Source organism: Leopardus geoffroyi, chromosome A1, assembly GCF_018350155.1.
Source record: "Leopardus geoffroyi isolate Oge1 chromosome A1, O.geoffroyi_Oge1_pat1.0, whole genome shotgun sequence".
Taxonomy (NCBI): Eukaryota; Metazoa; Chordata; class Mammalia; order Carnivora; family Felidae; genus Leopardus; species Leopardus geoffroyi.
In genome coordinates, this window is record NC_059326.1 from 136077058 (window position 1) to 136132125 (window position 55068).

At 42.0% G+C, this 55068-nt stretch overlaps 1 protein-coding gene across 1 annotated transcript; it reads left to right on the top strand.

Moving 5' to 3' along the window:
- Window positions 1-10704: 10704 nt before the first annotated feature.
- On the top strand, window positions 10705-52687 carry LOC123580929 (NLR family apoptosis inhibitory protein). Its single transcript, XM_045446398.1, has 15 exons — window positions 10705-10817; window positions 12828-13398; window positions 14876-14975; window positions 17158-17239; window positions 18148-18199; window positions 21505-21624; window positions 24238-24337; window positions 30791-30872; window positions 38049-38106; window positions 38224-40329; window positions 43838-44005; window positions 45938-46090; window positions 46663-46749; window positions 48809-48973; window positions 51961-52687. Exons 2-15 carry the CDS (start codon window positions 12831-12833, stop codon window positions 52323-52325), a joined length of 4206 nt encoding a protein of 1401 aa, XP_045302354.1. The 5' UTR covers window positions 10705-10817; window positions 12828-12830; the 3' UTR covers window positions 52326-52687.
- The last annotated feature ends 2381 nt before the right edge of the window (window positions 52688-55068 follow it).

Here is a 55068-nt window from a genome sequence, read left to right on the forward strand (position 1 = left end):
CTTAGCACGAGAGGTCCTGTAGCAGTTCACCCAAAACAGTTTAGGTGCAAGGTGATGAGATCCTTCACAGGCCTCAAGGAGCCACTATCTCTAAGTACAACTTCCAGCGTCCCCACAAGGGACATATCAGTCTTAAGAGATACCACACTCAGAGGAGCCCAAAGCTTGAGGTTCCCATCCGATGATTTATAGTGCATTCAGTCCAGATACAGTTTAGTAGCCAGGAGTCCTTTATGTCACCAGAAAGTTGCCTAGAAACAGTTGACATTCCTACCTTCATCAGTTACTGTGATAACACAGCCAGAAAGCTTAACTGAAGGGGACATTCACATGGAGGGAAAGAAAAGGTCTTCCTTCACTTTCATAAGGTAAGCCTACTGCATCCTTTGTAATAGTTGGTAAAGGATTTTACCTAATGGAGTATATCTAATACCACCATTTTGTTGGATATGAAACTGGTTTACCTTTTTGTTCAGGCTAATGAAGCCAAAGTTGTGTCTATTCCTGTTAGCCTCATTCAGGTTCATACCCAGGGATTATTCAACAAAATCCCCTTTAACTTTCCCAGTGTTTTCACTGGAAAAACTTAGGTGAGAATGTATGAAGAGGTCTGTATTTCAGGTTCAGTATAGAGGTACCATTATAGGGAGAACTCTTCATGGTATACCCTGTTGAGAATTATTAAGGTTTCTATAGCAAAGGTATGTTTATTTTAAATCTACAAACTTTACTCTAGATTGAGTGTCACTATGATATTTATGATTTTATAAAAGCAATTCTTAGTGAAAAGCATTATCAGTAAAGATGATATAATCCTACCTTAGAGAGTCTATTCAATAAATCTTGGGGCGCCCACATGGCTCAGTTGGTTAGGCATTCAACTCTTGTTTTGGCTCAGGTCATGATCTCATGATTCGGGGGACTGAGCCCTGTGTTGGTCTGCGCTGACAGTACAGAGCCTGCTTGGGATTCTCTCCCTCTCTCTCTGCACACCACCCCCCCCAACCCCCACCAAATAAATAAAACTTCAAAAGCTAAAAAATATCTTGAACTGAGCCCAGGAATATGCATTTTGAATAGTGTGCACAAACACTCACGAAGACATAATGTGACCAAATGAAAGTAATAGATCTTTCTCCCATGAGTCTTATTACTCTCTGAGCCTATCCCCAAATTGTTCTTTATGCAGAAATAGATTTCAGCTATAGGTAAACTGCTGTCTTCCTTCTGTTCTGTCAACAGAGGTTATCAGTAGCTTATAGGAGATTCCTTAACATGATCACAGTATTGTATCCCCCTCACCTGATTTAGAAGAAAGGCCATGAGTCTTGAAAAGTTACTAAACATATGTTTGAGATACGCCCTCGCTACCTTATATAAAAGGAATATTCAGTGCCATCTTTTTTTTATCTGCTTTATCTCTCTACATGGTTGCATTTCCTGTGCATACTTGGTAAGGGTAAGGTGAATATTTTAGTTAGGCTTAAGGAGGAATTTCTGTCACAATTATAGAGAAGATATTGGCTTGTTGGAGATGACAGAAATAGGGGCGCCAAATGTGTGGCTCAATTGGTTAAGCATCTGACTCTTGATTTCGGCTCAGGTCATGATCCTGGGGTTATGGGATTGAGCCCCGAGTTGGGGGCTTATAATTCTCTTAAAATTCTCTCTCACTCCCTCTTTGCCTTTTCCCCTGCTCATGCACGCTGTCTCTCTCTCAAATAATAATAATAATAATAATAATAATAATAATAATTTTAAAAAGATTACAGAAATAGAAATGGTGATCTAAGACTTAGTTCCAGTCTTTACTTTCCGTGTTGGAACTTCACAGTATACTATGATATTGAAGGAAACTATTTAACATTAGAGATCTTTCTGAATGGTATGGATTTCTCAGTTCTTTTATTGAATTAATGAGAAAACTTTTTAATACATAGCATTCGTTATGAAAATTAGATTCATTTTAAATACTTTTAAATGCCTACGATTTACTTCATATATTTTTTAAATGTTTTAAATGTTTATTTTTGAGAGACAGAGTGTAAGTGGGGGAGGGGCAAGGAGCGAGTGAGACACAGAATCCGATGCAGGCTCCAGGCTCCGGGCTGTTTGCACAGAGCCTGATGCCGAGCTCTAAACCATGAACCATGAGATCATGACCTGAGCCCAAGTGGGACATTTAACCAGCTGAGCCACCCAGGCACCCCTTACTTCATATTCTCTTTTATTTCGCCTGACAATCTTTGTTTTTTAATTGAAACATTTAGTCCATTTATACTTAATGTGCCTGCTGGTATATTCGGATTTAAATTTACCATCTAACTTTGTGCTATTTGTTTAAACTATTCCATCTTTATTTTTCTTTTCTTGTCCTTTTTTGGATTGACAGTTTACCATTTTATGTTTTTCCTTGTCTAATTTGGAAAGTGTATACTTGTTTTTATTCTTTTAGCATTTATCCTAGAATTTACAATACACACCACTGTTCAACTTGAGTCCTCTAGAAAGTAGAACTTGAGGCAGAAAATGAAAGTATTAGGAGGTATAGATTCAGGGAAGTGAGGGTAGGGAAGAAAATGGAAAGTCCTGATGTGATGTGTTCCCACAGTGGCCAGGCTTGGTCATGAGCTGTGAAGAGTCACCCAGCATGCAGTGTTTACTCAGAGTGCGTGACTTCTCCAGGAGGTTTATAAGAAGAAACTGCCCCTCCGAGCAGTTCTTCAAAGAAAGGAAGGAGGGCAGTGTGATTTCCTAACTTCTTCCATCTGACATTTCCCGTTGGCCAAGGCTTGCCACACAGAGTTGTCACTTGGTCCATCGGCAACTGCTTAGAAAGCCAAACCTCCTGCTCAGTGGTGTGGCATTGCAGGTAACTGTGGAAGGTGGGGGAACCTCGGGTCAGATAGGCTTGGTGTACTTCAGTTTGGAGGCAGGCAAGAGCCCAGAAAGAAGGAAGCAGCCACGGGAATGTAAAGGGGAGTTAGAAGTTTGTGTTCAGGGGCCCCTGGATGGCTCAGTCGGTTAAGTGTTCAACTCTTGATTTCAGCTCAGGTCATGATCTCGCGGCTCATGAGATCAAGCCCCGTGTCGGGCTCTGCTGACAGTGCAGAGTGCTTGGGATTCTCTCTCCCCTCTCCCTCTGCCTCTCTTTGCCTCTCCCCTCCTCATGCTGTCTCCCCGCTTTCAAAAATAAATAAAAAGTTTGTGTACAATATTCATTCATAACATGAGAATCTAAAGTTGATATGGCCTTTCATTCATAACATGAGAATCTAAAGTTGATATGGGCATAAAGGCCCATATCTGTGTATTACAGATAATACAGTAAACCTCATTTACCTTCTTCCTCATTTCTATGTTATTGTCATTGTATATATAATTATTTCCTTCGTTTCATAAAACAATATTTGTTTTAATCAGTCGTCGTTTATTAAGATCTAATTACATATTTACCAGTTTCATGGCTCTTCATTTCTTCTTACATCTCAGATTTATTTAGGACCATTTTCCCTCAGTTACATCCTTCAGAATATACTGGTGCTCAAAGTACACAGTGTGCTACCTCCTATTTATGTAAGGAAGAAGGAAAATTCAGATGATTTGTGTTAGTGCGAAGAAACACTAGAAAACAATAGAGAAAATCAACAAACCTAAAGTTGGTTCAACAAAATTGACAAATCTTTAGCTAGATTAACCAAAAAAAAAAAAAAAAAAAAAGACTCCTATTACTGAGATCAAGAATGAGGAGCCCCACAGTGGGCATAGAGACTACTTAAAAAAAAAAACAAAAAACAATATACGTTAAGATGCCTGGCTGAGTCATTAGGTAGAGCATGAGATTTGATCTCTGGGTTGTGAATTCAAGCCCCATGTTGGGCCAAAACAAAAAAAAAAAAAAAAAAAAAAAAAAAAAGAATGAAGGAAGAGATATCTCTCTGCACCTTAGGAAAGTAAAGATTGTAAACGAGTGCTGTGAACAGCTAGGGCAATGAGTGAATGTTAATGGGCATAGAGCTACTTTCTGGAATGATAAAAATAATCTATCATTAGATAGTGTGGTGGTAATGATTGTTCAACTCTGTGAACCTACTGAAAACTGATGAATTGTACACTTTGAATGGGTAGGTCGTGTGGTATGTGAAGTATATCTCAGTAAGGGGCCTTTAAAAAATAAAACACAGGGGCACCTGGGTGGCTCAGTTGGTTACGCATCAGACTTCAGCTCAGGTCATGATCTCATGTTCGTGAGATCAAGCCCTGCATCAGGCTCTGCACTGACAGATTCACTTTCCCTCTCTCTCTGCCCCTCCCCAACTCACGCGTTCTCTCTCAAAATAAATACACTTAAAAAAAAAAATAGGGGTGCCTGGGTGGCTCAGTTGGTCGAGTATCTGACTTCCGCTTGGGTCATGATCTCGTGGTTCATGAATTTGAGCCCCACATCAGGCTCTCCACTGTCAGCAAGGAGCCTGCTTCAGATCCTCTGTCTCCCTCTCTGTACCTCCCCTGGTCACTCTCTCTCTCTCCAAAATAAACACTTAAAATAAATAAAACACTGGAAGAATACCCAGGGAACCAGTAAAAGTGGTTGTCTGGGGTGAGGGTCTAGAACTGAGTAGACAAACACAGGGAAGAGAGTGAGAATTATTTTTTAGTATTTTTACACAGTTTAAATTTTTGAGCCCTGTAAAGAAATTATTCAAAAATAAAATATATGGAATCCTGGGAAACTGTAATGAAGCAAATGAAAATAAAGTAATGTAGTTAAATGTTAGCTGTTAGTTGAGGGCCTGAATAATAACGCAAAAGCGGTCATGTTCATCAAATAAGGTAGGAAGTATGGAGCTGGAGGTTGGAAGGGAACTGGAATAAAATTTTATTTGGGTCACTGGTTCAAGCAATACATTTTCCATATGGCAATATACCCTTGAGAATAACTATATCCATGCAAGATGAAGAAATGAGTAGATTAAAAGCCTGTAGGTCCTGTGTTTAAGGACTGTATGTGACCCACTGTATATATGAATACATGCTATACTCACAGTGTGGAACCTGTGAGGGGACAACAGGGCCACTAATGCTCCGAATGGCAGTCAGAAGAAGAACCATAAACATTTTGCAACATTGCTCAATCCTTTGTAACTTCCTCATGTTTGCGGCCATATCTGTGTTCAGCTGTCTGTATCTCTGTAATGATTGGCTAATACATAACAAGAGGAATGGTTTCATGGTGGTGACATAGGGTATGTCCAGATGACAGACAGTGGGGTGGTAGAATCTTAAGGCCTTTAGTGGGTGCAAGAGTTCATGAGAAAGGGTGAGAAGTCTGAGTCCCGGGAACCTAGCAAGGAAGAAGGGGTCAGAAGACATTGGCACACTTTTGGGAAATAGTCTTAGGAGTGTCCTAATACCCTCTTTGGATCTGGTTTTATAAGAATAGAGGGTTCATTATATTCTTTCCATGTTCTCTAATCTCTGGGGCCTCCAGTTATGAGGTTGACTGGGGACTCTTCTGGGGTTTTCATGGGACTTAAATTCTTTATTTCACTTGACTCAATTGCTATTTGAGTCACACCTCGGGCCAGGGCCCTGGAAATAATACACAGCTTCTTGGTTTATAAATTCTCTAAATAAACCTTGTATACCTGCTGCCTATCTGATGGGATCGTAGGCATTAGGATGTAGACACCAAAAAAAGGACACAAACTCTAACCCTGTGGATCGGTGGACCTCCCAGCCTAAGACGCAGAGCTATGAAGAAGTCAGTGTGAAAGTGCTAATAATGAGTTCTCCTAAGTTTTAAGTGTTGACATCTAATTTTTAAAAAGCGCACAGGCTATACGATGTATAGAATTGTTGAATCGCTACTTGTACACCTGAAACTAATAAAACGCTATGTTAACTGTACTAGAATTAAAATAATTTTTCAAAAGCCACACAGGCTAAATAACACTTATCTACTGGCCTGTCTCTATCTTACCGTAAGGGCAGATAATCTTTTAATTTTCAGGTATCTGACTTTCGTGAGATGTGCCTCTCTTGGGATAATTCAGTTCCAATTTTAGGTATTAAGAATCGACTCTTTGGAGGAAGAGGGATGTTTCAAGGACCTGTATAATCAATTATTCTAAGGGTGGTTCCTGGACCAGTAGCATGAGCGTCACCTGGGAACTATAGACAGCCATATTCTCAGGCCTGTCACCAGCTTTGGGAATGGGCCTAGACATCTGTGTCTCAGCAAATCCTCCGGGTGGCTGTGATAAATGCTAAAGTAGGAAAAGCACTGCCTCTCACCATATTGTAAACGTGCACAGAGCTTAAAAACAGGTAGGTCCTAATAATAGAATTCTACTGACTTTTAAGGCTATGCAGAGTTCAGTGTCACTGGGAGTAAATGGGGACTTCTTTCAACTGATAAGGGATATCCACTCAAAATCCACATCAAATATTCTTTTTTTTTTTTTTTTTAACATTTATTCATTTTTGAGAGAGAGAGACAGAGTGTGAGCGGGAGAGGGGCAGAGAGGGAGAGAGACACAGAATCCAAAGCAGGCTCCAGACTCTAAGCTGTCAGCACAGAGCCGGACATGGGGCTCAAACTCTTTAACTGCGAGATCATGACCTGAGGCGAAGTCAGACGCTCAACCAACCGAGCCACCCAGGCACCCCCCACATCAAATATTCTTAAGGGTGAAAGTTTAGAAGAATTCCTAGTGAAGTCAAGAATAAGGGTGGGGTGCTTGGGTGGCTCAATCAGTTGAGGGACTCTTGATTTCGGCTCAGGTCATGATCTCACGGTTGATGGATTCGAGCCCTGCATCTGGGCTGACGATGTGGAGCAGCCTTTGGGATTCTCTCTCCCTCTCTCTCTGTCCTTCCCCTGCTCACACTCTCTCTCTCAAATAAATAAACTTAAAAAGAATCTTATAAAAAGTAAGATAGGATATCTATTATCACTGTTTTAGAGCAACATAATATTGGGGTGCCTGGGTGGCTCAGTCGGTTGAGCAGCTGACTTTGGCTCAGGTCATGATCTCGCGGTCCGTGAGTTCGAACCCCGCATCGGGCTCTGTGCTGACAGCTCAGAGCCTGGAGCCTGTTTCAGATTCTGTGTCTCCCTCTCTCTGACCCTCCCCCGTTCATGCTCTGTCTCTCTCTGTCTCAAAAATAAACGGTAAAAAAAAATTAAAAAATAAAATAAATAAACATAATATTGAAGCATATAATCCATGTGACAAGACAATGAAATGACTGTAAAAGACCAAAGTGTCATCATGTTGAGAAGATACAAATATCTACTTCCAATATACAAGAGGATTTACACTCATACATTTAAAAAAAAGTTTTTTAACGTTTATTTATTTTTGAGAGAGAAAGAGACAGAGTGTGAGCAGGGGAGGGGCAGAGAGAGAGGGAGACACAGAATCCGAAGCAGGCTCCAGGCTCCGAGCTGTCAGCACAGAGCCCGACGCAGGTCACAAACCGTGAGATCGTGACCTGAATTGAAGTTGGACACTTAACCGACTGAGCCACGCAGGCGCCCCATTACATTCATATCTTTAAAACAGACCAGAAAGAGTCCTGTACATCACCAATAAATATTTTGAAGGTAGAATTTTAAGTTAAAAAAAAAATCCAATCCATAGAGGCAACAAAATCTATAAGGTGCTACAATAAATGTAATGTGCATTGGGCAAGACGCACACAACATTATAGATGAACAGTAAGGTCGATTGGGGAAAGTTTTATAGGCAGAAGTGTCATCGGTGTGGACAGTTTCCACCAACCTCTGGACTACCTATAAGAGGAACTGTTGGTTCAACAACAGTGGGATGCACCACGGAAAGTGCTTCAAAAGAGCACTGTCCCTGTAACATTATACATGCTATTAGAAAAGCGAGGAGGGGCTGGTGAATACCTGGTCATCTAGTTAACAATGATTGCTTCTTAGCTGGGAGAATGACCTTGTTGGATAAGAGCTTAGCCAGTGAGTTCACATTCCAATGATGCGGGTAACAAAAGCCTCCCTAACTCAGCAATTTGCTCAACTACCAAAAAGGATAGGGAATGAGCTTTCTGGATTACCTAGGTTTGCCTTTCCCTAAAATCTAGCCTTATGGCAGCACAACATAGCAGTTAAAAGTGCAGACTCCATAGCCAGACTATCTGATTCATCTGAACCCCTATGTGCCTGAGTTACCCCGTCTGTAAAATGGAGATCATAATCATACCTACTTCCTTTGGACTGTTCAAGGGATTGGATGGACACATCTAACATGCTTAGAGCTGTGCCAGGCAAGTCCTAGACCTTAATAAATTTACCTGTTAAATTACCTATTTAATAGACCTATTTATTTTAAACCCTAGTAAATTGCCTATTATTGGTAATAGTTACACAGTCTTGCTGAAATGATTTTAAAAAGTATAAACCCTCCAAAATTAAGAAAGCAGGAGGGGACCATCCGTGCACAGAATATTTTAACAAATTTTTGGAAGGTGGGAACGCCACTGGGAGTTCCCTTGGGAACAGCACACCGCTGTAGTAATCAATGAATAGGCTGAAGAAAACCACAGCCGGAATGTACCCATAACCTGTGGGAGAGTATGTCCCCTGCAAAGAAGACTGGGGACCCAAATTGCCAGGTGAGAAGGGCAGGAATGACAGGAAGGGCTGAATGTCGAGGGACCAATTTAAAGGCCAGCTCCCTCTACTGCACCATTCGGTTATTTGTAGCCAGGTGTTAGCCCCAAGGCAAAAAATCAGATTCTTCTCTTAAAAAACAGAGAAAAAACTGTTTCAATGAACTTTGAGGAGTTAGTGTGGGCACTGTCACCCCCAAAGAATCCTTCCAGAACCGACCGTTTGATGCTCAAGGAACATCTCAAGTGAGCTTTCTTTCAGCTGCTAGCTCTGTCCCTACAGGTAACTGGAAATCATTTTCTGAGGGGTTTCTCTGACATTTAAGGCTGGCTTGGCTGGGGTAAATCTTGGTTTTCCAGTCTGTTCTCCATAAAGTAAAGGGCTTAGGTTCAAATCACACTCATGTGACTTAACTGGATTTTTTTAACCCTAACTCTGACCAATCAGCATTTAATTTGCTTCATTCTTTTTTTTTTTTTTAATTTTTTTTTAAACGTTTATTTATTTTTGAGACAGAGAGAGACAGGGCATGAACGGGGGAGGGGCAGAGAGAGAAGGAGACACAGAATCGGAAACAGGCTCCAGGCTCTGAGCCATCAGCCCAGAGCCCGACGCGGGGCTCGAACTCACGGACCGCGAAATCGTGACCTGGCTGAAGTCAGACGCTTAACCGACTGCGCCACCCAGGCGCCCCACTTCATCCTTAAATGTGAAACCGAAGACCAGGATACATTTGAGGAAAGCTGATGATGTGAAAAATAGACACCAAGATAAATGGTAAGAACCTTGGAGGAAACAGATAATGCAGGAGACAGATGAACTTAAACATCAGTATTGATGAAGTTAATTTGTAGAGATGGACCCACAAAATGGAGATGACCCCAGGGGCCCAGGCCAAGTCACAAATCTAAACGTAAGTCAGGGGCGGCTGGGTGGCTCAGTTGGTTGAGGATCCCTCTTTGGCGCACAGTTTGTGAGTTCTAGCCCCGCATTGAGCTTCGTGCTGTCGGCACAGAGCCTGCTTCGGATCCTTTGTTCCCCCGCTCCTCCCCTCTCTCAAAAATAAATAAAAACATGAAACAAACAACAACAAAGCCTAAGTCAGCCTGCACTTACAGGAAACACCTGTCAAGGAAGCCTAACGATACCAGTCACAATCCTTCAACTCAGCTTTAGCTACTTTAGCTCACTGTAGAAAACAGAGCCTGCCAGCCTTACAAGGGAAGCGTCGACCTCCTAGCCAGTCATCCTGTTTCCGTGTTAACTCTTCTCTATAAAGCTGGCGCCAGCGCAAAATCCCTCGGGAAGAGCACGCTAGCTGCTTGTGAGGTCCTGTACTCCCCCATACGTGGATTCTGTTCCCTTGAATAAAGGACATCAAACTTGTTACTAGATTGTTTTAGTTTTGTCATTTGATAGTATCAGAGAAGAGACTGAAAAGGATTGCATTGGTTTAAAAAATTAGATGTGAAAACAAGGAACCGTCACCACAAGAAAGAGCTGTGGGGAAATAGAAGTAGAATGGCTGACACTAAGGATTGTTGTGGGAGAATTGAAAGAATATAGGAGGGGAAATCTCCAGGAAGTAGAGCAAACTGGTAAGAGAATGTTTGAGGGAAAAGAAAGTTAAGACTTAGATTTCCAACTGAATGGGGATACCAGGCAGAGTGAAAAGAGAAAAACAGTAGGAAGTTAGGAAATTAAAGATAATCGCCCAGGGCTGTTGGGAGCTCCACCTGTTCAGAATGAAAAAGCCCGCTGGGTGCCCAGGGCAATGAATGTAAAAGCACCCACACCTAGACAATATCCTAAGAATGTTTATAACCCCAAAGATAAAAGAGAAAATCCTCAAAGATACCAGAAAGGTAGAAACTGCCATCATCCCAGAAAGAAGATTTATACTAGCATCATAAGCTTTCATTAATCATGAACTATTTAGAATAAAATACTTTATGCTGTGGGACTTGGCAGGTTTTATTATTCCTTTCGAGTTCTGACCTCATGCCTGTTGACTCACAACCCTGGAACACTGACCGGTAACTTCCCAGTGAACTGTGCAATTTGAGTTTTGGTTCCTCAAATGTTTTCTCAGTGCTTCCCATTAAAGGGCTAGCACAGAGGCTCAGCCACACACTCTCCTTCCTTCTGAGTGGGACTCCGGACAAGCCTCTCAGTAAGTAAATGACCTTCTCTGACCATGGTGCTTTGCTTCCACACCTCACCTCGCAGTTCTCATGTTTCTCTCATTCCTGTTTGTCTCTTGGGAGGCCAGAGGACAGGCACTAGGGTCACACAGATGGGTTTGAATCCTAGCTGCACGACACAGGAGCCTCCCTGGCTCTCTTAGCTCTTGCTGTAAAAGAACAGGCAAGCTCGAGAGGGCTTCGGAGGTCTCTTCTGCCCAGAAGCAGCCTGGGGACCAGCAAAACTGACCGGTGAACTTTGTTGTCTATGTACAGGACGACTGCGGACCAGCTGGTCTCTTGCAATCCTGTACTTCCGTACCCCCGGAGAGATAGGGATCCAAGATGCTGCATGTTGGCCAAACCTGAATGAAATGTCCCAAGTGGTGATGAATGTAGTCAGTCGTGTGCTAGGGTCTGAAACAGACCGGGGGGAGGGGCGGGGTGGTTAGCTGGCGTCAGCTTGTTTCTGGTTTTGGGACCGGTCACGCAGCCTAGTTTTGGTCACAGGGCCAGAGGGGTCTCTAAGACTCCTCCTCAGATGAGATTATGGTTTCTCTAAGAGCTATCTAGGTGGTTCATTACCTAAAATGAAGAATGTCCTGTGCAACAGAGAAGAATCCCTAGGTACTGATCCTGGAGTCTGAGTCCCTCTCTCGTGTAGACCTGTTTTTAATTTTTTTTTTTTCCAATATTTATTTTTTGGGAGAGCACAGGTGAGGGATGGACGGAGTAAGGGAGACAGAGGATCTAAAGCAAACTGCGCTGACAGGCTGACAGCGGCCAGCCCAACATGGGGCTCAAACTCAGCAACCGCAAGGTCATGACCTGAGTGGAGGTCAGACGCTTAACCGACCGAGCCACCCAGGCGCCTCATGAATTTTAATTTTTGTATCTTATCTTTCACTGTTGCTAAAGCCTTATGTAAGTATACTGTGTAGAGTCTTGTGAGTTTTTTCAGTTAGCCAACCCTGGGTGATGGCTGGAGACGGGGCACTGTGATTGGCATACTGGAGACCTGTGGTTCCTCTTTTAAATTTAAATGATGACTAAGACTTTGGGAGAAAAAAAAAAAGAATGAAAAGTGGGAGAATGAGAAAAGAATGAAAAGAGTTCAAGCCACAGAGGCCAGGCTGGCTGCTGAGGCATCAGTGGCTTGATTTCAAGTATGAGGACTATTGATGGGAGGAAAAGCAGAGCAGGGAGGGACCGGTGGTAGATCCTGAACCAGAGCAAAGAGCTAAACTATTCACACAAACTCAGAGAGGAAGTCCTCCAAGAAAACCATTTCTTGGCTGGTTTGGGCTGCTTTGGCAAAAATAAAAGTAAGAGCCTCAGGCATCCGAGTCCACCAAGGTTTGATCTGTTCATTCTGGGAAGGGATGTGATGGCAAAGGAGAGTTGGGGAGATATTTCTTTTGGTCATAATGTGACTCTCATCTGCTAGCCACCAAAGGGACTGTACAGGGCAAAAGAGAATTGAAACAAAGGGGCAATTCCGTTGAAACCTCGGTAACCTTCTGGTCTGATAGACCTTCCTGGATAACCTGCGTGGAGACAAATTTCCTGCACTAAGGACAAAGGAGCTCTTCCTTGCACTGGATCCTGCCAAAACAAGGGCATGCTTGCTCTTAATCAAGATCCTCAGCTGCAGGTTTGCAGAAATGTGGGTAGATTGGCAAGTTCTTGATCAGCTGAACCGGGTAAAGGCGGGAGTGGGTGGGAAGTGCATAAACCCACCTTGCAGAGCGGAACCACCCAACTTCATGTTGGGTTTAACAGAAGATTAACAGGGATTAACAGAAGATTAACGGAAAATTAACAGGGATTAACAGAAGACTCCTGAGGCTCCCAGAGTGTGGAGAATGCAAGCAGGCATGCTGCGGCTTGTTATATGATGGTGCTATGGGAGCCCCTGTTTTATGCCTTTGACCTAAGTGGTGACTTACCTGCAGCTGCTCAGGTGGAAGTTCATTAACCTGCTTTTCTTTACTTTTCAGAAAATGGCGGCCGAGGAGGTGGCCCAGGAGGATAGGATTTCCGAGTTTGATTTTGCTTTGCTCCCGGAGCTGTCTACTTTTCTAGGCATAGATGCAGTTCAGTTCGCCAAAGAAATGGAAGAAGGATTTCAGAAGGAACGAGAAAAAATGCAGAAAGGCTTTAACTCACACATGCGCAGTGAAGCAAAAAGGTTGAAGAGTTTTGTGACCTATGAGCACTACAGCTCATGGACGCCACAGGAGATGGCAGCAGCCGGGTTTTATTTCACTGGCGTAAAATCTGGGATTCAGTGCTTCTGCTGCAGCTTAATCCTCTTTGGTGCCTCCATCCACAGACTCCCCATAGAACTTCACAAGAAGTTTCGTCCACGTTGTGAGTTCCTTTTGGGCAAAGATGTTGGTAACGTTGGCAAGTATGATATAAGAGTCAAGAATCCAGAGAACATGCTGAGAGGCGACAAAGCAAGGTACCAGGAAGACAGGGCCAGACTCGAATCCTTCCAGAACTGGCCATTTTACGTGCAAGCGGTATCCGTGAGGGACCTCTCAGCTGCTGGCTTTGTCTTTACAGGTAATTTTTTTTTTTAATGTTTATTTATTTTTGAGACAGAGAGAGACAGAGAGCATGAACGGGGGAGGGTCAGAGAGAGAGGGAGACACAGAATCTGAAACAGGCTCCAGGCTCTGAGCTGTCAGCACAGAGCCCGATGCGGGACTTGAACTCCCGGACCGTGAGATCATGACCTGAGCCGAAGTCGGCCGCTTCACCGACTGAACAACCCAGGTGCCCCTACAGGTAATTTTTAAAGTCATTTTCTGAAGTATTTCTCTGGAGTTTTGCGTTTGGGTCCCATGTTGGAATTGGGACATTCTGTGGACTTCTCCTCAGTTGTTAAATGGGTTACATGAGGCATAAGGTGTGTTTTATTAAAATTGAACCCTTGTAACATGAACACACTGTACAAAGCATCAAGTTAATTTGCAAAATGTATTATAAAGTAAGGAAGTTACTTTTCCTTAAACTTGGACCTCAGACAATGCTGGTTGAGTTCTCAAGGCCCTCGTAATAAATCACGAAGTCAAACCACAGTTTTCTTACCCGTTCCCTGGTTCTTCTATGATCTTTCTTTAATTCTTTTTTTTTTTTTAATGTTTGTTTATTTTTGAGACAGAGAGAGACAGAGCATGAATGGGGGAGGGTCAAAGAGGGGGAGACACAGAATCTGAAGCAGGCTCCAGGCTCCAAGCTGTCAGCACAGAGCCTGACGCGGGGCTCAAACCCATGGACGGTGAGATCATGACCTGAGCCGAAGTCAGATGCTTAACGGACTGAGCCACCCAGGCGCCCCTTTCCTTAATTCTTTTAATGGCTGCAGTATGGGGAGGGGCGGAGTTGTTTGCTTTAATTTTAAGGCTAACTTTAATGTATAGGGAGAATTGCACTCTAGAAAACTGCACTATGTTTGAAATCTCCTGGCCATGCCATAAATGTTAGGACAAGTGTGAATGACAATTTTGAAAACAGCAATCATTTACTGAGTATGTGCTTGATGCTAAGTTCAAATTCAGCCTTAATTCTAATCCAACAACTTGCCCCTTCCCCACGTCTCACAGTTGAGTTTATTAGGCTCAAAGAGTTTAAGAAATGTGCTTAAGTCTCCACGGAAACTTCATGGTGGAACTACAAGTTACAGCTTCTAATGGTACCTTACTTTATGAGTGCTGGTGTTTCTTGGCTTCCTGACTCCTTCCCTGAGAGCTCAAAGAGCAAAACACCAGCCCTTGGAAGGAATTGGGGCGAGTGCATAAGCAGCTGACCGTTCTGTATGTGAAGTAGGGCTGTGGCTGAGGGGTAGGGTACCCTAACTGCTCCCTTAGGGGAGCAGGGCTGTGTGTGGGTAGAGATTCAGCCTGCAGGGGGTGTGAACAGACAGACATGCTGCAGTGCCTTTTGCTCATGCACCAAGCAGTCAGCTCCTGGAAACTCGTCTTCTGCCCTACCCCATGGAGCCATTGCTGGGTGATCTAAATGTGTCCTTCACATGTAGGTAAACGGGACACTGTGCAGTGTTTTTCCTGTGGTGGATGTTTAGGAAACTGGGAAGAGGGAGATGATCCTTGGAAGGAACATGCCAAGTGGTTCCCCAAGTAAGTAGATAAATATATTTTTCTTGTAATTATCTTTGTTTTTTTGTTGTTGTAAGGCAAAAGACAAGTCATCTGGAGTAGCGTCTTCAGTCTTGATCGTTTCCTAACCGGTATTGGAACATTTCAGAATTTATTCAAGAAAGGCTTGATTACTTTGTGGAAAATGTGAATTGTATCATTTAAAATCATTTTGGGGCACCTGGATGGCTCAGTCGGTTGAGCGGCCATCTCTTGGTTTCAGCTCAGGTCATGATCCTTGGGTTGTGTGTGGAGCCCCACATTGGGCTCCACACTCAGTGGAGATTCTCTCCTGTTTAAGATTCTCTCTCTGTCTTTGTCTCTCTCTCTCTCTCTCTGCCCCTCTCCCCTGCTTGTACTCTCTCTCTCATTAAATAAAAAATAAAATCACTTCTTTTTTTAATGTTTATTCTTCGAGAGAGAGCACATGCATGATCATGCATGTGAGCAGGGGAGGGGTAGAGAGAGGAAGAGAGAAATCCCAAAAATTCTGTGCTGACAGCCCAGAGCCTGTCATGGCGTTCAAAGTCACCAACTCTCAGATCACGATCTGAGCCAAAACCAAGAGTTGCACACTTAACTGAGCCTCCCCAAGCGCTCCATTATAAAACCACTTCTTAAAGGTTGTTTTATTATATCAGAATCCTATCTGTTTGGCAAAGTAGTTCCAGATCTGCCTCAATTAATAAAGAATAATTTGCATGGGGATGATGTAAAATAGTGTATAAAGGAAGTTGGAAAGTAACACCATGTTTAAAATCTTACTACACATGGTTACATGTACTGCTGAATATATACCTCGTGCAAATGTTTTATTTCAAAAACTGAAAAGTTTTGATTACGTTAAGTTCTCTGCTTAGAAAATGAAGTATGTTTCTGAAAGGAACAATCCAAATGACAGCGCTACCTTAGTTTAAAGCTAGGTTCTCTTTTCTGCTTATTATGGATTTTTGATAAGAAATACAATTGCTGAGAAGTCTGTTTTGCTTGCTGTTTGCTATGAGCATTGTGAGACCTTTCCTGGATGTAACCCGCTGTGTAGTAGAATGGGTTGTAAACCTTCCTAAATGAGTGTAGTCTGATATGTAATGAAATGAGTAATTGTAGTAATTGTACACAAACTAACTGGCGTCCTTCGCTTCTGTAATCTTGCTTGCTTAACACATTCCTCCCCTTCCCCCTTCCCTCTCCCGCCGAAGGACACAGAGCCTTCCCGCCGAAGGACAGATAAAGGATGCCCAGTCAGAAAACAACAAATGTCCTTGATTTGAAACCTCACCTATGCTGTTTATCCCTGTCTATAAAAACGCTATACCAACCCTGATCGAGGCCTCTTGCGTCTCCGGCGACGAGTGCGCAGAGGACCAGGTTCGAACCTGCAATAAACGACCCTTGCCGCTTGGCTTTGACCCACGACTCTGGTGGTCTTTTGTGGGAGGTTTAAGAACTTCGGGCATTACATTTCATATTATCTTTAATGCTATATTGAATAGTATTTTCTTTATTTTTTTTTTTAATTTTTTTTTTCAACGTTTATTTATTTTTGGGATAGAGAGAGACAGAGCATGAACGGGGGAGGGGCAGAGAGAGAGGGAGACACAGAATCGGAAACAGGCTCCAGGCTCTGAGCCATCAGCCCAGAGCCCGACGCGGGGCTCGAACTCACGGACCGCGAGATCGTGACCTGGTTGAAGTCGGACGCTTAACCGACTGCGCCACCCAGGCGCCCCTTGAGTAGTATTTTCTACAAGACTTTACATCTCCCAAATACGGATTTATTGCTTAAACCTTTTTTTAACTTTGATGTTGAAAATTTTTAACATTTATTTATTTATTTTTGAGAGAGAGGTAGATAGCGAGCAGGGGAGGGGCAGAGAGAGAGGGAGACAGAATCCCAAGCAGGCTCCCTGCCATCAGCACACAGCCCGATGTGGGGCTTGAACCCATGAACCATGAGATCATGACCCGAGCCCAAACCAAGAATTGGATGCTTAACCAACTGAGCCACCCAGGAGCCCCTGATGTTGAAAATTTTAAACAAAAGTAGAACAGTTGGGGCACCTGGGTGGCTCAGTTGGTTAAGTGCTGGATTCTTTTTTTTTTTTTTTTAATGTTTATTTTTACTTTTGAGAGAGAGATGTTTACTATTGTTTACCAATTACAGATGTGAATTTCTTCAAAGTAAGAAATCCTCAGAGGAAATTGCACAGTATATCCAAAGCTACAAGGGATTTGTTGGTGTCACGGTAATTTATAACAGCAAATATTTTCTCAAGTTGGCTTTTGGTTACCTGATACTTTGTGAATTAGAAGCGGGGTGGGGGGCGGGGGGTGGCATTCTTTTTTTGTCATGGGCTCCATTTGTTTCTTCTTCCCTTCTTTCATTTCTCCTACCTCTCTTCTGGTCGACTGCAGCAAACCACATTGTCTTGCTGAACTACAGCCAGTCTTACCCTCTTTGACTGGAGTCACCCTCACCCCCACCCCCACCCCACTTCCGCTTCCGATGGCTGCCCCCACCTGAATGCCTACATAAGATATTCACACCTGGTACCCCCAGCCCAGCTGGCCTCAGAGCTGCTGCCTCCCAGCTGGTTACTTTATACTCTATTAGTAAGGATTCCCTAGTGTCTGGTCCCTTCCCGAATTGGCTTAAACAAGAAAAGAGTGGATTGGCTAAGAGGACTCAGAAGGTGAGAACCCTGGAAAGAAGATGGCCTGAAAGGGAGGAGGAGTGTTTGCTCAGAAAGAAATCTGGGTGCAGTTTCAGGATTGGTTGCTTAACACCTAACCACCTCACTGAATCTGTTTTCCTCCATATAGCTTGTACTGTCTCATTAGTCAAAGTACATCTGTGCAATGTTAACATAACTCTGATTTTGAACTGCATCTTTGGAAAACATGACCCTGAGAAGGCTCCCTGTTGGCTATAGATAAACACTCACAGGTGTTTTTTGTTTTTGTTTTTTGCACTGCATTAAAAAATTCCAACATCGATAGAGATGGAAATTAGGGATGATCCCACAAACCTGCCACAACCCAATGAAACTATGGGGGGGGGGCGGGGGAAGGAGAGTTCTTACCACTTGTGATTCATAGATCACTGTATTGTCTAAGTCAAATAGTGGATAACTTGAATTTTAATTTTCTTCAGGGAGTACATTTTGTGAATTCCTGGGTCAAGAGAGAGTTACCTATGGTGACAGGTAATATCCCAAAGGCTTTGCTTATTTCTTCCTTTGCTTTTTTTTTTTTTTTTGTCATCTTTTTTTTTTTTTTCATTCTCTTCCTCATATTGTGGTGTCATAATCATTTTTTTTAATGTTTATTTTTGAGAGACAGAGGGAGACACAGAATCTGAAGCAGGCTCCAGGCTCTGAGCTGTCAGCACAGAGCCCAACGTGGGGCTCATACCCACAGACCACGAGATCATGACCTGATCCCAAGTCAGAAGCTTAATCAGCTGAGCCACCCAGGCGCCCCATGGTGTCATAATAATTAAAAAAAAAAAAAACAAAAAAAAAAAACTATTTTCATAAGAGATTTCTAGTCTTCGGGAGTGACTTAGTTTTTTGTTTTGTTTTGTTTTGTTTTTAATGTTTATTTTTGAGTGAGTGAGACAGAGAGTGCAGGCAGGGGAGGGGCAGAGAGAGGGATACACAGAACCGGAAGCAGGCTCCACTCTGGGCTGTCAGCACAGAGCCCAACGCGGGGCTTGAACTCAAGAGCTGTGAGATCATGACCCGAGCTGAAGTCAGACACTTAACCTACTGAGCCACCCAGGTGCCCCTGGAATGACTTTGTTTTTTTTTTTTTTTGGCATAAATGAGCATACGACAGAGTTGGGTCTTCGACACTTTATTTAGAACAATTTCCTAAATTTTCTGGATAAAACACTTCTGAATATCTTAAATGGATCAGTGTTAAGAAATTAGGTGTGAGATAAAAGAAAATACATAAATTCCCCCAGTTCCTGGCACCTAGCGCCTAAAACCCTTAAGAATTCCTAAGTGATCAGGGGCACTTGGATGGCTCAGTCGGTTAAGTGTCCTACTTCTGCTCGGGTCAGGTTCTCTGTGAGTTTGAGCCCCACATCTGGGCTCTGTGCTGACAGCTTGGAGCCTGGATTCTGTGTCTCCTTCTCTTCTTACCCCTCCCCTGCTCATGCTCTGTCTGTCTCTGTCTCTCAAAAATAAATAAACATAAAAAAAAAAAAAAAAAGGATTTCTAAGTGATCACAGCACTGAGAGGATCTTTTGTTCTAATGAGGTGGGTGGCTCTTGGGTGCTGTGGGTGGGATCCTGGATGGGGGCTGCTCATTAGGAAGGCCAAACCACCTTTAGAAGCTTGGAATTTTCAATCCTTCCTCCCATTCTTCAGAGAGAGAGAGAGAGAGAGAGAGGAGGGGGCTGAAAGTGGTGGTAATGATCAATCAGGCCTACATGAGGAAGCCTCCTTAAATAGCCCAGTAGTATAGTGTTCAGAGAGCTTCCCGGTGAGAGAATACACCCACAGCCAACTCCCCGCGGGACAGAAGCTTCTGTATAGAAGCTTCCCACACACACATACACACTGGGCCTACGTATGTCTTCATCTGGTTGTCCATGTGTATCCTTTATCATCCCCTTAAAGAAAGTGGTAAGTGTTTCCCTGAGTTCTATGAGCCACTCTAGCAAATAAAGTGGTGTGGGAGCAGTCTTGTGTGGCTGAGCCCTTAACCTGTGGGATCTGACATATCTCTGGTAGAATTAGATTTGGGTAAATTGTAGGACACCCAGCTGGTGTCAGAGAATGGCTTCAGGGGGCGGGCGTAGGACCCTCACACATCTGGTGTCAGAAGGGTTGTGAGTGCGATAGTTCTGTGAGAGCAATGGACACATAGGAAAAGATGGGTTTTTCCAAAATACTAAGTAATAGTCAGATTAAAAACGAAGTTAATAGCAGGATCCTGTGTTCAAAGGTAGAACACCAAGGCAAGCTTTCATCTTAAACACGCAGAACCAAATTAACATAGGTTAGTTTTCTTTTTTTTTTAATTTTTCAAAAATGTTTTTATTTATTTTTGAGATACAGAGAGTATGAGTGGAAGAGGGGCAGAAAGAGGGACACACAGAATCTGAAGCAGGCTCCAGACTCTGAGCTGTCAGCACAGAGCCTGATGCGGGGCTGGAACTCACGAACCGTGAGATCATGACCTGAGCCGAAGTCAGACGCTTAACCGACTGAACCACCCCGGCGCCCCCATAGGTTAGTTCTCAAGTCCTCACAGGATACAGAAAGAAGACAGGAACGCAACCCCAGGCCCAGCCTAAGGTGGGAAGTCTAGTGGAAACTACCTCACAGAGTGGATACCCCAAAGGGTATCCTGCCTGCTCTTAAGGGAGATAACAAGGAAAACTTGATATTCTCGAATCTTGACGCTAAGCTGGGGAGAAGGGGAATCTCCTCTAGCACTGTCTTGTTTTATTTTGGTGGTAGTTGATGAGGGAGCCTGGGGCGAGCTGAGGGCAAAACACAGGCTGGCACCTACACCCCCCGACCCCCAGGTGGGTGATACGTGATATTCCTCGGACACTCCTGTGTTTAAAGAACACCAAGGCAAGCTTTCATCTTAAACACACAGAACCAAATTAACATAGGTTAGTTATGTTAGAGGACAGACGAAAGGGGTATAAATGCTTGCCATGGTGATGTGGGAAACTAAGGCAAATGAAAAATTGAGTTCCCTTACTGCCTACAGCCCAGACAAGTCCTTGAAACTGGCAGACTAACCTCGTCGGAGCTCAGCTGTCTGATGATGACACTTTGCTGGGGGCAAAAGGGAATCTTAGTCTAACATTATCCCAATCTTGAGGATCCTGTAAGTCTACTTCCTTTACCTCAACTGCCCCAAGAAGTATGCTGGCAATCATCCTTCAAGCTTATGGCCCCCCTGATATGCATCTGCAGGGTCTCATGACTGAGGTTTTATTAAATATTAATAACTGGCATTTCCCTAGCAACAGCTAGCCCCTCAAGGTCCTGGAAACCTTGCTTTCAAAATACCTTAGAGGTTTAGTCCTCCCCTGACCCCCTCCTAACATGAGGGTATATAATGAGTTACCCCTCACGACCCCATGAAGCTCTCCCTGCCCATGGGTCCTGTCCCCGTATTTTAATGAAATCACCTTTTTGCACCAAAGATGCCTTCAAGAATCCTTTTTTGGCCATCGGTTCTGGACCCCCCCGCCATCACCCCAAAACTTCATCAGTAGATGATGAAGAGATCCTTTTGAAATGTTTTATTATCGAAAAATTTGAACCTACGCAGAAATGAGACAGTAGTATTTAGCCACCACGTATCTACCAGTGCTTCAAAGTAACTATTCCATCTTTTCCAACCCCTCCTCCAATTACATTGAAGCAAAACACAATGCATCCATATTCCATCTCTAGATACAAAGGGGTAATTTGAACACTGATAGTTGGAATCTCAAAGCTTGCTGATCTCCCCGTATGCCTTTTTTTCAAGCGTATTGCAATGACAGCATCTTTGCTAATGAAGGACTACGACTGGATTCTTTTAAGAGCTGGCCCCACGCATTCCCTGCAGGAGTTTCAGCTCTGGTCAGAGCAGGTCTTCTCTATACAGGTGAGTCGCTAGTTTTTGCCAAGCTCTGGTCTTGCTCTTTCTTATGTCCACTTAAACTCCATTGATACCTTATGGTGCTGGACTTGTGTTTATCTAGACTCAACAGTCTCTGCTTTTCTTTTTTAAATGTTTATTATTTTGAGAGAGAGAGAGAGAGAGAGTGCACGCTCACAGGAGAGGGGCAGAGAGAGAGAGGGAGAGAGAGAATCCCAAGCAGGCTCTACACTGTTAGTGCAGAGCCCAACGTGGGGCTTGAACCGTGAACCATGAGATCATGACCTGAGCCGAAACCCAGAGTCGGATGCTTAAGTGACTGAGCCGCCCAGGTTCTCCTACAATGCCTTTTACTTTCTACACATTATTCTCCAACCCTCACCCCCTACCAACCTTGGCTTCCCTGGAAACTGTCACATGACCTTTGTACTTCCCTTCTGCTTCTGTCTCTGTAAACTGAATTTAGTAGTCACGTGGCCATACCAACCTATAAGAGGAGCTAGGATGTTGTTTCTTTTTCCTGGATGACTAGCAAAAAGGGGGGTTTCTGTTACCATGGAAGAAAGAGAGATACTGGGAGTGTGGATAGCAGCCTTTGCCATACTCTATTTGGAAGAGAACATCAGGAAATTCTTGTGTTTTAGGTAAGTTTTTTTTTTTTAATTAAAGTTGATTTTTTTTTAGTCATCTCTACACCCAACATGGGGCTCAAACTCACCACCCCGCAATCATGAGTCACGTATTCTTCCGACTGAGCCACCTAGGCTCTCCCAGGAAGTTCTTCTTTATGATTTCCGACCATGTAGCATCTGCTGTCAGTTGGTAATGTTCTCTGTTTAGTTGTTGGTCCTCAGGCAGCTCCACTCTCTAATCCAGAGTGGGTTGGTTCTCCTCAGCAAAATATCTGTATGAGTACAGCAAGGTGATCAGAGACAAGATAGTGTGCCCTTCCTAGGTATCTTGCTGGCCACTGCCTTTTTTTTTTTTTTTTTTTTTTTTTTTTTTAAGTGATCTCTAGGCCCAATGTGGGGCTTGAACTCATAACACGAGGTGCAGGCTCTACCAACTGAGCCAGCCAGGTGCCCCTTGCTGTCCTTCTTTAGACCAAACACACACATGGAGTGATGATAGCAGAGGTCCATGCATATCTCCTGCTGAGTGGTCAAGTAGGTATCAGAAATATCACAGGGTGTTGTGGGGTACGGGAATGCTATGGTCACTTTAGCAGACCTATTCCATTGGTATAAAAACATTTTTTTTAAGATTGCACATTAAAAAAAAAATTACTTATTTTTGAGAAAGTGGGAGACACAGAATCTGAAGCAGGCTCCAGTGTCTGAGCTGTCGGCCCTGAGCCTGACGTGGGGCTCGAACTCGTGAACAGTGAGATCATGACCTGAGTGGAACAGAGGCTCAATCGACTGAGCCACCCAGGTGCCTCGTACAGAAAAATCTTAATGCCTCACATTCTTAAGCATTTAAAAAGACATCATTCGGGGCGCCTGGGTGGCGCAGTCGGTTAAGCGTCCGACTTCAGCCAGGTCACGATCTCGCGGTCCGTGAGTTCGAGCCCCGCGTCGCGCTCTGGGCTGATGGCTCAGAGCCTGGAGCCTGTTTCCGATTCTGTGTCTCCCTCTCTCTCTGCCCCTCCCCCGTTCATGCTCTGTCTCTCTCTGTCCCAAAAATAAATAAACGTTGAAAAAAAAAAAAAAAAGACATCATTCCCGCCCCCCATCCCACCCCCCCCCACCCAGCCCCGCTTTCTCCATACTCTATTCTTTCTCTTGCCAGTGTCCTCAAAGATCCTCTGTCCATTGTCCTCACCCTCTTCCTTTTCAAACCTCCAGCTCTCCCCACAAATCTGAGTCCTCTGACCCTTTTAGGATTTTGCAATCTCTAAGACCTTGTATTTTTGTCTAGATACAAAGGGGGGTTTTCTTCTGCCCTAGCTTTGCGGTGCCTACAAGGTCCAAGAGTAGAAGGAAGATGATGGATGTTCCATTTCTATTTCAATCATTTGGTGGGTCCTAATACTAATTTCCTTTCAGAGAAATAATTTCATAAGGAGACTTGATGCTGCTTGTAGTGAAATAAACCAGGGAATCATGTAGTAAGAGGCACTTGATTCTTCATGAATTTACTTATATACGGCTGCTACATTTCCTCAAAGATTTTTCCCCTTGAGCTCCAAATACATTCTTTCTGTCCTATTCCTTAAACAAATACTTATTGAGTGTTTAATAAGAAGTGCTAGGTATTTTTCTAGGTCAGTGAGATTCATGAGTGAGCGAAACGGACAAAAATCTCTTGCTTCGAGGAGCTATAATTCCACATTCTGATTTGCAAATCTCTCTCTCCATTAAAGGAGGATGGGACAGGGAGAGGGTGTTTATCAAAGCGCCTGATACCTTAGGAGCATTTGGTTCGTTAGTTGATTACTCTGTTGGCCAAGAGAAGAGTCCTACATACAATATCACCTTGCTGGTGACCCAAACTGTGACTCTGTCGCAAAATCCGATTGGAAATGCGAAGAGCGTTTTGCTCATAAAGGCTTCGTGATTGTTATCTGTGACAGTTGACAAATGCACATACAAGTGGATGGAATTTCCTTACTTTTAGGCACGAAGGACATCGTCCAGTGTTTCTTCTGCGGAGGATGTATGGAGAACTGGAAGGAAGGTGATGACCCATTAGAAGATCATGCCAAATATTTTCCCAAGTGAGTGGAATGTTTAGTGTCTGTGAATTTGGATGCACGTTTAATAATTCTCCCCGTCCCCCAGTTTTATTTTCTAAGTCTTCACCCACCTCTTGGATTCATGTTATGTAGCATGAGTGTTTATTTCTTTCATCCTCTTGCTCTCGTGGCATCCTTCACATGTAGAATTCCTTGCTACATGTGTAGTTCTGGTTAGAGCAATAATTTTTACGTTACATGTTTTTATTATCATGACTATATAAATGCTATGCAGAGCTAAACCTTGTAGTAAATTAACACTTACTTTTCCTCCCTGTACAACTTTTAATTTTTGTAGGAAGTGATAACTTTGGCTTAATTTTTGTTGTTTTCAGGTGAGATTCATACATTAGCCATTTTATTTAAAAATTTTTTTCTAATGTTTATTTTTGAGAGTGAGAGACAGTGCAAGCAGGGAAGGGACAGAGAGAGAGGGAGACACAGAATCTGAACCAGGCTCCAGGCTCTGAGCTGTCAGCACAGAGCCTGACATGGGGCTCGAACTCGTGAACTGTGAGATCATAAACTGAGCCAAAGTCAGATGCTCAACCAATTGAACCACGCAGGCACCCCCCACCTTTTAAAATATTTATTAAAGAAGGTATAGCCATTTGCTTAGTTTTTTATATATAGTTAGTTCATCTTCAAATCCTCCCAAACGTTTAAACCTCCAATCCTTCATTTGGACCTACAAGATACCCCAGCATTTTCATTTTCTTGAAGGGGTCTGTCCTGATGTCTTCTGACCTGATCCAGTATGAACTACTTGTCCTGTAGACACCTGGGATCCCGGGATCTTCCCTCACATTCATCCTGGGTATTCCCATTTCTTCCCTCCTGTGTTGTAGCTCCCGCTTGCTGGATCTAATGCCATCCTCTTGGTTCATTTACTAGTGCAGAAGATTATGCATATATTTATACTCCAAACCCCACACTTGTGTTTGGGTAGTTTAGCTAGTTTTAGTACTCTAGGTTAGAAGTCCTTCTCATTCTGAATCTTAGAGGCATTGCTACATTTCCTAATAGCTTCCAGTGTTGCTGTTTAAAGTTCCATGCCTTTCTAATTCTTAATCCTGTGAGTGCCAACTACTCTACCCCTCTCTGGAAGCTTTTAGAATTTTCTGTTTGTTTCCAGTGTTCTAAAATTTCATGAATGAGGAAATGCCCATTTCTTTAATATTTCTTTTCTGTGAATTTAAAAAAAAAATGTATTTTAGAGAAAGAGAGTGTGAGAGGGAGGGAGGGAGGGAGAGAGAGAGAGAGAGAGAGAGAGAGAGAGAGAGAGATTGAGAGGATTAATTCCAGGCAGGCTGCACGCTCAGCACAGAGCCTGATGGAGGGCTCAATCCCACAATCCTTGGATCATGACCTGAGCTGAAACCACAAGTTGGACACTCAACCCACTGAGCCACCCAGGCGCCTGCAAGAAGAAATAGGTTCTTTTCACTTGGTAATTAGTAAGAGTTTTCCCAGAAATATGTATTAATACATACAGATCTTCAAATACTTCCATCTAATTCTAAGATTCTAAAGAGGATACTGCTTCGAACAGGTTTTGACAGGAGTAGTTGTTTAGTTCTCCTTTATTATTTGGATTTAGTATCTAGTAAACTGTTGGGAACAGTAAGGACAATTTTTTTTTTATTAAAAAAGTTTTTTTTTTAACGTTTATTCATTTTTGAGACACAGAGAGAGACAGAGCATGAATGGAGGAAGGTCAGAGAGAGAGAGGGAGACACAGAATCTGAAACAGGCTCCAGGCTCTGAGCTGTCAGCACAGAGCCCGACGTGGGGCTCGAACTCACAGACCGTGAGATCATGACCTGAGCCGAAGTCGGACGCCCAACCGACTGAGCCACCCAGGCGCCCCAGTAAGGACGTTCTTAATTCTTGGACAGATAAGTGAGGATGTAGTCTAATATTATTTAGAACATTTCCGGGAATCAATCAAACTCCCTTTTTGTCTTCCTCTTTTTTTGAAAAAAATTATAGTTGATACATAATACGTGAATTTCAGGTGTACAACATAGTGATTGAACATGTTATGTAGGCTATGCTCATCACAAGTGTAGCTTCTTTTTCAACTGAAGTGCAGTTGACGCACTATATTAGGGGTTTCAGGTGTACAATGTGGTGCTGTGACAGTCTAAACCACAACGTAGCTATCATCTGCTGCCATCTGCCTTTTTTATTTTCTAATTTTTAATTTTTTTTTATTGTTATTTATTTTTGAGAGAGAGTGCAAGCAGGGGAGGGACAGAGAGGGAGGGAGACACAGAATCTGAAGCGGTCTCCAGGCTCTGAGCTGTCAGCACAGAGCCCGATGCAGGCTGTGAGATGACCTGTGAGATCATGACCTGAGCCCAAGTGGGACCCGTAACCAACTGAGCCACCCGGATGCTCCTATCTACCTTTTTTGGAAAAAAAAAAAAAAAAAAAGGCAGCAAACTAGGATGCCTGCACTAGAGTACCTAAAATATTTACGTATGATTTAAAGGACCGTAATAAACCAATGAACCCATCAGTAAAGTTATGAAATGGAACATTACTAATTCTTTAGAAGGTCCCTCTGTGCCCACCCTCCCCAATTCTGATTATATCCTCATCCTTCCAATCCACAATTAAACATGATCCTGAATTTGGGGTTAATTGTTCCTTTGCTTCTCCTTAGGGTTTTATCAACTAAGTGTACATCCTTAAACATATTTAACCGCCTGTTCTTCAAGTTCAAATACATGTAAACATACTGCATGGTTGTTGTGTGATTGTTTTGTTTCATACGGTTTTTGAGACTGATCCATAATTACACGTTGAGCTGTAGTTCACTTGTCTTCACTGCTGTGTTCGTATGTTATTTTATGAATATATAAGATTTATCCATTTTTTTCTTGATTCAACACCTGGCTTGTTTTTGAAGTGTTGCAAGTAATGCCACTGGGAACATTCTTGTATGTATTTCCCAGGGCTCGCGTTTGTTACTCTAAAATACATAAGAAACCATAAAATTGCAGGGTCATAGGTTTGTACCTATTCACCTTTGCTAGGTTATGCCAAACGTTTTTCAAAGTCGTACCAATTGATTTTCCCACGAGCATAGATGAGTTTCCACTGGTCTGCTTCCTCACTTGGTATTGCCCAAATTTTAATTTTCATCAGTCTAATTATTGAAGATATTTAGCATAATTTCATATTTTCTGTATAACTGCCATGTTCTTTTCCTTCAAGAGAATGTGTCTTGACTATTCTTTGCCCTTGGCTCTTTCATAGAGAATGTATGAAATGTTCTTCCCTATCCTTCATAATATTCCTTATTTTTAAGTCATTATCTAATATAGACAGTCCAGCTTTACTATAATCAGTTGTTATATAAGTCTTTTTTGAAATCATATATTTTTTTTTAATTTGAGAGAGAGACACCACACCAGAGGAGGAGAGGGGCAGAGGAAAGAGAAAGAAAATCTTTTTTTTTTCTTTTAATTTTTTAAAATGTTTATTCATTTTTGAGAGATTGAGAGAGACAGAGCATGAGTGGGGAAAGGGCAGAGACAGAGGGAGACACAGAATCCGAAGCAGGCTCCAGGCTCTGAGCTGTCAGCACAGAGCCCAACATGGGGCTCGAACTCACAAACTGTGAGATCATGACCTGAGCCGAAGTCAGACGCTCAACTGACTGAGCCACCCAGGCGCCCCGAGAAAGAAAATCTTAAGCAGGCTCCACACTGAGCATGGAGCCCGATGTGGGACTCTATCCTACAACCTTGGGATTATGACCTGAGCCAAAATTAAGAGTCGGACACTCAACTGACTGAGCCACCCAGGCACCCCTTTTTTGAAATAATTCTACTTTTATATCTATGACTTGACATTTAAAGTGAGTTTCTGGTAGGCATAGTTGTGTCTTTGATTTTTTTTTTTTTTAATAGTCTAATATCTGCTTTCTAATGGGGGTGTTTAAAAATGTATATTTAATGTAATTATTGATATGGCTAGATTTAAATACACTATTTTGATACTTGCTTTCTATTTCTCCCATCTTGTGTTGACTTTCCTTCTTTCCCAATTGTTTCGAATTTGTTTTTTTTTTTTTAAGTATTCCGTTCTATCTACTGTTGGCTGATTAGCTGTGCATCTTTATTTTGGCCTTTTACGGCCTGCTCTAGAATTTAAAGTATGCATGTTTAATACATTACAGTCATCTTCAAATACTATTATAAGACTGGACATAGAATGTATGAACCATATAACAGTAGACTCCTGTTTCTCCGCTCTTACACTTTGTGCTTGTGTTGTCCTATGTTTTTGCCTTCCACATATATGACAAATCTCACAATACAGTGTTAGGTCTTTGCTTTCAACTGTTACCTTTTAAATACATTTTAAAAAGAAGAAAAAAATATTTTTTTTATTTATCATCCAAGTCAAACATCCAAAGCACTCTTCGTTCCTTTATGTCTATCTGTTACCATTTTGCTTTTACGGAAGAACAGTGCTGGTCTGCTGGCTACCAAGTGTATTGGCTTTGTATGAAAAAGTCTATATCTTATCTTCCTTCAGAGTCCTTTCCTTGATGGTTTTGTCAGTATAGTAACCTTGGACAGAAAAATTAAAAGTCCTACTTGCTGATGGGGCGCCCTGGGTGGCTCAGTTGGTTGAGTGTCTGACTTTGGCTCTGGTCATGATCTCACAGTTAGTGGGTTTGAGCCCTTCGTCAGTCTTCTGCACTGTCGGCACAGAGCCCGCTTCAGATCCTCTGTTGTCCTATCTCTCTGCCCCTCCTGGCTTGCGCTCTGTCTCTCAAAAATAAATAAGTATTTTTTTAAGAAGTCCTACTTGCCATTTACCTGCAACTATCCTTTTATTCCTGGACTCCTTTCCAACCATGTAGGAAAATAAGAATGTATTACCCTTTGTTGTGATTCTGCGGCATGAAAATGAGCCTGAGACAGTTGGTTGTTCCTAGTTATCCAATTTATTTAGTCACTTCTATAGTTTTCATGTGTCCAAGGTAATCATTGTAGAACTCTTTAGAAATTTCCCCCTTGGTTCTTCAGGCAAACATCATACCTGAGTTTAAAGGATATCTACACCCAGTTGATGATGTCTGGCAAATAGCTTTTGTTTCAAAGTTTTATTTGAAACAAATTTCAATTCTAAATTCTAGTTAACATACAGTGTAATAGTGGTTTCAGGAGTAGAATTCAGAGATTCATCACTTACATATACCACCCTGTGCTCATCATAACAAGTGCCCTCCTTAAATTAATATCCATCACCCATTTAGCCCATCCCCATACCCATCTCCCCTCTAGCAACCCTCAGATTGTTCTCTGTCATTAAGAAACTCTTAAGGTTTGCCTCCCTCTTTTTTTTTCTCCCCATGTTCATCTGATTTGTTTCTTAAATTCCGCATATGCATGAAATATATGGTATTTGTCTTTCTCTGACTTACTCACTTAGCATAATACATTCTAGATCCACCTATGTCATCGCAAATGACAAGGTTTCATTCTTTTTGACGGCTGAGTAACATTTCATCTTTATCCATTCATCAGTTGATGGATGTTTGGGCTCTTTGCATATTTGCCTACTGTTGATCGTGCTGCTATAAACATTGGGGTTCATGTGCCCCTTTGAATCTGTACTTTTGTGTCCTTTGGGTAAATACCTAGTAGTGCAAATGGTTTTTAAGTATATTTGTGGTTTTTATCTATATTCATGTTGATGGAGCTCTTTAGAAAATAAACTTTTGATTTGAGGATGACTTTAGATTTAGAGATCAGGTACAAAGATAAAACAGAAAGTTCTTATATTCCCACACCCAGTTTCTTAAATCATTGTGGTATGTTTGATTTAAATCACATTGGTATGTAGCCAACATTGGTACATTACCATCAATTCCAGCTTTCTTTACATCTTAGCAGTTTTTCTACTCATGTCCTGTTTTGTGTTTCGTAATTCATAGATGGAGTTTTCCTCCCTGTTTTTGAATCTTTAGGTCCATTTTAGTAAGTTTCATGGACGAGTATTAAATGTGCACTCATTCCTCCAAATTTACTGGCTGTCTGCATTGTTATTTTGTGAACCATTTGCATTGCTGTTGCTGAGAACCATTCTAAATGTTTAGTTTTTGCCGTTAAAAACTTGATAACAGTGGGGTGCGTGGGTGGCTCAGTTGGTTGAATGTATGACTCTTGATTTCAGCTCAGGTCATGATCCCAGGGTTGTGGGATCGAGCCCCAGGTCTGGCTATGTGCTGGGCGTGGAGCCTGCTTGAGATTCTTTTGCCCTCTGCCCTGCTCGTATGCATGTGCACTCTCTCTCAAAAAAGAATCCCAAAAACAGAAAACACAGAATTTTATTACAGTATATTTGAAAACCTAATGCAAACGTTTAATTGCATACAACTGTTTTTATAACTTTTAACTTTGTGCTTAGTTGTCAGTTTCTCCAAAATCTGAAGTCCTGTGCAGAAGGGATTCCAGACGATCACAACCACTGTGAACTTTCTGAATTAACGGTAACGAACATCACCTCGTGAATTTTAACAGTATGTGATCATGTGATAGAAAAAATTTGTTTGTTTGTTTGTTTGTTTGTTTGTTTAGGGAGAGAGCTGGAGAGGAGCAGAGAGAGACTGAGAGGGATTCCCAAGTGGTCTCTGTGCTGTCAGTGTAGAGCCCCGTGTGGGGCTCAGACTCACTAATTGTGAGATCATGACCTGAGCCGAAACTGAGTTAGATGCTTAACTGACTGAGTCACCCAGGCACCCCTAGAAAATGGTTTTTGAACAGGAATTGCTCATCCTAAATAAGGAAATACGTTCTACAAATACCTATTAAGCACCTATCATGTACTAAGTATAGATGAGGATACTATAATAAACAAGACCTAAAACTTAGCTTCACGAAGTGTAGATTTAGTCCCTTCTACTTTGGGGCCCAGACTCTTAGACTTAGATCTGATTGTCATCCAGGCTACCTGGATTCCCTATGTGATCTTTATTTGGAAGACCATAAAATTTGACTTGGCCTTTTTCTAGGGCTCAGAAGATAATATTTTTCTTTACAAAAGCAAATGACCAACTGATAAATCCAGATCATAGGTTGGTCCCTTTAAACTGAGAAATCCGGAGACGGAGGGAAGATGGCGGCGTAGGAGGACGCTGGGCTCACCGCGCCTCCTTCTGATCACTTAGATTCCACCTACACCTGCCTAAATAACCCAGAAAACCGCCAGAGGATTAGCAGAATGGAGTCGCCGGAGCCAAGCGCAGACGAGAGGCCCACGGAAGAGGGTAGGAAGGGCGGCGAGGCGGTGCATGCTCCACGGACTGGCGGGAGGGAGCCAGGGCAGAGGGGCGGCTCGCCGGCCAAGCAGAGCCCCCGAGTCTGGCGGGCAAAAGCGGAGGGGCCTGACGGACTGTGTTCCGACAGCAAGCGCGACTTAGCGTCTGGGAGGTCATAAGTTAACAGCTCTGCTCGGAAAGCGGGAAGGCTGGAGGACAAAGGGAGGGAGAGCTGCTGAGCCCCCGGACGACAGAGCTCAGTTTGGTGGGGAACAAAGGCGCTCGCCAGCGCCATCTCCCCCGCCCATCCCTCAGCCAAAATCCCAAAGAGAACCAGTTCCTGCCAGGGAACTTGCTCGCTCCGCGCAAACACCCAACTCTGTGCTTCTACGGAGCCAAACCTCCGGCAGCGGATCTGACTCCCTCCCGCTGCCACAGGGCCCCTCCTGAAGTGGATCACCTAAGGAGAAGCGAGCTAAGCCTGCCCCTCCTGCCCCTGTGCACCTTGCCTACCCACCCCAGCTAATACGCCAGATCCCCAGCATCACAAGCCTGGCAGTGTGCAAGTAGCCCAGATGGGCCACGCCACCCCACAGTGAATCCCGCCCCTAGGAGAGGGGAAGAGAAGGCACACACCAGTTTGACTGTGGCCCCAGAGGTGGACGGGGGGCAGACATCAGGTCAGACTGCGGCCCCGCCCACCAACTCCAGTTATACACCACAGCACAGGGGAAGTGCCCTGCAGGTCCTCACCACGCCAGGGACTATCCAAAATGACCAAGTGGAAGAATTCCCCTCAGAAGAATCTCCAGGAAATAACAACAGCTAATGAGCTGATCAAAAAGGATTTAAATAATATAACAGAAAGTGAATTTAGAATAATAGTCATAAAATTAATCGCCGGGCTTGAAAACAGTATACAGGACAGCAGAGAATCCCTTGCTACAGAGATCAAGGGACTAAGGAACAGTCACGAGGAGCTGAAAAACGCTTTAAATGAAATGCAAAACAAAATGGAAACCACCACAGCTTGGATTGAAGAGGCAGAGGAGAGAATAGGTGAACTAGAAGATAAAGTTATGGAAAAAGAGGAAGCTGAGAGAAAGAGAGATAAAAAAATCCAGGAGTATGAGGGGAAAATTAGAGAACTAAGTGATACACTAAAAAGAAATAATATATGCATAATTGGTATCCCAGAGGAGGAAGAGAGAGGGAAAGGTGCTGAAGGGGTACTTGAAGAAATAATAGCTGAGAACTTCCCTGAACTGAGGAAGGAAAAAGGCATTGAAATCCAAGAGGCACAGAGAACTCCCCTCAGACGGAACTTGAATCGATCTTCTGCACGACATATCATAGTGAAACTGGCAAAATACAAGGATAAAGAAAAAATTCTGAAAGCAGCAAGGGGTAAACGTGCCCTCACATATAAAGGGAGACCTATAAGACTCGTGACTGATCTCTCTTTTGAAACTTGGCAGGCCAGAAAGAATTGGCACGAGATTTTCAGTGTGCTAGACAGAAAAAATATGCAGCCGAGAATCCTTTATCCAGCAAGTCTGTCATTTAGAATAGAAGGAGAGATAAAGGTCTTCCCAAACAAACAAAAACTGAAGGAATTTGTCACCACTAAACCAGCCCTACAAGAGATCCTAAGGGGGACCCTGTGAGACAAAATACCAGAGACATCACTACAAGCATAAAACATACAGACATCACAATGACTCTAAACCCGTATCTTTCTATAATAACACTGAATGTAAATGGATTAAATGCGCCAACCAAAAGACATAGGGTATCAGAATGGATAAAAAAACAAGACCCATCTATTTGCTGTCTACAAGAGACTCATTTTAGACCTGAGGACACCTTTAGATTGAGAGTGAGGGGATGGAGAACTATTTATCATGCTACTGGAAGCCAAAAGAAAGCTGGAGTAGCCATACTTATATCAGACAAACTAGACTTTAAATTAAAGGCTGTAACAAGAGATGAAGAAGGACATTATATAATAGTTACAGAGTCTATCCATCAGGAAGAGCTAACAATTATAAATGTCTATGCGCCGAATACCGGAGCCCCCAAATATATAAAACAACTACTCATAAACATAAGCAACCTTATTGATAAGAATGTGGTAATTGCAGGGGACTTTAACACCCCACTTACAGAACTGGATAGATCATCTAGACACACGATCAATAAAGAAACAAGGGCCCTGAATGAGACATTGGATCAGATGGACTTGACAGATATATTTAGAACTCTGCATCCCAAAGCAACAGAATATACTTTCTTCTCGAGTGCACATGGAACATTCTCCAAGATAGATCATATACTGGGTCACAAAACAGCCCTTCATAAGTTTACCAGAATTGAAATTATACCATGCATACTTTCAGACCACAATGCTATGAAGCTTCAAATCAACCACAGGAAAAAGTCTGGAAAACCTCCAAAATCATGGAGGTTAAAGAACACCCTACTAACGAATGAGTGGGTCAACCAGGCAATTAGAGAAGAAATTACAAAATATATGGAAACAAACGAAAATGAAAATACAACAATCCAAACGCTTTGGGACGCGGCGAAGGCAGTCCTGAGAGGAAAATACATTGCAATCCAGGCCTATCTCAAGAAACAAGAAAAATCCCAAATACAAAATCTAACAGCACACCTAAAGGAAATAGAAGCAGAACAGCAAAGGCAGCCTAAACCCAGCAGAAGAAGAGAAATAATAAAGATCAGAGCAGAAATAAACAATATAGAGTCTAAAAAAACTGTAGAGCAGATCAACGAAACCAAGAGTTGGTTTTTTGAAAAAATAAACAAAATTGACAAACCTCTAGACAGGCTTCTCAAAAAGAAAAGGGAGATGACCCAAATAGATAAAATCATGAATGAAAATGGAATTATTACAACCAATCCCTCAGAGATACAAACAATTATCAGGGAATACTATGAAAAATTATATGCCAACAAACTGGACAACCTGGAAGAAATGGACAAATTCCTGAACACCCACACTCTTCCAAAACTCAATCAGGAGGAAATAGAAAGCTTGAACAGACCCATAACCAGCGAAGAAATTGAATCGGTTATCAAAAATCTCCCAACAAATAAGAGTCCAGGACCAGATGGCTTCCCAGGGGAGTTCTACCAGACGTTTAAAGCAGAGATAATACCTATCCTTCTCATGCTATTCCAAGAAATAGAAAGGGAAGGAAAACTACCAGACTCATTCTATGAAGCCAGTATTACTTTGATTCCTAAACCAGACAGAGACCCAGTAAAGAAAGAGAACTACCGGCCAATATCCCTGATGAATATGGATGCAAAAATTCTCAATAAGATACTAGCAAATCGAATTCAACGGCATATAAAAAGAATTATTCACCATGATCAAGCGGGATTCATTCCTGGGATGCAGGGCTGGTTCAACATTCGCAAATCAATCAACGTGATACATCACATTAACAAAAAAAAAGAGAAGAACCACATGATCCTGTCAATCAATGCAGAAAAGGCCTTTGACAAAATCCAGCACCCTTTCTTAATAAAAACCCTTGGGAAAGTCGGGATAGAAGGAACATACTTAAAGATCATAAAAGCCATTTATGAAAAGCCCACAGCTAACATCATCCTCAACGGGGAAAAACTGAGAGCTTTTTCCCTGAGATCAGGAACACGACAGGGATGCCCACTCTCACCGCTGTTGTTTAACATAGTGCTGGAAGTTCTAGCATCAGCAATCAGACAACAAAAGGAAATCAAAGGCATCAAAATTGGCAAAGATGAAGTCAAGCTTTCGCTTTTTGCAGATGACATGATATTATACATGGAAAATCCGATAGACTCCACCAAAAGTCTGCTAGAATTGATACATGAATTCAGCAAAGTCGCAGGATACAAAATCAATGTACAGAAATCAATTGCATTCTTATACACTAACAATGAAGCAACAGAAAGACAAATAAAGAAACTGATCCCATTCACAATTGCACCAAGAAGCATAAAATACCTAGGAATAAATCTAACCAAAGATGTAAAGGATCTGTATGCTGAAAACTATAGAAAGCTTATGAAGGAAATTGAAGAAGATTTAAAGAAATGGAAAGACATTCCCTGCTCATGGATTGGAAAAATAAATATTGTCAAAATGTCAATACTACCCAAAGCTATCTACACATTCAATGCAATCCCAATCAAAATTGCACCAGCATTCTTCTCGAAACTAGAACAAGCAATCCTAAAATTCATATGGAACCACAAAAGGCCCCGAATAGCCAAAGGAATTTTGAAGAAGAAGACCAAAGCAGGAGGCATCACAATCCCAGACTTTAGCCTCTACTACAAAGCTGTCATTATCAAGACAGCATGGTATTGGCACAAAAACAGACACATAGACCAATGGAATAGAATAGAAACCCCAGAACTAGACCCACAAACGTATGGTCAACTCATCTTTGACAAAGCAGGAAAGAACATCCAATGGAAAAAAGACAGCCTCTTTAACAAATGGTGCTGGGAGAACTGGACAGCAACATGCAGAAGGTTGAAACTAGACCACTTTCTCACACCATTCACAAAAATAAACTCAAAATGGATAAAGGACCTGAATGTGAGACAGGAAACCATCAAAACCTTAGAGGAGAAAGCAGGAAAAGACCTCTCTGACCTCAGCCGTAGCAATCTCTTACTCGACACATCCCCAAAGGCAAGGGAATTAAAAGCAAATGTGAATTACTGGGACCTTATGAAGATAAAAAGCTTCTGCACAGCAAAGGAAACAACCAACAAAACTAAAAGGCAACCAACGGAATGGGAAAAGATATTTGCAAATGACATATCGGACAAAGGGCTAGTATCCAAAATCTATAAAGAGCTCACCAAACTCCACACCCGAAAAACAAATAACCCAGTGAAGAAATGGGCAGAAAACATGAATAGACACTTCTCTAAAGAAGACATCTGGATGGCCAACAGGCACATGAAAAGATGCTCAATGTCGCTCCTTATCAGGGAAATACAAATCAAAACCACACTCAGGTATCACCTCACGCCAGTCAGAGTGGCCAAAATGAACAAATCAGGAGACTATAGATGCTGGCGAGGATGTGGAGAAACGGGAACCCTCTTGCACTGTTGGTGGGAATGCAAATTGGTGCAGCCGCTCTGGAAAGCAGTGTGGAGGTTCCTCAGAAAATTAAAAATAGACCTACCCTATGACCCAGCAATAGCACTGCTAGGAATTTATCCAAGGGATACAGGAGTACTGATGCATAGGGGCACTTGTACCCCAATGTTCATAGCAGCACTCTCAACAATAGCCAAATTATGGAAAGAGCCTAAATGTCCATCAACTGATGAATGGATAAAGAAATTGTGGTTTATATACACAATGGAATACTACGTGGCAATGAGAAAAAATGAAATATGGCCCTTTGTAGCAACGTGGATGGAACTGGAGAGTGTGATGCTAAGTGAAATAAGCCATACAGAGAAAGACAGATACCATATGTTTTCACTCTTATGTGGATCCTGAGAAACTTAACAGGAACCCATGGGGGAGGGGGAGGAAAAAAGAAAAAAAAAAAAAAAAAAAAAAAAGAGGTTAGAGTGGGAGAGAGCCAAAGCATAAGAGACTGTTAAAAACTGAGAACAAACTGAGGGTTGATGGGGGGTGGGAGGGAGGAGAGGGTGGGGGATGGGTATTGAGGAGGGCACCTTTTGGGATGAGCACTGGGTGTTTTATGGAAACCAATTTGACAATAAATTTCATATATTATTAAAAAAAAAACCCCAAAAAAATAAAACTCAAAAAATAAAATAAAAAAAAAAATAAACTGAGAAATCCTACACTGTTCTCTGAGATCAAAGTCACTGTTAACCTAGTACAGATGCACACACCTCTTCTTTGTGGCCGTATGTTAGATCTTTTATGTCTTTCATTCTACGAAAAGAAAACAAAGTAACTTGATCTGCACTTGATGGAAAAATAAAATTGAAGAAGAAAGTCTGGGGATATCTCAGTAACTTATTTCGTAAGAAATACGATCGTTCCATATCCCAGGTATGTATATTAAAAATGTGAATAACTATGGTCAGAAGCTGCACTCAGTTATGTTTGGAGGGCCCCTCTCGTTGCACACGTTGTGGTTCTGGTTGTCTGGAGAGGAACCACTGCCCGATTCACCCGTAGCATGTGTCATACATGGGCCACCTAGGAGACACTTGAGGGTATTTGCAGATCATTTATTGTTTCATATTTGTGCTGCTCTCCCCTTCAACCGGCATAAACATTTGGGCGGGGGGGGGGGGGCTTTATTTAGATGTTTGGTCCCCAGCTGTGACATGATGCCCTACTGTCTTACACAGAATTTGATTTAACAGAGGATTTTATTTTCAAAGGACACCACAAGTGAAAGCTATGGTGAAGATTCAGCAGCAGTTAGTTCTGTAGTACCAGGTAAGGATTTCAAAGCGACACAGGGGGTGATACGCATGTGTACCTCTATTTGTGTGTAGCAGATTTGAAGAGACAGAGTACATCTTTGCAGCTCTGCCTTTTTTCTTCTCTCCACAGCAGCGGCCCAGGGTGAAGCCCAGTGGCTTCAGGAGGCGAAGAATCTGAGCGAGCAGCTGAGAGAATCCTATACCAGTGCCAGTTTCCGCCACATGTGTTTGCTTGAGGCCTCTCCCTCTCCGGCCACCGACCACTTGCTGGGTTGTGATCTAGCCCTGGCTTTAAAACACATCAGCAGTCCTGTGGAAGAGCCTGTGGTGTTGCCGGAGGTCTTTGCCAACTTCAACTCTGTCATGTGTGTGGAGGGCGAAGCAAGTAGTGGAAAGACAGTCCTGCTGAAGAAAATAGCTCTTCTATGGGCATCAGGATGCTGTCCCTTGCTGAACAGGTTCCAGCTGGTCTTCTATCTCTCCCTTAGTTCTACCAGACTGGACCAGGGGCTGGCCAGCATCATTTGTGACCAACTCCTGAAAACGGAAGGCTCTGTCACCGAAACGTGCCTGAGGAACATCATCGAGCAGTTAAAGAATCAAGTGTTATTCCTTTTGGATGACTACAGAGAGATGTGCTCAGTTCCCCAGGTCATAGAAAAACTAATTCAGAAAAACCACTCAAGGAGCTGCTTATTGATTGGTGTACATACAAACAGGGCCAGGGACATCCGCCGATACCTAGACACGATTCTGGAGATAAAAGTGTTTCCCTTCTATAATACCATGTATTTATTACGGAAACTCTTTTCACACGATATGAGTTGTCTGCGAAAGTTTATGGTTTACTTTAGAATGGGCGAGAATTTGCGGGGAATTCACAAGACTCCTCTCTTTGTAACATCACTGTGTGCTAACTGGTTGCAGTATCCTTTGAACAAAGCCATTGATGGTGTGGCTGTTTTCAAGTCGTATATAGAATGCCTTTTCTTAAAGCACAAATCTAAAGCTGAACTTGTCAGAGCAACCGTGTCCTCTTGTGGCGAGCTGGGCTTGAAAGGTTTGTTTTCATCTTGCTTTGAGTTCAGTGACGATGACCTTACAGAAGCAGGAATTGATGAAAGGGAGGATTTAGTCTCGTGCCTGTTGAGCAAATTCACAGCCCAGAGACTAAGACCGGTCTACCAGTTTCTAAATCCCGCATTCCAAGAATTTCTTGCAGGGAAGAGGCTGATTGAACTTCTGGATTCTGACAGGCAAGAAGATCAAGATTTGGGACTTTCTTATTTGAAACGAATTAACTCCTCAGTGACGGCTGTAGGTCTCTACAGCAATTTTTCGAATTACTTCTCCTGCCACCCTTCAACAAAGGCAGGGCCAAAGATTGTATCTCATTTGCTTCATTTGGCAGATAGTAAAGAGTCATTGGAGATAATATTGAAAAACAATGACTACCTGAAGCACCATCCAGAAATTTCAGAGAAGTTGGAATGTATGAGGTCAGTGTGGCAGGTATCTCCAGAAAGTTACTTTTCAATCATTTCAAACCAGTTACTATCTCTTGCCATAAAAATTGCTTACCAAAGCCACACTGTTGCTGCCTGCTCTCCATTTATTTTAGAGTTCCTTCAAGGGAAAACCCTGAATTTGGATGTACTTAATTTACCGTATTTTTTTGACCACCCAGAAAGCCTATTATTGTTGAGGAGCATCCAGGTCTCCATAAGAGGACATGAGGTACACACACTAGATTTGTCAATCTTGGAAACATGCATAGACAAATCACAGGCACCGACTGTTGATCAGGACTGTGTTTCTGCCTTTGAATCTGTGAGTGCGTGGAAGCAGGATATAGCTGAAAAAGAAGAAAACATAAAGCACTTTCAGAACCTGAGACTCGCGAAACTACCAGACATCAGTTCTGGCTACTGGCACCTTTCTCCAAAGCAGTACAAGATCCCCCTTCTGGAAGTGCATGTGTCTGGAGGGGCTACTATGAACCAGGAGATGCTCAGGGTTCTCACAGTCATTTTCTCAGCCTCGCAGTGCATCGAACTCCATTTACAAAACAGCGGGGAATTTATGGCCGGCATCGGCCCTGCTCTGGAGCAGAGTAAGGACTCTGTCACCAAGTGCTCAGTGTTCTGCCTGGAGCTGAGCACAGCAGAACAGGAGTTGCTTCTCACCCTGCCTGCCCTGGAGTCTCTTCAAGTCTTGGGGACAAGGAAGGTACCAGGTACACCTGAATATATCTTGGATGACTATTCTGATGTGTAATTTTATTTTCTCACTCTTAGTTTTAGGTTGATGGAAACTTCTGAAAGCATGAGACCATAAATGCTGGCTGATAGAATAGATATAAGATAATCTTTTGACAAAAAGGGAATTAGATGACAAAAAAAAAAAAAAAAAAAAGATAACCGTTGACTAACCTATTTTTTCTTTTAAAAAAAAATTTTTTTTAACGTTTGTTTATTTTTGAGACAGAGACAGAGCACGAATGGGGAGGGTCAGAGGGAGGGAGACACAGAATCCGAAACAGGCTCCAGGCTCTGAGCTGTCAGCACAGAGCCCGACGCGGGGCTCGAACTCACGGACCATGAGATCATGACCTGAGCCGAAGTCAGCCGCTTAACTGACTGAGCCACCCAGGCGCCCCGACTAACCTATTTTTTCAATAGGATTAGTGGAAGGCCTCTGAATAATAGAATGCTTTTTGAATAATTGACATAAAATTAAAATATTAACCAATGAAAGCTTTTTTTCTTAAAGTTTGCTTATTGATTGATTGATTGATTGCACATGGGGGAAGGGGCATTGGGAGGGAGAGACAGATCCCAAGCAAGCTACGCACTGTCAGATGGAGCCCAACTCGGGGCTCAAACTCAAAGTGAGATCATGACCTGAGCCAAGGTCAAGAGTCGGCCACTTACCCGACAGAGCCATCCAGGTGCCCCCCCAATGAAGGCTCTTAATAACCAGACACAAATTACTTACTCGTAAAAGGTTAGGGGAGCCTGGGTGGCTCAGTTGGTTAAGATCTGACTTCGCCTCAGGTCATGATCTCATGGTTCCTGAGTGTGAGTCCCACATGCTCTGAGCTCGAGCCTGCTTTGGGTAAAACAGGAGCCTTGCTGCTCTCTCTCTCACTCTCTACCTCTTATGGGATTCTCTTTCTTTCTCCTCTCTGTCCCATGCTCACTTGTGCCCTCTAAATAAATTCATTCATTCATTCATTCATTCATTCATTCATTCCATGTACCATGATGCTTGAGAACTACCCTTACCCTACCTGCTTAACAGAAGAAAGGGCTTGTACCCTCTGGGAAATAATCGCTCTCATTTGTGTCCCCTGTCACTTGTCTAAGCAATGTTTGAGAGGTTTCAGTGTTGCCTTTGTGTGTCCTGCATTACATTTATTCCTAGGTATTTTAGACACTTTTGTAAATAGTATTTACGTTTTTTTTTTTATTTTTCTGCTGCAAGTATGGCTTTGGTTTTCAGCGGTTTGTTATATGCCTAGATGTACTCTACTCTGTGTTACCTTGCTGGAGGGTCACGGAACGTTATTAGGATTTGTGCGTAGATATTTATCCTCAAATTTAGAAAAAACTCTTTTTTTTTTTTTTTTTTCCAACGTTTATTTATTTTTGGGACAGAGAGAGACAGAGCATGAACAGGGGAGGGGCAGAGAGAGAGGGAGACACAGAATCGGAAACAGGCTCCAGTCTCTGAGCCATCAGCCCAGAGCCCGACGTGGGGCTCGAACTCACGGACCGCGAGATCGTGACCTGGCTGAAGTCGGACGCTTAACCGACTGCGCCACCCAGGCGCCCCGAAACTTACTCTTTTTAAAATGCCTTTTTATGGTGAAATATTCCTAACACTTAACGTTTTAACCATTTTTTGAGAGTGCACATTTCAGTGTCATTAAGTACATTTCCAGTGTTGCACAACCGGCACTTTTATCCATTTCCAGAATGTTTTCATCGCCCCAAACGGTAACTCTGTACCAGTGAAACAGTGCCTCCTTCCTCCGCCAAGCCACTGATAAGATCTATCCTACTTTTCATCTCTATGAATTTGTCCATTGTAGGTATTCCGTAAGTGGAATCATAGAACATTTTGGCTTTTTGTGTCTGGCTTGTTTCACCTGGCATATTTTCGAGATTCATTTGTATTGCAGCCTGTATCAGAACTTGGTTCCTTTGATAGCTAATCTTCCCATGTACATATCATGTTTTGTTTATCCATTCATCTGTTGATGGACACTTGCTTTGTTTCTTCTGGCTATTGTGAGCAATGTTGCTATCAACATGGGTGTACAAATATCTTTTTGAGATCCTACTTGCAATTCTTTTGGATATATACCTAAAAGTGGGGTGCTGGATGATGTTAACAATAATTCTAATTTCTTTGGAACCTCTAAACTGTTCACCACAGTGGCTATACCAGTTTATATTCCCACCAGCAATGTATGAGGGTTTCAGTTTCTCCACAACCTTGTCAACGCTTCTGCTACATATATTTTTTTTAATTAGAAACTCATCCTATTAGGTGAGAAATGGTATGCCGTTGTGGTTTTGATTTGCATTTCCCTAATGACTAACAGTGTTGAGCATCTTTTCATGTACTTACTGGTTATGTGTCCTTTTTTGAGACAGGTCTATTAAATCTTTGCCCATTTTTTTTTTTAAATTTTTTTAACATTTATTTATTTTTGAGACAGAGAGAGACAGACCATGAGCAGGGGAGGGTCAGAGAGTGAGGGTGACACAGAATCCAAAACAGGCTCCAGGCTCTGAGCTGTCAGCCCAGAGCCTGATGCGGGGCTCGAACTCATGGACCGCGAGATCATGACCTGAGCCGAAATCGGACGCCCAACCGACTGAGCCACTCAGGCGTCCCTATCTTTGCCCATTTTTAAAATAATTTTTAACACTTATTTATTTTTGAGAGGAGAGAGGGAGAGACCAACAGACAGAACATGACCAGGGGAGGTGCAGAGAGAGAGGGAGACACAGAATCTGAAGCAGGCTCCAGGCTCCGAGCTATCAGCACAGATAGCTTGAACTCATGAACCATGAGATCACGACCTGAGCCAAAGTCAGACGCTTACCCTACTGAGCCACCCAGGTGCCCCATTCCTTGCCCATTTTTTAATTGTGTTATCTTTTTGTCTTGAGTTGTAGGAGTCTTTATAGAATAACTAATATTGTAGTTATTGAATCTTTAATGGACATGTGGTTTGAAAATATTTTCTATTTTGGAGATAGTCTTTTCATTATGCCAATAATGTCTTTAAATGCACATAAGTTCTAAATTACTGTTTTTGGTAGCATATCTAAGAATCCATTGTCAAAGCCAAGGTTATGAAGATTGACTCCTATCTTTTCTTGTGGTGGCGGTTCCATTTTGAGTTAGCTATGTATGGTGGTGGGAAGTAGGGTCCAACACCATTCTTTTGCATGTCGAAATTCTATCATTTCAGCACTGCTTGGGAAGATGTCTTACTTATTTTTGTGCATCCAGAGTAGCACAGGGCTTCTCATAGAGTAATCAGTAGACACTACAAAAAGCAGCATGTTCATATATGTGCTTTCTAGAAACAAGAATGTTTTATGATATATGGAAGGTTTTTGTTTGAAAATAAGAAAATAGATTGCTGACTCAAAATGACAGTTTCAAATTTTCCATTTGGAATTCCTTAGATTAATAATGGCAAACTGTGTGCTGATTTCTAGGTAAACTTCTTACTAATTTGGACAAGTTCCTATGCCTGAAAGAACTCTCTGTGGATCTGCATCATCAACAAAATGTTTTTGCACTCATTCCTGAAGAATTCTTCAATCTCCACCACATGGAGAAATTATTGATCCAAATTTCAGCTGAGTATAGTCCTTCTAAGCTAGGTAAGGATGGCACTTTGATTGACGTGTTTTTGCATCGTTTGGAAAGGCAACTTGGCCAATAACTAAGAGTTACAGCTTTTGTAAATCTCAGGTTGTAGCCTGTATCCATAATGAATTGTGGGAATGGCACTCGTCCTCATTAAGAAAACAGAGAACTGTAGGGGCACTTGGCTGGCACAGTCAGTAGAGCCTGCAACTCTTGATCTTGGCCTGAGTTTGAGCCCCATAGTCAGTGTAGAGATTAAAAAAATCTTTAAAAAGAAAGCAGAGAGGTATTTGAAATTATTGAGCGCTTACTATACACATCCTAGCAATTGTTTTTTTCCTTAAAACTTTTAGCGTTTTTATTTTTGAGAGACAGAGACAGTATGTGAGTGGGGGAGGGTCAGAGAGAGACACAGAGACGCGGGGCTCAAACCCACCAAAGGTGAGATCATGACCTGAGCTGAAGTCAGACGTTTAACTGAGCTACCAGGTGTCCCGACATGTTAGGAATTGTTCTCAACATTTTACAAATATTAACCCATTTAATCTTCAGACCCTTCTATGAGGTAAGGTACTATTAATGTTACCTTTAAGCTAGGAAAATTGAAGTATAAAGAGGATAAGTAATTTGCTTGAGGTCAACCAGCTAAGGAAATGGTAAATCTGGTAAATCTGGGATTCTAGGAGTTCTGATTACTCCTAAGTCTGCGCTTGTAACCACTGGTAAAATGTCTCTCCAAGCTATTTGGGAGAATTATTTTGATTTTATTTAATTTGCTCTTAAATTTCAACTTTCAGATCTTCCAGACTGGAGTGGAGGAGGGGAAATCTGCTGATGGGTAGCAATTGGAAGTATTTCCCCTTTTCTCACCAGCCTATGCTACTGATTGAACAATTTGTGCAGCCATCTTTCCTAAATGCATCTTGTAACAAAATGACTTAGGTGTCCTCAATTCCTAGTTTAGTGAAGACTGAGCCCTACATATTGAGGCAATGTAAATCTCTGTGGAATTAACAGGAAGAGTGGCATGCTATAAAATTCTTTGAAGCTGAGGGGCGCCTGGGTGGCGCAGTCGGTTGAGCGTCCGACTTCAGCCAGGTCACGATCTCGCGGTCCGTGAGTTCGAGCCCCGCGTCGGGCTCTGGGCTGATGGCTCAGAGCTTGGAGCCTGTTTCCGATTCTGTGTCTCCCTCTCTCTCTGCCCCTCCCCCGTTCATGCTCTGTCTCTCTCTGTCCCAAAAATAAATAAACGTTGAAAAAAAAAATTTTTTTTAAATTCTTTGAAGCTGAAAGTGGAAGTGGTAGTTTTCTTGTATTTGTCAGTAATTTTTTTTTTAATTTTGTTTTTTCAACGTTTATTTATTTTTGGGACAGAGAGAGACAGAGCATGAACGGGGGAGGGGCAGAGAGAGAGGGAGACACAGAATCGGAAACAGGCTCCAGGCTCTGAGCCATCAGCCCAGAGCCCGACGTGGGGCTCGAACTCACGGACCGCGAGATCGTGACCTGGCTGAAGTCGGACGCTCAACCGACTGCGCCACCCAGGCGCCCCTGTCAGTAATTTTTACATCAAATTTAGGTTTGCATCAGATGTGTCATGGCTGTTATGTTTCTTTGTATCATATTCCTACTGTGTAAATGCCGGTCACATGCAAACTTAAGACATTAGCATGTTAAAGCCTAAGGTGATCTTACTGAGTCTAAACTCTTAGCTCTTATTTTATAAAAGAGAAAACTGATCCCCAGAGAGTGTCAGTAACTACCTGTCCAAGTTAACATAACTCACTGGTTAGTTGCAGAACTTGAACCTGTAAGTGGCCCAATTCTTGGATCATTACTTCATGGTGCTTTGTTCTAACTCTGTATTGTCGAAACAGAATGATATGGCTAATTCTGAAAGAAATTTGCAATTTTCTCTAATTTCTGAAATCTTTGATATTTTATAGTGAAATTAATTCAGAATTCTCCAAACCTTAATGTTTTTCATCTGCAATGTAATTTCATTTCGGATTTTGAATCTCTCATGACTGCACTTTCTTCCTGCAAGAAACTCAAAGAAATTAATTTTTCTGGATCATTTTTCACACCCATCCCATTTGGTAAGACCTAAAATCATAAAATTTTGGTTTTAGATGCATCTGTATGCAGAGTCATTTTAGGCACTTTTAAAAGGTAAATTTTGGGTGCCTGGGTGGCGCAGTCGGTTAAGCGTCCGACTTCAGCCAGGTCACGATCTTGCGGTCCGTGAGTTCGAGCCCCGCGTCGGGCTCTGGGCTGATGGCTCAGAGCCTGGAGCCTGTTTCCGATTCTGTGTCTCCCTCTCTCTCTGCCCCTCCCCCGTTCATGCTCTGTCTCTCTCTGTCCCAAAAATAAATAAACGTTGAAAAAAAAATTTTTTTAAAGGTAAATTTTATTAAATATGTACTTGAGGTCAAAGAATTAAGCTATTAGATCTGATTTTAAATGAATTTTCAAATAAGGTGTATTTGTTTCTGGAAGTTTACATATTTGTAGTTATCAGAATTATTTCCTGAGCTTTAATTATTTAGTCATACTAATTAATAAAATCTGAATTACTGTATTGATTTCAGTCATTTAAAAAATACTCTTTACATACATTTGTTGGTATAAAAGATGTAGCTGACATACCTATTTGTTTTCCCTTTTATAGTCACTGCTTTGCCAAATTTTATTTCCCTGAAGATATTAAGTCTTAAAAACCAACAATTTCCTGATAAGGAAACATCTGAAAAATTTGGTATGTTTGCAAAATTGTGCCTTTTACTTTTTACTCTTCCCCTGAAATCCTTCTTCTATTTTGTGTAAGCCACAGCAGATCACTATAGGTATTAGCGGCCCTTACTCATTTGGAGGAAGGGGCAGGGCTGCTCAGCTTTGAGCCTCCAAATGCCTGATCTCGCTCTCATTCAATAGTCACTCATTCTTAGAGTGACTTATTTCTTTGAATACATGTTTGGTCATTACAGCATGATGCAATTTCATTGTCAGGGACCCATTCCAAACCTGCTAAATCCCTGTTATTTCAAAGGTTTTTGGAATATAGATAAAACTATCTTTTCAAGGTTAAGAGAACTTTGTGAACACTCAGAATTAACAAAATGGTAACTATCGAAGTTGCCTAAATACTTACTCAATTTTTTTATGATTACAAAAGGAATGTGTGCTCATGGGAGAATTCTAATAGATGTTAAAAGATAAATGCAGGCATATTAGAAACTTTGAGAGTTCATTTGAACAAAAATGGATTTGAATCAGGCAGTGTCCAGTGAATGAAGGACATAGCTCTGAGAGGCTGAACCAAAGGAAAGATTTTTTTATAGGCATAAGGGAGCAGGAACAGGGAAGTTATAGTAGACAAAAAAGCAGGCGCATTGGTTACTGTAAGGTTACTTTCCTTTAGAGGGGATGGCAGAGTTCTATTGGGTAGATTACCTAACTAGTGCTGATCTGGCAATTCCTGATTGGCTGGTTTTAGATTCCATTTCTGGGACAGCTCAAACTAAAAATTAAGTCTTGGTTTAGTGATGTGGGGCTAGGCAAAAGCAACTCATTTTGGGCTTTTTGCTTTTTTCTTTTAACATAGGAAAATATAAGAGGAGGCAGTGGAGATAGGGGAGTATAGAGCAGTTGTGCTTCTCAAACGTTAGCCTGATCACCTGGATGTCTTCCTCTTCCCTTCCTTTGCAGGCAGCATGTGGCTGGGGGAGGAGCAGGAAGACTGAGTGGGGCAGAGGCAAAATTGAGGGGCCAAGGAGGTGGCTAGCATATACAACAAGTTGATTAAATTAATAATACATTAAGTATAATGAGAATCAAATTTCCTCATGGTTGGAGAAGGAATTGACAACTACTGAAAGGAGAGGCTAGAAAGAACTTTAAGGTATTAAATTAGATGTGGAAATACTGGTGTGGACTCATGGTTTTTAATGTTTATATATATATATATACACACACACACACGTTTATATATGTATGTATATACACATATATATGTGTGTATATATATACACATATATATATATATATATATACACATATATATGTGTATATATATACATACACATATAGTGAGCTACATGTCTCTATATACACACATATACATAACTCGGTCAACTGAGATATTAAAAAAGATCCTAGTGTTAATGAGTGCCCCAAATGCCAGATCTTGACTCCTAAATACTGGCCTCCCTACAAGGAACCACGGTCTTTAGAGAAATGGCTGATAGAAGAACTGGATGGAACACAGAATTTAAAACCCAAGCTTGGAACACTGTTGGATGCTAGAAAGTGTTAAAAATATTTCCAAGTCTAAGGTCTTAGAAGGAGATCACTTTCAAGTGATCCATAATGTACCAAGCCAAGGTGGGTCGAAGTGCAAAGGTATAAGAGTAGCGGATTGTGAAGCTTTAGTGCTGGGAGGCAGAAGTAGAAATCACTGAGGATGATATAGCAGGAGATAGGATTGAAAGGAAGGTGGCTGAAGCCATTTAAGAAGCTAGGAGAATATCCTGGAGGCCAGTAGAAGCTTGAGTCTAAAAAGGAAAAGGAAGTATCGTAGGCATTCTGGACCTCAGTGCAGGAGAGATTGGTAGGGGGACGGTGGAAGAATTGTTGACTGGAGGTAGCAGTGAGGATCAAGGTGTAGGCTGACCCCTTTCTCTTGCCCTTTGGAGAGGAAGAGGAACAGCCTCCATGCTACATGGGGCCTCCTAGACTATGCATGATTTTGAGGCTATACGTTACCATTATTTAGTGACACATTGTATAGAAAATACCTTTTTTGTCTCTTCTGATAGCCTACACCTTAGGTTCTCTTAACAACCTGGAAGAACTGGAACTTCCTACTGGGGATGGGATTCAGCAAGTGGCCAAACTGATCATCCAGCAGTGTCAGCATCTTCAGTTTCTTCGAATTCTCTCATTGTGCCAGATTTTGGATGATGACAGTGTGATGGAAATTGGTGAGTTAGCCTGAGATAAATGGTTTCAGCTTGCAGAAAAGCCAGTGTTAGTACTCAAGCTTTCTCTTGCAAAATGTTGATAGCCTCCTGTTTGAGACTACACAGTGCCTCAAGTCTGTTTTGACTTTGTGTTCCTGATCCCAGGCCACATATCCTCCATGCACTCCTTCTTATAGCATTTTAAAAACTGAAGATTACACATACAGAAAAGTACACAAATCCTAAGTGTACAGCTCAATAAATTATCCAGTAAACATACATGAACATTTTATTAACCATACTTGGTGGTTAACCATACTTGGTGGAAATCACCCAGATTACAGAGTATTGCAAAGATCACAGAAGCCTACTTCCTGTGTGCTCTGACAACATTCCCCTCCTTTCCACAGGTGACCGTTAGACCCCTTTTGTTCACCATAGATTAGTTTCACTGTTTTAAACTTTTATGTAATGGAATCCCTCCCAGTATGTACTTTACCTTTTTTGGTTCACCTTTATATTCATTGCATATTGTTACATGTGGCTAGCGTTCACGGATTTTCATTGCTATATATTATTCTACTGTATGACTATATATACACCTCAACTTACCCATTCAACTGGGTATTTGAGTTATTCTCAATATTTGACTAGTGTGAATAATGCTATGAACATTATTATGCATGACCTTTGATGTATGTATGGAAGTATGTTAGGGGTTGAATGTGTCTCACATGGTATAGACAGGTTCAGTTTTCCACAGTTGTACCAATTTACATTCCTACCAGCGGTTGTGTCACATTCTGGCCTGTACTTGTACTGTCAGATCTCTGAACTTCGGCCATTCTGATGGATCTGTAGTAGTATCTCATTGTGGATTTTTTTTCTTTTGGTATATTTTTATGTTTTATGATGGGTAAATTTCAGCAACTTAGGTTTTTTTGCTTTTTTTTTAGAGAGAGAGAAATGAAAAACAGGGCAGGGGCAGAGAGGGAGAGGAACAGCATACCTGTATCCCTTAGGTAAATATCTAGTAGTGGAACTGCTGGGTCGTAGGGTAGTTCTATTTTTAGTTTTTTGAGGAACCTCCACACTACATTCCAGAGTGGCTGCACCAGCTTGCATTCCCACCAGGAATGCAAAAGAGATCCTCTTTCTCCGTGTCCTCGCCACCATCTGTTGTTGCCTGAGTTGTTCATGTTAGCCATTCTGACAGGTGTGAGGTGGTTATCTCATTGTGGTTTTGACTTGGATTTCCCTGATGATGAGTGATGTTGAGCATCTTTACACGTGTCGGTTAGCCATCTGGATGTCTTCTTTGGGCAAGTGTCTATTCATGCATTTTTTTTTTTAGCTGATTGGTTTACCAATTTATTGCTTTCATTTCTTTTCTTACCTCTATTATCTTCTACAGATAGAAGGTTTTTGTCCTAACGTCTTGAGATGGGATAATTTCAGTGCTTTTGGCTTCAGCTCCATCTCACAAACTTTATTAGGGTCATAAGTTCAAGTATGCTCACATTGGGCATGGAGCCTACTTAAAAAAAAAAAAGTTGAAATTGTTCAAATGTTTGATATTTTTATGGATTTTTATTTGCTTGTTCTAACTAGGACAGGGGTGTTAAAATCACCCCAATTAATCTTCTTTTCCCTTTAGTTCTGTTTTTACTCTACATATTTAAAATATATAGGTCCATACATATTTAGGATTTAAATCTAGCTACATAGAGATTTAGAATTGTTAAATATTCCTGGCAGATCAACCCTCTTTGTTTCTAGTAAAACTTCTTGCCTTATTATCAGTCATTTCATCATACATTAATACAGTTGCTCTGGTATGCTTTTGGTATTTGCATCTTGGCTTTTCCCTTCCTTTTAATATTTTCATGTCCTTATATTTAAGGTGTGTCTCTTGTAAACATCAATTAGATTATTTTTCTTAATTTTTTTAATGTGGGAGACAGAGGATCTGAAGCGGGCTCTGTACTGACAGCAGAGAGCCTGATGTGGGGTTCAAATTCACAAACCATGAGATCAGGACCTGAGCCAAAGTCGGCTGCTCAACCTATGGAGCCACTCAGGCACCCCCCCCCCCCCCCCCATTTTGCCTTCGTTTTTGACATTTGTTTCAGAGAGTATGTTATTTGATTTTGGTGCTCATTTTCTTTCACATTTCTAGCTCCCATCATTTCTTTTGCTCAGCAGGCAGTCTTTTTTTGTATTTGAATGTAAGGTTTATCTGGCCCTGCTTTAGTGGCTTTTAAGATTTTCTTTGCTTTACATTTTGTCATTTGCTATGAACTGAATTGTGTCCCTCAACGATCCATGTGTTGAAACCCTAACCTTTGGACACAGTCTGCTTGAGCAACGACAACACAATACCCTACAATGGTAGTTGTACTACATTGTGCTTAGGTGTGGATTTCCTTGTATTTATTCTGCTTGGGGTTTATAGACCTTGAAGCTGTGGCTTGGTGTCTTTAGCCAGTTTGGAGAAGTTTTTGGCCAACATGCACATAGCTGCTTCCCAATTCTTTGTCATTTTCTTTACTCTCCTTCTGATAGCAGAACTCAACCTAATTTGGGGTCATAGGATCAGGAAAAAGAGTTCTATAGAGAACTGAAGAAAGAATGGCCCAGACACATTTGGGAGGGGAGAGATTGAGAGAGCATTTCAAATAGAGGTAATCATTTGCATGGATTAAGGAGAACCAGGCATATTTAAAGATAGGCAGGAATTTGTTGTGAGAATAGACTGGAGAGGAATGTAAAAGCCAGACTGGAGAAAGCTTCACAGGATGTGTTAGAAAGGGTGAATCTCGGGGCGCCTGGGTGGCTTAAGCATCTGACTGGCTCAGGTCATGATCTCACAGTTTGTGAGTTCAAGCCTCATGTCAGGCTCTGTGCTGACAGCTCAGCCTGGAGCCTATTTCGGATTCTGTGTCTCCCCCTCTTACTGAAATGAAAGTCCTTATGATTCTATTTTCACCAACACTTTGCTTTTATAGCCAAGGTAGCAATCGATGGAGGTTTCCAGAAACTTGAGGACCTAAATCTTTCAGTCAATCACAAGATTACAGAGGAAGGATACAGAAATTTCTTTCAAGCACTGGACAACATGCCACACTTGGAAGAGTTGACTATTTCTAGGCATTTTACTAAATGCATCAAAGCTCAGGCCACAACAGTCAAGTCTTTGAGTCAGTGCATGTCACGACTGCCAAGCCTCATCAGACTTAACATGTTAAGTTGGCTCCTGGATACAGAAGACATCACACTGCTTACTGCCATGAAGGAAAGACATCCTCAATCTAAACGCTTATTTATTCACTGGAAATGGGTACTGCCATTCTCTCCAATTGTTCAGGAATAGAAGATGTACCTAAAAACGGAATTACAAATTTGTGTCAACAATTCTAAAAACTTCCCTCTCCAAAAACATTTTATTAAGTCTTGCACACAAAAGGATATTTACAGTAAGGCATGTTAAAGAAAACCCCAAAACCACTACCAGAACCTTTGCAGTCTCTGAATGATTCTCCCCAACTAAATAGAGATCAGTTCTTCAATCAAGTTTATACACCTAACCCTCCACAATCGAGGATCAGCATCCGGTTTTCAGACTCACTGTGGTAAGGAGAATAAAAACAGCTATGGGAATGGAGTGAGGTACACAGATGGGTCTTAAAGCCACAATATGGAAGAAGTATTCAAGTTACATATAATGTGAATTTCAAGACTGAATCCATTTTCTACACAAATGAAACAAGCCTTTACCACCAGTCCAGTTTAATCTTTTGTGGGCCAAGAGATACGCCTTAATACTTCTAAGATTTGTTGGGTATATTAATTTTGGTATAAGAGGCCCATACAAGGTAGAAGTAAGATTTACGGGAAAAAGTTCCTAGTACAGAGGCTTTTGATTCAACACTTACTGTATCAGCATAAAGTACAAAATAGCACTTCTAAGATTCAGACTAAAATGGAGAGGGCGTAGCCCTCGACATCAGGTTTGTTGAAATGCAGCCCAAGAATGTTTGAGCTTTGGGCATTTGACAAAGTGCCTTAGAGGTATGTAGAGGAAGCCATTCGTGTGGGGGTACTGCATTAGAAAAACCACGTGTTGCGTCGATCTGCTAGAAGAACACACTGGAAGCAAGGAAAGAAGTCTCTTGCTCCTACAGTGTCTTACCACTACTCTCTACTGACAAAGCTTTATACTGTGCCTGCTGCGGGGACAGGTCGTTACAGAGTGAAGATCTATTATTGCAGAGAAGGGCAATAAAGGCTGGATTTGGACATGAGAAGCAACAACTTGATAACTGATAAAACTATTACTTAAGATTGATAGGATGCACATAAATATTTATAGAAAACGTCTTACATGATCTAGAAGACACAGGGAACCGGCTAGTGATTGACTTCAGGGAGGGGGCCAGGATAGCAAGGGAATAGGAGGAAAGTCTGATTCTTTTTTCTTTGCAGATATTTTGTACTATTTGGATTCTGTACCATGTGTGTGTACTATTAAAAATGGTATTTTAAAAACTAAGAGAACTCCATGCAAATACCTCTCCAAACCTTCTGATAAGGGCTTCTAGTTTAAAGCAGGGGGCTCCAAGTATGGCCTGAGCCTGTAGAACCTCTGAGCGAAGACTATTTTTTACATTATTCCAATAAAAAAATAACATACATGTGACAGAGACCATGATCAGTGGCCTGCAAGGCTAAAGTAATTCTGGCCCTTTACAACGAATGGAATACTTCCATGACAGACTGTTTTTAGATTGTAAGATTACCATGCCCTTTTATTCCTGTATATGTTAGTCTCCACATGATGCCCAGGCCATCCCTCATTGCCCTGACCGTCACCCTCATGTTTCTAAACTTCTCCCTTTCTGATCACATGTTCCAACACTCTACCACTCTCTAAATCCTTCCACTGTACCCTACCCACATGAGAAACATCCTCTACCATTCTCAACTTCTTATCCAAACAATACCTTTATCTTCTTGTTCTAACTTCCCCTTTCTCAAATTTTTACCATGACTCACAGTAACAAATTTCCTATCAACAATCGACACATTTATAAACATGTACACAAATGAACCAAGATTCACAAAAAACTCTAAAAGCTGTATGTGATTTTACTAATATGATTTACTAATATTCAGAAATAGAAAATTCCTTGAAAGAGTTGTCTATACAGTGTTTTATTGTTCTTTCTTACATTCTCTCCTGCAAGGCTTTTCCTTTCTCCATAGCACTGGAAGAGCTCTTAATGAGGGTCACCAATGATCTCTGCAATGCTCAATTCGATAAACACTAGTCTGCATCCTTGACTTATTCAGAGCACCTGACCCAACAGTAGCTTGATGCCCCTGGTCACTCCCTCCTTTCAAGTTTCATTTGGCTTCCAGGGCATTCCTTCTGGATTTCCTAACCAACCTAGGATTCTCTCAGCCTCCTTTACTGCTTTTTCTCATATCTGACCTCTAAACACTGATAGCTCTATGTAAATGCACTTGCTTCGTGATCTGGTCCTGTTGCATGGCTTTAAATTCCAAGTCTATGCTAACTTACCTATTTTCAGCTCTATCCCAGATCTCTCCTCTGAACTCTTGACTCCTATCTGACTCCTGTTAATGGGCATCTCAGATTTGACCTGTCTTAACCCAATTCCTGTCTTTCCTTTCCCACAAGTACTCTTGGTTACTTAATTTTTTTAGAGTGCATGCAAGCAGGGGAGGGGGAAAAGGGAGAGAGAGTGAATCCTAAGCAGGCGCCATGCTCACCTCAGAGTCTGACACAGGGCTCAACCCATGACCCTGGGCTAACGACCAGAGCAGAGGTCAAGAGCTGGGACACTGAGCCGATTGAGCCACCCTGGCAACCCTCCCACAAGCACTCTTTATGCTGACTTCTCCATGTCTTTAATTCTAGCTTTGTTCTTCCACTTGCTTAGGCCCAAAATCTTGGGGGGTCATCCTTGATTTCTCTCTTTCATACTCTACATGTAATCTACTGGCAAATGCTGAGCTTTACTTAGCATTTGTCAATAGATCCCATCACTACTGACCACAGGTCCTAGTCAGCCTGCTTCCTCCCTTGAAAC

Excerpts from the sequence above, each read along its gene's own strand:
- LOC123580929 (XM_045446398.1), top strand. The coding sequence starts at position 12,831 with ATGGCGGCCGAGGAGGTGGCCCAGGAGGATAGGATTTCCGAGTTTGAT. Across the intron at positions 30,873-38,048 it reads GTGAACTTTCTGAATTAACG|GACACCACAAGTGAAAGCTA; the intron begins GTAACGAACATC and ends TTATTTTCAAAG. Across the intron at positions 38,107-38,223 it reads AGTTAGTTCTGTAGTACCAG|CAGCGGCCCAGGGTGAAGCC; the intron begins GTAAGGATTTCA and ends TTCTCTCCACAG.